Source organism: Ochotona princeps, chromosome 9, assembly GCF_030435755.1.
Source record: "Ochotona princeps isolate mOchPri1 chromosome 9, mOchPri1.hap1, whole genome shotgun sequence".
Taxonomy (NCBI): domain Eukaryota; kingdom Metazoa; phylum Chordata; class Mammalia; order Lagomorpha; family Ochotonidae; genus Ochotona; species Ochotona princeps.
The window spans coordinates 75791872-75863960 of record NC_080840.1 but is presented as its reverse complement, the minus strand read 5'-3'; the positions used below and the strand labels follow the sequence as shown (position 1 = coordinate 75863960).

At 42.7% G+C, this 72089-nt stretch overlaps 2 protein-coding genes and 1 non-coding gene across 4 annotated transcripts; 2 read left to right on the top strand and 1 right to left on the bottom strand.

The window, feature by feature from the left end:
* Positions 1-22138: 22138 nt before the first annotated feature.
* LOC118757528 (U6 spliceosomal RNA) lies at positions 22139-22247 on the top strand. Its single transcript, XR_004995240.2, has one exon. It is a non-coding gene; the product is annotated as a U6 spliceosomal RNA (small nuclear RNA).
* A 15551-nt stretch (positions 22248-37798) lies between these two features.
* Positions 37799-60159, bottom strand: TMEM64 (transmembrane protein 64). Of its 2 annotated transcripts, XM_004597222.2 has the most exons (3): positions 59337-60159; positions 41852-42007; positions 37799-38369 (listed from the first exon to the last, which is right to left on the bottom strand). In XM_004597222.2, exons 1-3 carry the CDS (start codon positions 60147-60149, stop codon positions 38178-38180), a joined length of 1161 nt encoding a protein of 386 aa, XP_004597279.2. In that variant the 5' UTR covers positions 60150-60159; the 3' UTR covers positions 37799-38177. The 2 variants fall into 2 exon arrangements, with proteins under 2 accessions (XP_004597279.2, XP_058524791.1); XM_058668808.1 differs by lacking the exons at positions 37799-38369; positions 41852-42007 and adding an exon at positions 58747-59074.
* Positions 60160-65398: 5239 nt separating this feature from the next.
* On the top strand, positions 65399-65969 carry LOC101526617 (cytochrome c, somatic). The gene has a single exon (XM_036494147.2). The coding sequence runs from the start codon at positions 65464-65466 to the stop codon at positions 65779-65781; it is 318 nt and encodes a 105-aa protein (XP_036350040.2). The 5' UTR covers positions 65399-65463; the 3' UTR covers positions 65782-65969.
* The last annotated feature ends 6120 nt before the right edge of the window (positions 65970-72089 follow it).

Below are 72089 nucleotides of genomic sequence, written 5' to 3'. Positions count from 1 at the left end.
GCATTTTATTTTGTAAACAAACATTAAGCCTGATTTACTGCGATATAAATTTAAAATGGTATCCCAAAAAGTGAACGAGAAAGAAAAAAAGTACAGAAGGAAGGAAAGGAGAGAGAAACATTAAGGTGGGGAAAGGGAAGACCACTATATTAGGCTGTATCTACAAACTGTGTTAAATCTGTGAAAAGCTAACTTAAAAAATAACCACACAAATTTAAGTAGTTTACATAAATAAACTGCTGTTCCAGCATGGGCAAAGTAAGGACAATAGGAAAGCCTCTGTTTTCAACTTCCAGGATTTTTATGAGGATTAAAATACCTCAATGTCAACTATAACCTCTATAAAACGTAGTGGTTACTGCTGCTAAAAATAGATATTTATTAGAATTCACATGCAAAAGAGTATAAATATTTTTCAACTTTCATGTAATTCCATTGCTGAGTAAAAAACTGAATTCAAGTCGGTGGCCAACGAACTTTCAAAAGTTTCAACACAAGGAAACACTGAATCATCATGCAAATATATTTTTTTAAAGATTTATTTATTTTTATTACAAAGTCAGAGATACAGAGAGGAGGAGAGACAGAGAGGAAGATCATCTGTCCGATGACTCACTCCCCAAGTTAGTGCAACGGCTGGTGCTGTGTTGATCCAGAGCCAGGAGCCAGGAGCCAGGAATTTCCTCCGGGTCTCCCACGCGGGTACAGGGTCCCAAGGCATTGGGCTGTCCTCGTCTGCTTTCCCAGGCCACAAGCAGGAAGCTGGATGGGAAGTGGAGCTGCCGGGATTAGAACCGGCGCCCATATGGGATCCCAGGGTGTTCAAGGCGAGGACTTTAGCCGCTAGGCCATGCCGCCGGGCCCCAATGCAAATTTTTTTTTAAAAGATTTTATGTTTATTACAAGGTCAGATATACAGAGGAGGAGAGACAGAGAGGAAGATCTTCCATCAGATGTTTCACTCCCCAAGTGAGCCGCAATGGGCTGATGCACGCCAATCCAAAGCCGGGAACCAGGAACCTCTTCCGGGTCTCCCACGCAGGTGCAATGTCCCATCGCATTGGGCCGTCCTCGACTCTTTTCCCAGGCCACAAGCAGGGAGCTGGATGGGAAGTGGAGCTGCCAGGATTAGAACCGGTGCCCATATGGCATCCTGGCACGTTCAAGGCGAGGACTTTAGCTGCTGGGCCATGCCGCTGGGCCCCAATGCAAATATTTTTAACCAGTGCTTCCGGGTGAAATCATTCCTAATAGAGTCCGTGTTTCAGCTTTTTCGGACCTTTAAATGAGTGCTACCCCTTGGAGAATGCAATGCCAACATCCTCATTTATTTTCAATTAGTAGTTAATTTGCTTTAAAATGTGTTATCAACACGGCCTCGTCCTGAGAGTTTTCCGAGCCAATCAAGGGTATTGGGAATCTACCTCATTTCCTTTTAGTGGAGCATTAATAGGTCAGACAAAATCCTACTCTGAGAAAACTTTCAGAGATCCCCAGATGTAGGCAACTGCTTAGGAGAAAAGCAGCCAATAGCTGGCAGGCATCCTGGGCCTAATTAATGCCAACAGTCTGCTAACTATCCCAGTGTTCCAGGATGGTTGCTATCCTTTGGTTTTTGTTGTTGTCATTGCTGTTTTGTTGTTTTGTTTTGAAGATACGTGGGGAAGGCAGGGGACGCTGAAAATGCTACCACAGCCTACAGGCAGAGGGGATGCTGTGCGGATGGCCCAGGGAAGCGTATCTGGGGACATACTGAAGTGGCAGTGGCGCTGGGCATGTTTGATAGCTAAAGAATGACTTCTGGTGTCTTCCATGGGGACATTGCACTCACAGGAAGGCAAGAGAGCTGAGACCAAGTGCTTTACAGGGGGAAAGCAGAGGGCAGTCCGGATCAGGTCAAGGAACCCACCTATGTCAGAGGTTTGGGCTGGGCTAAATAACATCACCCACCACCCACTGGCAAAGCCAGAAACTGGGTCTTAGGGGGCCCAGCAGTCTGGGCTAGGTTTCAGTAAGCACCTGGGAGTGTCAGAGCAGGGAATGGCCCACATCATGCTGAGCCACACCACAAACCAGAACACAAGAGAGCTGGCTGTGCAGGCAGTTTCTGTAGGAACTTGTGGGCTTGCCTCTGCAGGAGTGTAGCACCTGCTGATGTGCAGAGACCTAGAGGTGGTGACTGGCTGATCTGTAGAAGGCTGGACAGATCTGTAGGCTGGACTGCAGAATTCACCTGACACTTTCAGGATCTGGGGCTGGGAGAGGTCCTGTCTAGGCCTGGCTGCAGCACCTGCCAGCACATTAAAAGACCAGAACTGAGGGAGCAGGCTAGCCTGGATCAGGCCATAGTAGCTGTTGGCACGTACAAGGGCCAGGACAGTGTGTGGGGCATGTCCGAGCCTTCAAGACCCGCCAGTGAGAGCTGAAACTGTGACTTGGCCATGCCTGGCTGGGCTGAAGTACGTAAACCCTTGCAAGATCCAGGGTTAGGAATAGTCCTAGCAGGAGAACTGTGGGCACTCCCTTTCTTGGCTCCATCTGATGAGTATGAGAGCTGGAGCCGGGGCTGGGCTGGGCTGGGCAAGTTTGCAACACCTATCAGCATGCATATGAACTGGGTTTGGGATAAACCATTCTAGACTAGGCTCCAACAACTACTAGTGCTCATAAGAGCAGGAATGGGTGTGGGACAGTCTGGAATAGGTTGTGGCACCGACTAACGAGGGCAGAATAGGTGTGAGCCAGTCAGGCTAGGCTGTGGTATCCACTGGTGACTACCAGGACTGGGAGTGGGCCGTGTCAGGCTGGACTGTAGTACCCACTACTACACGCAAATCTGGGACTGAGAGCAGGCCTGGTAAGTGAACTTGTAAAACTCCTCTAGTAGGTCACAGCTCATGCTAATGAGCACAAAAGCTTGGCTGGAAGAGAACAGGCCAGGCTGGGTTGTAGCACCCATTGACATACAAGTGAGCTGGGACTGCCAGTGGGCCAGGCTGAACTAGGCTGTAGCACCTGGAAATAAACATGGAGACTGGGACCAGGCTATTTGAGACTGGGCTGCACAGCATGCTCTGGCAAGTGCAAAATCGGGGGCTGGGAAGAGGCCTGGTAGGGAAGCTACAGCGACTCCCTCACTGAGACACTGCTTCTACTGGTGAAAGTAAGAGCTGGGACATGAGGCAGGCCAGTCTGAAAGTAAGTCAAGCTGTCTAGGTTGCCATACCAGCGGGTACACAGAAGAGCCAGAATGGGTGTGGGTCAGCCAGGCTTGAGCATGCTGGTAAGTGCCAACATTGTGTACAAGTCATATCAAGCTAGACTGCAGTACCCTTGGCAGGTGCAAGATCTGCGGTTGGGAGCTGGCCTGGTAAAGGAATGTTGGACTCTCCCCTGCCGGCTGCAGCCCGTCTGGTGAGCATGAAAGCTGCTCAAGCCAGCAGCTCCTGTTGTCATGCATGTGGGGTGGGTCTGGGGACAGGTTGGACTGAGCTAAACTATAATACCCATGGGTATGCATGAGAGTAAAATGGGATGCAGAACGGACCAGACTAGGCTGCAGCACAGGCTGGCACACCAAAAACTGGAGCTGGCAACAGGCCCGGATGGTATTACTGGGAGTCACCTTGACTAGACTATGGCACCTGCTGCTTTGTGTGAAGACACCACCTGTGGCAGGCTGATAGGCTGAGCTGGGTTACAGCACCCTTAAGTTCAAGTGAGAGATGGGGGGGTGAGGGGGGTGCGTAGAACTGACCAAGTATCTGTATCCACTTGTATATGTGCCCAATGGTGCAGGTGACGGACCAAATGTGACTCTGCACGAGCTGGTACAGATAAGAGCTAATCAATTTTTATGTACATATAAGCATATCAGAAATACAGGTATATCAGAAATATATCTATATATATCTGTATCAGAAAATACAGGTAAATATTTTCACAGTGTTAAAGAAAAAAATGGTCTTTTAAGTATAACCTAGCACTCAAGAAGCCACATAGGAAATATTTGATGGTTGTTTGATTGGTTTGTGTAAAAACACTAAAATTTCCACATAATAAAAGTCAGCTTAGAGAGGAATGACATGAACCATAACTGAAAGCGAGCAGCGTGGAAAACAAAATATCCAAGACAAACAGCAAGCAGAGGAAACAGTGAAAGAGACATCAAGCAAGTGGCTGAACACAAATGGTCAGTGGACATTGCGGTATTAAAATTGATAGCCCCAGTTTTATGAATATAAACACATAAATTTGGAGGCATAAAAATTGTCCAATGTTAGATATATATAAAATTTTAAATAAAAAACTAAACTATAAATATATATGTGTCTTTTTCTTTTATTTTTCAGTAAGTATTATTCTGCACTATTTGTCCCTATTTTCTTTAATTTTACACACACAGTTTCATAGTGAAAGAAAAATGACAAAAATGAGATATATTTTAATATTAACAATGATTGTCTCTGGATGGTTAGATTATGGGTGATTATATTCTTTTGGTTTATTTGTATTGTCTGGATTTTGTACATTTTGCACAAAGAAGATATTTTTTTTTGTGAGAAATTCAGATATAGAGAGAGGAGAAGAGACAGCGAGGAAGATCTTCCCTTCACTGATTGACTCCCCAGATGACCACAACAGCCAGAGGCGGGCTGATCTGAAACCAAGAGCCAGGACCCCCCTCGGGGTCTCCCATGTGAGCGCAAGGTCCCAAGGCTTTGGGCCATCCTCCACTGCTTTCCCAGGCCACAGGCAGGGAGCTGGATGGGAAGTGGAGCTGCCAGGATATGAGCTGGCACTTACACTGGATCCTGGCACGGGCAAGGTGAGGACTTTAGCCGCTAAGGTACCGTGCCAGGCCCAAGAAAACGTATTTTTAAAATATATATATTTCAATGAAAAATTAGTTCACTTGTTTTTCCAAAATCACCTATAAGATCTCCCTCATAAAATATACCAAATATCAAGCATATAACTATATTTTTGTATTTGTAAAAAGACAAATTCACCAAAACATAAATCCAACTCAACCTGCTCTAAGCTAACAATTATTAGCAGAACAGGATCCTACATATTAAAAGTCTCCAAATTAATCATTGTGCACCTAATTGGAATAAATTGCCAGCCATTGCTGTGATAATTTACATATGCTCACTTCATCTGTAAATGAAATATTCAAGTAACAACTTCACACTGTATTTTTCAGCTACTTAGAATTATTTTTCAGCTACTTACAATAGTTTTCCAACTTGTGGAGGACTCAAAAAGAAAGCTCTGAGCTCTAAGAAATTGACCAAGACAATGTTTCATGATTTGTAAAACACAATCTTGAGAAAACATGAGAGCCAGCAACAACACAAGAGGCAGTAGGAAATTATCATAAAAATACATCTTGAAGATAGCGTCTATCTTAAGAGCATCTGTCTATTTGTTCAAGTTAGCACTGGGAATAGAGAGGAAGAGAAAATCTGTTATTCAGACCCACAAAAAGTTTCAACACAATGAAAACACATACAAAAATACTTTTTGAATTAACTAACAGGATAAAATATAGATCTAAATTCATGATTTGGAAAAGATGACTGGGGCATGGCTATGATACACAGTCTGTTGCAACTAAAGGCAAAATCATTAGAACTAGGACATAAAGAAACCAAAATTTCAGTAATTCAGTCACGTTTTTGCCTTCATAATCAAATACGTTTTGCTGAAGCATCTCTTCTAGCACCTTTGGCATTTCCTTCTTTCAAGAAAAAACAAGATTAGGAACTGGGGGAAAGAAACAACTATTGCTAGTCCCAAATTAGGGAAAACTTGTATGAAAAGACTGGGTGTGATCAACGGTCAAACACCTTACCAAATCTTGTTCACTCTAGAATCAGCTTGGTCTTTGCCATGCCCCAAATACATTCTCATGTTCTGCTCTGCAGCATCTGCCAGACAGCCACTCTCAAGATTGGCACTTCAATACAGCTGACACTGCCCAGGGGTCAAGACTGACTATGAGTACAAAGACAAAGCCCAAAATGACGAGCAGGGTGAAACTGTCAGTCCTACAACACAGAGATGAAGGAAGGGAGGAGAAAAGGGGAAAAAAAAAGAAAGACTGAAAACATCATTGATTAAAGAAAAGACACCAAGGGTCCGGTGTCACAGCCTAGAGGCTAAAGTCCTCGCTTTGAACGCACTGGAACCCCACATGGGCGCTGGTTCTTGTCCCAGACGCTCCACTTCTCTTTCAGCTCCCTGCTTGTGACTTGGGAAAGCAGTCGAGGACCGCCCAAGATCTTGGAACCCTGCACCCGCATCGGAGACCTGGAAGAGGCTCCAAGCTCCTGACTTCAAATTGGCTCAGCTCTGGCCATTGTGGTCACTTGGGGGAGTGAATCTTCGGACAGTAGATCTTCTTGTCTGTCTCTCCTCCTCTCTGTAAATCTGACTTTCCAATAAAAATAGAAAATAAATCTTTAAAATATTTTTTTTCTAAAAAGGAAAGATAGCAAAACAGCTAATAAAAAACCCACGCAGTCCAAGGCCACTCCCAAAGGCAAGAGCGAAGGCACTCTAAGGGCTCAAAAATCTTTGCATTCCTCAAGGGGAAACCACAGTTACGCAGCTGTTTCCCCACCTACACATCATTCTGGGAAACTGACGTGACACAGTCCAATCTGTCAAAAACCCAAGGTGAGCGTTACAAATCTAAGCTGTGAAGCCGACATCTGAACATGCTAGGTAATAAAGGTTGGGAAGGAATGAAAAGAAAAAACCCAACAACAGGAAAAGGTAGTTTTCTTTTTTTTTTTTTTTAAATATTTATTTTTTATTACAAAGTCAGATATACAGAGAGGAGGAGAGACAGAGAGGAAGATCTTCCGTCTGATGATTCACTCCCCAGGTGAGCCGCAACAGGCTGGTGCGCGCCGATCCGATGCTGGGAACCAGGAACTTCTTCTGGGTCTCCCACGCGGGTGCAGGGTCCCAAGGCTTTGGGCCGTCCTCGACTGCTTTCCCAGGCCACAAGCAGGGAGCTGGATGGGAAGTGGAGCTGCCGGGAGTAGAACCGGCACCCATATGGGTTGCCGGCTCGTTCAAGGCGAGGACTTTAGCCGCTAGGCCACGCCGCCGGGCCCATCAAGCGGTTTTGATAATTCAACGGTTCTGAATTGCTGCCAATCTCACCACTCCAAGCACGATGAAACCGCAGCAGAATCTACTGGTTGACATAGCCTACCTGAGAGTCTCCGTTTGCCCAGATTTTCACTGCCAACACATGGCTGGAGTAGTTGATTGATTTATTCTGTCTTCTGTCCTCTTTGGTACCAGTTTTCTTCTGCAGGCTTCAGTGTACTGCCAAATCTTCCATTTGCATCTGGATATGCTGTCCACTGCTCTGTCTGAGCCTCTGAGGAGGCTCAGTTTTGACACTTGCACTCTGTGGCAGACCATGGAACCTGCACTTCTCTTCATGGTTGGGATTCTGAATCCGGCAGTTCGGCTGGGGAGATTCCCAAAGAAACTTTGTCTGAGGTGATCCCAGACCAGATTCTTTTGTCTGGCACAGTCCGTCGCCCCAATCAGCTGGTGGTTGCAATTGCTGGATCAGGTCTGTTTCCAGCCCTGTCTTCCACAAGAAACAATGGGTTTTGCAGTCCAGCCTGATTCTGCCCAGCACACATTTGGCCCGCCCCTGCCCTTGATTCCCATGCTAGCCAGTATGTACTGCAGACTTGTCCGGTCTGTCCCACATTCCATTCAGCTTTTCTATATGTCAATGGGCATTGAAGCCTGGTTCAACCCAACTGGGCCTACTATTCAGCCACGCACATGCTGGTGGGTATTGTTCTGTCCAGCCAGGTCTGCCCCACTCCTGGTTTTCATGCTCTCCAGTGGGAGTGCTAACCCAAGAGGGAGGTGCCCACTATTTCCCTTCTGGGCCCACTCCCGAATCATGCACTTTCCAGGTGGTTCTGCAGTTTAACTTGACAAATTAAGCCCCCAGCACCAGCCTCTGCCAACTGATGCTGCAGCAAAGGCCAACCAACCGTCACCCACTCTGATTTATGCTTGCACCATTAGCGACAGTCAACCAAGCCGAACTTTTCCTTAATGTAGCTCACATGAGGCCCACAGGTGTAGCCTTGTCCAGTCTGGTCTGCCCCCATCCCGACTCATACTCTCCAGTGGATGAGGTGTTCCAGCAGGGGGGCCCTCCACATCCCCCAGCCAGCTTAACCCTCTCCCTCCCTAGTTCCTACGTGTGCTGGTTGGGCGCTGCGGCCCAGTCTGGTATGGCCCACATTGCCTCAGCAATTGCCAATGGGTGCTATAGCCTTTTTAAGAAATGTCGAACCAGAGAAGGTCTCCATAAGAAGCCGTTGAATTTAGCTGGACAATAACATGCTGGACTCTATGCTTGGTATATGCTTACAATGATGGAATCTCAACTGAACTTGAACTGTGGTTATGCAACAAGGTGGAGGAATCCACCATGGGCGGAGGTTTGGGGAGGGGTGGGGGAATCCCAGTACCTATGAAACTGTATCACATAATACAATGTAATTAATGAATAAATTTCTAAAAAATGCTCTGATTGTTTAAATGCTGGAGTTTTGGAGCATAAAATGCTTTCTATATTTTAGAAATTAGAAATTTCACTCTCCAATTCATGAAATACCCAATATTTTCTAGGTTCAAGAGGTCTCTAAAAAAATCAACACACTTCAGACTGCAATTGATCCCTCAGCAAGTGGTTGTTAAGTTTGTACCTCATACATGTATCATAGTAGCACATCATTTCAAATATAAATTATGTATTCTATCATGCACATTGTATAGTGTTTATATATATATTCAAAAATATACAAAAATTCAAAAGATTTTAAAAATTTACTAAGATTGTGCTGTGGGAAAAATTTTGAAATTCTTTTTTTTTTTTTTTAAGATTTATTTTTATTGCAAAGTCAGATATACACAGAAGAGGAGAGACATAGAGGAAGATCTTCTGTCCGAAGATTCACTCCCCAAGTGCTGCAATGACTGGAGCTGTGCCAATACAAAGCCAGGAAACAGTAGCCACTTCCAGATCTCCCATGTGGTGCAGAGTCCCAAGACTTTGGACCATTCTTGACTGCTTTCCCAGGCCACAAGCAGGGAGCTGGATGGGAGGCGGGGTCTCTGAGATTAGAACTGGCACCCACATGGGATCCTGGCCCACGCAAGGCAAGGGCATTAGCCGCTAGGCTACCATACCGGGCCCAAGAAATTAAATTTCTAATAGAATAAATGGAACATTTGTGAGGAACTAATCATGTGGACCTACTGAGGAGACTATAGTCAAAAATTCACAAAAAATCTTTCAATAGGAATTCCTATTTTTTTTTCACATAGGCCTAAATTTTATCCATGGAACTTTTATTTCTGACCTAAAGAAATCAAATATTACATTTAAAGTACTCCTATTTGTGAATTTATATTTACAGGTGTACTTTCACAGGGAACTAATCAAGTGTTCTTAGAATTTGATTGGCACAAGAAAATTCCAGCCACAAGAATCAGTTAAGTCGTGGCTTGTCCTTGAACTGCAAGGTCACTGGATCAACGCACCAGAACCCCATGGATCATGATTTCTGAAATGATGTCCCAAGCACAACCTCTTCTCCTTCCATCTCCCCCCTCATTTACTCGAGAAATGCTTAGTGTAAAGCAGATGACATGAGAACCTCAATGGGCAGGTGTCATACTCCAAAGACTATGGTGTTCAAATACAGGAGCACAAAAGGCAGCTCCATTTGTGCGGAGGGTGTTCCTCCTCAGGGAGGAAGGCATAATCCTTAGGTGGTTATTCAGCGTGAATTCAAGAACATCAAGAGTGCTAACTGACCTGCCTCTTCCCTCCACGTGAAGGTTGATGGGATAAGGCTCTTGAACTTAGATTTATCCTTTTTTTTCTTGCAGAAGGTTTCCATCCTCTTCCAAGGCACTGAGTAACCTAACTCTAAACCTGCAGTACTACTCCATATGAAAGTTCCAGGAAGGACCTTACCACTGTTTTATTTGTTGTTGTTAGATGTATTTATTTTTATTGAAAAGGCCATTGTTCTTCCCCCAAAAGGTTGCAACGGCTAGAGCTGAGCTCATCCGAGGCTAGGAGCCTCCTCATGGTCTCCCACATGAATTCAGGGTTGACAGGCTACGGACTGTCCTCTATTGCTTTCCCAGGGCATAAGCAGAGAATTGGATAGGAGGTGGAGCAGCCAGGACACTAACCGGCACCCATATGGGATCCTGGCACTTGGAAGTGGAGGATTGAGTTGTTGGGCTGGGCCCATTGCTTTTAAGAACTGTACTGTAAGACCTCTTCCTGGTCCCTCCCATAGAATTCATGATCCTACCAGCGCCCAAACACCCAGACAGCTCCTCCTCCTGAAATCATTTCCTGGAAAATGATTCCTTACCCCTAAAACCTTGACGCTCTTAGGCTCAGAGCCAGCCTTTCTCCCCTGTCCTGATGTTGTACCAGTATTGGGGTTACAGGCCCTGGTGCACAGCTAGATCAGATGTATGTGGGAGGCAGCTATTCCCTGCCTATTGCTGCACAGATGAATGTGCTTTGACTTTGACTCATCTGCAACCTGCTTTATCTTCACATAGAAACTTCGGCTTTCCATGATTTTTTTTAAAATTTCTTTTTATTATTATCATTTTATGATACAGTTCTATAGGCCCTGGGATTTCCCTTATCCCCTCGCCAATTCCTCCCTCCTCACTGAGTTCCCCTATATCATTAACATAGTATAGTTCTTCATACATAGTCATATGTCCATCATTGTGGGCACGGACAATGGCATAGTCCAGAATCCTACTGCCATAGTAAATAGTTTCACGGGGAGTCAGTCCATCTTTGTCTGGAAGTAGAGATGCACACTAAATTGTATCCTCAAATCTGGATATGATAGTCTCATTACACAGTTATTATATAGCCCCTTAAATGAAATGTCACAGTACAAACCAACAACAGGAAGAAAAGAAAAAAATTAAAAATGCCATGAAGTTAAAAAACATGCTACTGAATGACTAATGTGTCTCTGAATAAATGGAAAAGAAAATAAATAACCTTTTTAAGGAAAATGATGCCACTGTATGAAATGAGTCATTAAAGAATTTAATCAGGAAAAAGTGTTTTGAAGAGATGAAACAAACAAACAACAACAACAACGAAAATCAAAATCCATGAGATAAACTTTGTGCTGATCTTTCTTGGTGAGATGCATTTCCTGCAGTCAAAAAATGGATGGGTTTTGTTTTTTGAATCCAGTCTATTAATTTATGATGTTTGATTGATGAGTTTAAGCCACTTACATTCAGGGCTAATATGAATATGTGGTAATTTGGTCCTGTCATTTAGCAATGAGCTGTTCATTGGTTTAGTCTTCTGTTGCTAATTTACTGGGATGTTCTGCATTTTTGCCTTTGGTTTTGGTGGGCGCTATTCCTTTTCTCTGTCAAGAGAAAATCTGTAAGTATCATTTGTAGGGCAGGTTTGGAAAAGGCATATTTTTTGAGCTTTTCTTTACTGTGGAAGAATTTCATTTCATTTTCAAAGACAAAGGAAAGTTTTGATGGGTACGTTATCCTGGGCTGACAATTTCTTTTAGAATCTGGAATATGTCACTCCATTCTCTTCTGGCCTGTAGAGTTTCCTGTGAGAGATCTCCTGTGAGTTTAACTGGCATTCCTCTATATGTCAGTTGATTTTTTCACATGCACATTCTCCTTATGTTCGGCTGAAGAGAGCTTGATTATCATGTGTTGAGGTGAAGATTGCTTTTGGTCACCCTTGTTGGGAGTTCTCTGTCACTCCTGGATGTTGCTTCTCAATTCTATCTCTAGATTAGGAAAATTTTCCTTCATTTCTCCTATTATTTCATTTAATACATTTGTAAACCCAACTTCTCTTTCTGCACCTTCTGGGACTCCGATAACTCTTATATTTGGCCTTCTAATAGGTTCTTGCAGTTCTTTAACTTTTTTTTGAGCTTGACTCAGCTCTACTTCCAGCTTTATTTGTTTGTTTCCCCTTGGTGACAGGAAATATCTTCTAATTTTGAGATTCTTTCTTCTGCCTCCTTCAATCTATTTTGGAGACTCTCCACTGCACTTTTAACTTGTTCCACTGTATTCTTCATTTCTGAAATATCAGCTTTCATTTGATTCATTTCTAATGTGATATATCTGTTAAAACTCCTTGAACTCCTGCTTTACGTGCTTCTCATTGTTGATAAGAAGTTCTATAACAAGTGTTTTGAATTCTGTATACACCATTTTCTTGATGTATTCGTTAGTTAACTCTGAAGTTGGCAAAGGCTTTTGTTCCTTCGCAGGGGAGTCTTCAGTAATATTCATTGTGCCTTTGTCTCTTGCTCTTGGTCATTGCACTTCTGGTTATCAGATTCTTCTCCTTGGGGCAGATTTCCAAGCTGTGTCACCCACAGTCCTGTAATTCAACTTTATTTATTGTGGTTGGTACATGGCTCTTAGTTTGTAGTCAACTGTGCCACTCCCTCTAGCGAGCTTCAGGTCTGGGCTCTTATGTTACACACCCACCAAGGTCTGCATATCCCAGCACCTGGCTCAGTCAGGATCCACCTCCTGTGAAACTGTGCTATTGTTGCACTGTTGTTTGTAAAACGTTGCTCCCAGTTCATGTTTGTGCAGCTCCCAGCATGATAATGCATGTGCAGCTCACTGGTATCCCTGCAGTGACAAAGCTTTTGTCACTTTGTACAAAATAGTGTCTGATATAAAACTCATCGAGTTCTTGGTCCATCTGCCATTGTGTCTGGGGCTATCCTGACCTGTTTTGGGGTAGAACCTATGGGATGCCACATCATTGCCACATCGTTACAATTCACTGAGCCTGAAATGAGTTTGCTCCCAGCTTAGTGCATGCACAGTCCTGTCCCACTGCCATTGCCTCCCTACCCAAGATGGCACCCAGTTTGGCTCTAGTGGAGGTTTGGGCTTTAAAATCCACCCTGCTCCCACAGCACTGTTTGGGATCTGCTGCACTGTCTCTGCTCCTGGTCACATCAAACAAACTAGCAGGATGGGCAGCTCTTTGTCTGGGTTCAACTCCTGAGTTACAGGTGAATTCTCCTTCCTACCTGGTTGCAGGTGAAGTTCCAGCCACCAGTGGACTTCAGACCACCACTTGCTGAATTGCACTGGCTATTGGGTCACTATAGCACCACACTGTTGTTTCTGCTGCTTTCCAGTGTCCATCAATCTCTAAGTGGCCCTCTGTTGTCGGTCTGCCTGGTCTCTCTTATTTCCTGGAATGTGCCCTCTCTGCTTCTCTGCTTCAGTCTGGCTAATGTTTCTCCATCTGTTCAATCATGTCCTCACTCTATTCTGTCATCTTGTTTCTTCTCAAGGATTTATTTTTAATTAGTTAATATTCAGCAAATTAAATACTTTTCTTCCAACCATGATTGGATATATATTTTATAGTGTAAATATTTTTTATTTTAATTATATTATAAATAATTTTAAATATAGGTGTATATATGACACATATACACAAATGTGTGTATACACACCAGTGTATACATACAGAAATATATATAGTTTTTACACACATATATAGTTTATATACGTATGGTTTTTAAAGACTGAGGTCTTCTAGAATAGTAAACCAAAAAATAGTAACCAAAGTGCAATGAAAGCCAGACATTGTTAGCTTTCTACTTGATTGCTTCTTTTGGGATGGTAAATTACATATCCTTGATTTTTTTTACAAAGGCAGGCAGACAATATCTGATTCTTCAACCTAGTCTGTATAAGCTTTTACTATGTGCCATTTATACATACTAATAAATCACTTAGATAAACATAGTACTTGTGATTTTTTTTTTTGAGCCATATGGGTTCTGTTTTCATAAAGCTGATTACAGGTTTAAAATACTGCTCGGGGATGTTATCTTCAGTGTACTTGATAGATTTTTCTTCCTATTCTCTAAAAAAAACCTGCATTTATATCTCTAAAATAATTCTTTGTTAAGGAAGCATGAAAATATCTAAATTAGTGTTTGAGAGACAAATGATTAAGCTACACAAAGCATAATAAAATCAATTTATCAATCTAATATCCACATTCATTATCTTAGATTCTGAAATACACCTCAATGAATTTATTTCAAAACTCACAAAGTTGTTTTGTTCTTTTCTTTACTTTTCTTTTTTGAAAGTCAGATTAACAGAGAGAAGGAGAGACAGGGAGCAAGATCTTCCATCATCTGGTTCACTCCCCAAGTGGCCACAATAGCCAGAATTGAGCTGATCGAAGCCAATAGCTGAGAGCTTCTTCCAGATTTCCCACACAGGTACAGGGTCTCAAGGCTTTGGGCCATCCTCCACTGTTTTCCCAGGCCACAAGCTGGGAGCTGGATGGGAAGTGGTGCAGCTGGGATTAGAACCAGCATCCATATGAGACCCTGGCGGATGCTGGGTCTACCATACTGGGCCCAAAAAGTTCTTATGAACTCACAAGAAATTAACAATATTTACTTTCAGTAATCCAGAAACAGAAAAATTTTCTAGTTAGCCTACATTGTAATACTAATTTATATTCCTGTATGTGAAAAGTAAAATAGGGTCTATTATCAATATTTTGGGGTGTATATTAAATCCAATAAATTAGGGAGTCTTCTGTCTATATAAGCTGATGTTTCTTGACTATTTTGGGACTCAACAAATATTTATAAAATATTTACTAGGTGCTGACCTTCAAATGATGAATGAGAATGCAAACAAATGTTTCTGAGTGCTCAAGTAAAAAAGTAGAATGTAAATCAGTAGGTATTTCTAGGACTCCATTAAGCATTGGTGCTTCATGGTATCTGGTTCAAGTGAGTCTTAGTTAGGGTCCCTGGTCTACTCCAAGAAATAGAAGGAAATAAACATTTTTACTCTGGCTAGAGACAAGGAAAACCCCTCTCCAGGGGGCTTCTGTTGTTCTCTGCACTGGTAAGCAGCAATCAAGTATCTTAGTCCTACTCTACCACTGATGTCACTGTTAACATTTGGGAGGGCTAGGATCCAAGAGCATTGATTGTGCCTGCTCCTAAAGTGAGGACAGGGGACAAAACATATGGAAAAGTTGACTCATGTCCATTTAGGGAAGCCTCTGCCAACTGATTGGCAGACTGAGATAAAACTCCGGTTTAACCAAAAGATCAAGTAAGATTCTTCAACTAATTTTCTTTCCTTCCTTCCTTCCTTCCTTTTTCCCCCCTCTCTCTTCCTTTCTTTTTCTTTCTTTCTGCACCCTGCTTGTGGCCTGGGAAAGCAGCATAGGATGGCTCAAAACCTTATGACCCTGCGTCCATGCAGGAGACCTGGAAGAAGCTCCTGGCACCCGGCTTGAGATCGACTACTCATGTTTAGCTATTGTAGCCATTTGGGGAGTGAACCAACAGACAGAATATCTTTCTGTTTCTGCTTCTCTTTTTGAATTTGTCTTTCCAATAAAAAATAATTTTTAAGTAGAAAATAACAAAAAGTGTTGAAGAATATCTAAGTATTTTCTAATCTATTATCTTTATTAAGAAAACCACCACAGCTCTTGGTGATAATCACATTGATGGCTAATTTCAAAAGTAAGAGTAGCTTTCTCTCTTTCATATTTGTAATAAGCTGGAAAGTTACCAATTTTTCAGCCTGAGGAAGCTTCTAATTCTTCTGAACTGTTTTCAGCCACTATTACAATGGAAGATGATACTCTGAAGGATAAAACTGTGGTCAGCTCATGTACTCAGCTATTAAAAAAAACAAAATGCAGTTCTTTGTGGCCAAATGGGCCAAACTGGAAACCATAATGCTAAGGGAAATGAGCCAATCCCAAAAGGTTAAATACCACATGTTTGCCTTAATTTAAGATGATATGATGTTATGTATAACATGTTATGTTATGAATGTTATATGTTGTGTATAAACTAAAATTGAAATGCACACATGTCAAGCTCAGTTTTGATAGTGTTGATTAGACTATTCCAATGACCGTAGAAGTTAATTCAAAGCTCTCGGTATTTCTAAAGCATTTGGAGGTAGTGTTCAGCTGTGTTCTAGATGAAGAACAGGGTTTCCTCAAAGGACCATGAGTGGGGGTTATGACGTTGGCTTTTTACCTGAGTACTGAGGATTGAATGCATTGAGTAAAAGGGATGCCATTTTTCTCATTGTGAGAGAAAGGAGTTACAGATACAGAAAGAAGAGACCTTAGAATGAAAACGTTGCTGTTGGAGTTTTAATTCCATGACTTTCTAGATAGATAAATAATTAAATGTCCTTTATACACACACATATGTGTGTATTCTTATGAGACAGATAGATATATAGAAATTTAAATTTTTTTGTAGCTTTATTAATGGGAACAATAACACCCCCAATATTTGAGAATATTTAGTGCCCAGACACTGGTTTCAAAATATTGTTGTCTTGGAAAGAAACCAGTGCTCCTTGGAGAGTTGACTTTTTCTTGGGCTGGGGCACGAAAAGTCCAATCTGAGCTTGGAGCTGCGTTATGTTCTGAAACTAAGGATGGGATAATTCAAGAAGACGCAAGAGGCAGCTTGTCAGAACTATTGTTGCCCAAATCAGGGCAATACGAGCAAACAAATCTATGATGATAATGATGAATCATAGCACATTAACACAATAGGAGCATTTGCATTCATCCTTGTTATAGAATACCCTTAAAACTAACTGGAGTAGTCACTACAGAACCCTGAACCTGAACTTACTTGCCTGACACACAGCTTAAGTTAGTGGAAATGTGTAGGTATTTAAAGCCAGCATCATGGCATAGTAGGATATGCCTCTGCCTGTTTGAGTTCTGGCTGCTGCACCTCTTACTCAGTTCTCTTTTAATGGCCCTGGAAAGCAGCAGATGTTGGCTCAAGTGATTGGTCCCTGAGTCCACATGGGTGACCATGTTCCTGGCTGCCAGCCTAGGGCTGGCCCATGTCCAATCCTTACAGCCATTTGGGGAGTGCATCAGTACTTGGAAGATCTGTCTCTCCCTCTGTGTAACCCTGACTCTAAGTAAAATAAATCTTAAAAAAATGTATGACTTTAAAACAAAAAGTAGATATTCCTTGAAAAATGCAAAGGAAGGAGCCAGGCAGTGAATGTGCAAATCCTGTATTCCCTGTGGAATTAAAGGCACTAAATCAAAGAGTTCAAAGCAAGGGAAGAGCAATGGGTCTCTTATTGGTCTGCAGTGCACGTGGCCTCCCTGGGATTGGTCAGTGTTAGTGGACAGCATGTCTCCTCAGTCTGGCTGGGTCCAAGGATAGATTGGGTTCTGCTTGCGTGATCAGGGGCTGTGAACTTGTGTTAAGCACTCAGAGCAGAGGCTAGCTTTATGATAATACCCACGTTAACTACATGGGCAATACTTTTAGTCTTTGAATCAGGGTCTCTTGCCTTTCCGTCTCTCCCTTAATGAGTTAATTTTTACAGAGGAATTGAGGATAAACAAAGGGATTTGGGAAATTGATGAAGTCTAAGAAGATATTTTGAGAGGTAACAGCTCAACTTCATCCAATAAAAATGAACTAGTAAATAAGTAGGGAAAAGGAAAAGCATAGTCATTGTGTAGCATAATGTCAAGCAAGGGAATTTACAAGGAAAGATAGAAATGAAAATCATCATTCAGCCACTGTCTTACCTTTGAGTGCAGTGGAGAAACCTGGCTAAGACGACCTCCTGTCAAGTGAACATCAACAGAAAAGCCATAATAAAAATGACAGCCATTGATGAATGCCTTGCGGAGACCTGTTCTAAGAAAGCACGCCCAGGTCCTAAGAGGTAGACCTCACGATGTCCTGTGAAGGCACAAACCATGCTTCTCCCAGCTGTGTCCACAGCCCTGGAGCAGGTGGCAACCTCAACGCTTTCTTAGCCAGATTGCAGACTGAGGCTCTGCATTCTTTCCTTCTCATCCTTTGCTGGAAGTTTCCTAATAAGTCTTTCTCAGGTTGAATCATCTTTAGCATCTATTTCTGGAAAGACCTAAATGGACACAATTAGATATGATGGAATGAAAAAATAGAAAACAAAAGAGAAAAAGAGAGAGAGAAAAGAAGTAAAAGGAAGGACTCGCTTTTCTGATATTTCCTCGGTTTGAAAACAATGTTCACACTCACTTCCCTCTAGCCTTTGACCCTTCGCACCCTAATAAAATATGTAAAAATATCGAAAATAAAATTTACAGAACAAGGAAAAGTATAGGAAAGGGCTCTGTGGAGTAGCCCAGTGGCTAAAGTCCTCACCTTGTATACGCTGGGATCTGCTATGGGCCAGTTCTAATCCTGATAGCTCCGCTTCCCATCCAGCTCCCTGCTTTTGGCCTGTGAAAGCAGCAGAGAATGGCCCAAGTCCTTAGCTGCTGCACCCACTTGGGAGACCCAGACGAAGTTCCTGGCTCCCAGTTTTGGATCAACTCAGCCCTGGTTGTTGTGGCCATTTGTGAAGTGAATCAATGATTGGAAGACATTCCTCTCTCTCTCTCTCTCTCTCTCTCTCTCCTTGTTTGTATAAATCTTTCAAATAAAAATAAACTTAACACGCACACAAAAATATATACACAATGAGTGTCCTGTATTGTGGCATTGCAAGTTACGTGGCTTTCTGAGCTAAAGGCATCCCCTATATGCTGATACTTCTCTTGGCTGCTGGGCTTCCCATCCAGCTTCCTGCTGATATGCCTGGGAAGCAGTGGATGAAGGCCCAAATGCTTGGGCCTTTGCCACCTATGTGGGAGACCCAGACAGACCCAAAGGTCCTTGGCTTTGGTCTGGCCCAACACTGGCTGTCGCAGCCTACTGGGAAATGAACTAGCAGATAGAAGAGCTCTTTCCTCTCTGTCACCCTGCCTTTCAAATAAATAAATCAATCTTGTAAAAAATAATAAACATTTCTGTGTTAAACGAAACAGAGTAAGTAGGAATAAATATATGCAGAATGACTAGGAAGCATTTTGTGAAGGTAGAATTAATGCTTGAATTTTTTCATCTAAAACTTTTGAATGCATCCACGTTACTTCATGTGGGGGTAGCAACAATCATTTATTTCCTTCTTAATTTTAATTCACCCTTATCTATAAATAAAGCCTGGTTTCCCACTGCTATTCCATAGTATTTTTATGTAATATATTCTCATGCATACATGGGTATGATCTTCTGTTCCACTGTTCTGTTTCTTCTGATTTCAGTGACTTAACATACTAATTTTGGTAGAAGAAACCCTTGTCTATTATCTTCATCCCTCCCCACCAAGAACTTTTTTGGGCGTTTGCAAACACAATCTTCTTGCCCATGATTCTTGATATACTTCATTAAGTTACAAAATGAAAATAATCTTGAAATATTTAATGTAAGAAGATGAAATCAAAAGAGTTATTTGAGAGAACTTTATATGTAATTTGACTATGGGCCAACTGGCTTCTTTATATTAAGCCCAGTTTTGCTTACTCATGCCCAGTGAGAAGACAGAACTGACAATTAAATTCAGAAAATTTTAAATTAAAAAAAAATAGCAGAGCTTGATTCTTTTTCTATGTGGTCATTATGAAAGTCGTAATGAGAAAGCTGGTTCTGATTTGATTATAAAACTTCCAAATGCTGAGGTTAAAACCGACCTCAAGTTAAATCAAACTTTTCAGCTCATTTGCTGGAGGTGTCAAGCTAGGAATTCAATGTGCCCAAGTGATACTAAACAGCAGCAGCTGCAGTTAAACAGGCTGATTCTTTTTTTTTTTTTTTAAGATTTTTTTATTACAAAGTCAGATATACAGAGAGAGGAGGAGAGACAGAGAGGAAGATCTTCTGTCCGATGATTCACTTTCCAAGTGAGCCACAACGGGCTGGTGCGCGCCGATCCGAAGCCAGGAACCAAGAACCTCTTCCAGGTCTCCCACACGGGTGCAGGGTCCCAATGCATTGGGCCGTCCTCGACTGCTTTCCCAGACCACAAGCAGGAAGCTGGATGGGAAGTGGAGCTGCCGGGATTAGAACCGGCGCCCATATGGGACCCTGGTGCGTTCAAGGCGAGGACTTTAGCCGCTAGGCCACGCCGCTGGGCCCAAACAGGCTGATTCTTAATTTCTGACTCACAAATAACTCTGAAACCCAACAGAGACAACATTTTGAATTATTTGATCTCCTATACCTTAGTGAAAATTTTGGACCTCCCCCTCACCATGGCATCTTCTATACACCATTTCCTAAAGAAATGCTATTAAGTCTGTCCCTGAAATAACGGGGTCCACAGGAGAGGGACACTTTGCTTTTGAAGTGTCTGTTATTGGTTAGCTGCTGGGCACTTGATGCTTTTACGAACATTTCATACCTTGGAGGGAGCACTACAAACACTGAATTAGAAACCTTAGGAACCAGCTTTCACTTGCCTGCTTTTAGATTAATTAACTCAGAGGAGAACTAAGGTGAAGATTCCTAAACAATACTCAGCCACAAAAAGGAATGAAATTCTGCCTTCAAAAAAAAAGATTGGGACTGGAGACCATCATAATGCTTAATGAAGTCAGCCATCCAAAAAAGACAAATACGTTTTCCCTGGTTTGTGGTAACTAACAGAACGCAGGAAAAAAGGTATGAGCAAAATTGACAACCTAAGATCTGATTTTTGTTGGTAGCCCTTGTCTAGTCTGAGGAACTACTGTTTCTCTTTCTTTTCTTATATTAAAAAATTAATTTTTTTTACAGAGAGAAGGAGATCAGAGAGAAAGATCTTTTGTCCACTGGCTCACTCCCCAAGTGGGCGCAAAGGCCAGAGTCCAAAGTCAAGAGCCAGGAGTTTCTTCCTGGTTTCCCATCCAGGTATAGGATCCCAGTCTCCCAAGGCCTTGGCCAATCCTCAACTGCTTTCCCGGTCCACGAGCAAGGAGCTAGATGGGAAGTGGGGCAGCTGGGATACTAACCAGCACTCCTATGATATCCTGGTGTGTGCAAGGCGAGGATTTAGCTACTAGGCTATCGTGGCAGCCCAATATTTGTTTTTCTACTTACTACTTGTTGAATTCATTATTTAGTGGATGGTCAAGATTGTACTTACGAAGTTATGTCATTTTGAAGTTTAAAAGAAAAAGAAACGGAAGAGAGGGTAAGGTGGAAGTATCATTATGTTCTTCAAATTGTATATATCAAATACAAAAATGTTTTTCTCTTACATAAATTGAAAAAATAAAATAAAGCAATATTTCTAGCATTTTTATGTTAGAAATAAAATTATTTTATAAAATTTTTTTGTGGAATTTCAGATATAATTGCTTGCTTTGGCTTATCTGAATAAATCTTATTTTGATGCTAGTTTTTCTGTAAGCTAAATCTGAAAATTCGGTTGGTTACATTTGCACCCGAGTGTTCAGTAGACATTTTTAATCTGGGAGGTATATATGATCCTTCCCATCCTTAGCTCCTTCTCTGCCATTTGCTAAGCTTGAGACTAAGGTTGGCCCACACAGTCAAGAGATGAGGAAATGTAGCAACAACTGCTCAAAAATAATTTTCCCTTCTTTTCAATTATTTCTTATAAATGTATCTGTTTTGGGCTCGGAGCGGCAGCTCAGTGGCTAAAGTCCTGGTCTTGAAAGTGCTGGGATCTCATATGGGCACCAGCTCTAATTCCAGCAGCCCTGCTTCCCATCCAGCTCCCTGCTTGTGGCCTGGGAAAACAGTTGAGGATGGCCCAAAGCCTTGGGACCCTGCATCCGTGTGGGAGACCCGGAATAGGCTCCAGGCTCCTGGCTTTGGATCAGCTCAGCTCCGGCCATTGCGGCCACTGGGGAGGTGAATCATCATATGAAAGATCTTCCTCTCTGTCTCTCCTCCTCTCTGAATATCTGGCTGTAATAAAATGAATAAATCTTTAAAAAAAATTAAATCAATCAATTTAAAAATAAATTTTACTGGACTATACAATTTGAATGTCAAGGAGCACACAGTGTGAATTTTCTCTAAGCCGTATATATATGTCTCTAAGTATGGTTTTGTCTTCAGTGAGCTTCATTCTGTGAATCTTCTGCTATCCTTATTTCAGAGATAAAGGAGAAAATGTTGTGCTTGCTTCGGCAGCACATATACTAAAAAGTTGGAACATTACAGAGAAGATTAGCATGGCCCCTGCGCAAGGATGACACGCAAATTTGTGAAGCGTTCCATATTTAAAAAAAAAAAGGGGGGGGGCCCGGCGGTGTGGCCTAGCGGCTAAAGTCCTCGCCTTAAACGCGCCCTGGGATCCCATATGGGCGCCGGTTCTAATCCCGGCAGCTCCACTTCCCATCCAGCTCCCTGCTTGTGGCCTGGGAAAGCAGTTGAGGACGGCCCAATGCTTTGGGACACTGCACCCGCGTGGGAGACCCGGAGGAGGTTCCAGGTTGCCGGCTTCGGATCGGCGCGCACTGGCCCGTTGCGGCTCACTTGGGGAGTGAATCATCGGACGGAAGATCTTCCTCTCTGTCTCTCCTCCTCTCTCTATATATCTGACTTTGTAATAAAAATAAATCTTAAAACAAACAAACAAATAAATAAAGAGAAAATGTTAACAAAGCATCCTAAGATAAGAGCTGGACTGTATCTAACCACAGGTACAAATGAGTTATTTATTCTAAAGAGAGCTGTAAGTGAACAAAAGATGTAGACTAAAAGAGACACCAGAGCTTGCTGCCGCATCACTGAACATGCATGTGGAATGCTGTCATTTGCACATTACGTAGTTAATCGGTGACAGATGTACCACATGTCAACTTCCAGATCAATGTTCGTAATACAAACTAAAGGCATCTCAAATCAGTGAGTAAGTAGATAGGGGGTTCATTCCTTTCCGTGTTTACACAGGATTCAGTCATTCCCATCTTAACAGAAAAATTAATCCGCAATGGTTTTATCCCTCAGTAGGTATCCCTCTTAAAACAAACAAGCAAGCAATCAATGGCAAGTCCTTCCTGAAGAGATCATGAAGATAGGTGATAGGGCCCAGGCCTGGGTGTTTGGGAAGATCCCAGGTCACTTTAAGGTAGAACAAGAACAGTCCTACCCTTCCCCCACAGCCAGCCTCAGCTTTCACCCCTTTAATCTGTTCAAATTCCAAGTTATGCAATTTAAAAATATATACAAATCTTACAGGGAATGCACATGTTAGAGTAAAGGGGAAAGAAACGCAAATCTCCCGGCATATCCGTGTCTGCCTAATCTTTTTGCCTGGTGGGCTCTTCCTGTCCCCACTGCCAAGGTCACTAAGGATTCTGCCCTTCCAGCATGGCCTCCAGGGCACTGCTTCCCGCTAAGGACTCAAAGGCAGTGAACTTGCTTAGCTCTCAGTGGGTTTGTCTGCAGGGTGCCAGCATCCTACCTCTTGGAACTTGGCCTTTGCACTGCCTGTGACACTCCCCACCAAGGAGGATGCTTTGCTTGCGACTGCCCCTGTTGATTACCGTTTCTCATTTGGTTATCAAATCTGCATCAAAAGCTCAAATATTACCTATGTATGTCAATGATTCCTAAATCTATACACCTCTTTTTGAGTTTCAGATCCATACACCCACTTACATAGTCTCTCTCCTTAAGATTTATTTTATTGAAAAAATAGATTCACAGAGAGGAGGAGGAGAGAGAAAAGATCTTCCATCCACTGGCTCACTCCCCAACTGGCCACAATGGCCGGAGCTGAGCTGTTCCGAAGCCAGGAACTTCTTCCAGGTCTCCCTGGGCTGCATGGGTCCATGGACTGGGGCCATCTTGATCACCGTGCCTCAGAGACATCTGAAGCCATCACTGTCCCCCAGCTGAGATCACCGCACCTGCCAGAAAGGCGCCCACACAGCGTCTTACCTCTTTTAACAACCTGCATTTTACACTTGCTAAATGTCTTTCCTATGTCTCTCAAATAGAACCCTGTCTCCTTTTTTTTTTTTTTTTTTGCCAAGTCTTATTTCTGGCCTTCATCCTTTCTGCCCCCGAACTCCTGATCCTCTTCAATTCCTCCAAACTAGGCAGTGTTATTTAAAATGCAGGAATAGGACACACCTTTGCCATTTCGGACAACCACATTCCGTGTCAGAGGGTTCAACTCCCAGCTCTAGTTCCCAGTTTAGGCTTCTTGCCCTTGGTAGGCTGTGGTGATGACTCCTGGATGGGTTCCTGTTGCCCATGCAGGAGATGTAGATGGAGTTCTTAGCTCCCAGCTATGACTCTGGATATCGCAAGGCATTTGAAGAACAAATTAGTGGATGGGATATTTGTCTCTAATAAAAAAGAAATTTGGAGCCAACACTGTGAGGTAGTAAATTTCACTTCATTATCTCCACATCCGTAAGGAAAGTCTACAGTTGTCCATTTTTAATCTTTTATAGGAAAGTATTTGATAGAAACTGTCACATAATACAATGTAATTAATGAATTAATAAAAAAGAAAGTATTTGATATACAAGAGTACTTCAAGTAACGTATAGAAAATAAATTAAAGGATGTTTATTTTGATGCAAAAAAAAATGTTTTCAAATCCATGCATTTCCATGCTATTTTCTTCTCAAAATCTCATGCTGTCTCTTTTCTCACACACACCCACACATGCGGTTCTGCAGGCCCACGTCCCCGCTTGCTCCCTCTGTTCCAGCTGTACTGTACCCTTTGACAGGCTGCTGTGCTTTGCTCCTGGAATGCCCCTCTTTCTTCTTTCTTTGGACAACTTGCATTTCTGTCTGACCTGAGCTCAGCATTCAGTAACTATGATGCATTTTCCAACCCTGGCCTGTCCTCTCCCAACCTAAGGCCCTGTTCCTTCCACCAATTCTGTTCCTACATTATTTTTCTGCTTCTACAATACTTATCATAGGCCTACTGGCACTGTATTGTAATTGTATCTTAATTTTTCTACTTTCCTCATGAAAGAATTCCTCTAATATCACCCGTTTGGAACCAAAGCCTTGCTCGTTTCTGCTAGCTTCCTGATTTTTTCTATTTACTTAACAAAATGAAATTTTTCACCTGATTTCATGCAGTAATAAGAGAACTACACTGATAAAAGAAAGATCTAAGTTACTATTAGCAGAAAAAAATTTAAAACTGCTGGAGGAGCCAGTAACCAGTTGAGAAAATAGAGTGAAAACCAAAAGTTCAAAGTTCCTGTCTATTGGTACAAAATTCACCTTTTACTTAACTGTTTGATCACCATTTTTGTCTGTTTCCTTTGAGGCTCTAGGTGCAAAAAAATTAACAAAGAGATAACCTTACTTGCTTTAGAAAGCATCCCCCCTTTTTTTTTTTAAAGATTTATTATTATTGGAAAGCCGGATATACAGAGAGGAGGAGAGACAGAGAGGAAGATCTTCCATCCGATGTTTCACTTCCCAAGTGGGCCACAACGGGCCGGTGCACGCCGATCCGATGCTGGGAACCAGGAACCTCTTCCGGGTCTCCCACGCGGGTGCAGGGTCCCAAAGCTTTGGGCCGTCCTCAACTGCTTTCCCAGGCCACAAGCAGGGAGCTGGATGGGAAGTGGAGCTGCCAGGATTAGAACTGGTGCCCATATGTGATCCCGGGGCGTTCAAGGTGAGGACTTTAGTTGCTAGGCCACGCCGCTGGGCCCGAAAACATCCCTTTTGTGGCAGGCGGCTGGCCTGGCGGTTGACACTGCCTGGGTCACCTGTATCCCAGCTCAGAGTGCTTGGGTTTGCGCCCCGGTGTCATTCCCAGTTCCCGATGAGGAACACTTAGACACAGCAGAAAATGGCTCTCTGTGGGTCTCTGCCTCTCTTCCTGGGACACCTGGCTGAAGTTCCTGGTTCCCAGCATCAGCCTGGCCCAGATTCAGCAACTGTAAAAGGTGTTTGCTGAGTGAGTCAGTGGATGAGAGAGCGGCTCTCTATTCTTTCCCTCTTGCTCTGAAAACAAGCAAGATTTTGAAATAAAAACCAAATTTTTTCCTGACCTCCTCTTGAAAAGACAGTGATTTCTCTAACTCTCCTTTCATTAATTACGCAGGCCATGCTTTCATGTTTACACTGTTCTTTTACGTTGTACTGTGTAGTGGTCATTTTTTGTAGATGTTTCCTCTCCAACATCACTGTGTGCTCAGTACACATGGGAGCCACATAAAAGTTCAAACCACCTCCAACTCAACAGTCTGCCAAATACACACTGCACTATTTAAAGAGCCTCTCATTTCCTAAGCACATGTTGGTTTTAGGAAATATCTACTGTGCAGTTACTGGCTACCAAATGTTATTCTCAGCACTTAACTGTATTAAACTCGAATTCACCCCACTGTCCTACGTACAGGTCAACTATTATCACTCAGGTGTGGAAACTGATGCGGGGAGAAATAACAACAATTAACTTCTGAAGATCATGTATCCAAAATATGGAGGCCTTGCATTACATTATCCCAAGGACTTGAGCAGATTACTATTAACTAAGATATCTGATAAGATAGTGCATTCTACCATAAAATGCCCATATTACCTTTCTAAAAAGAAAAAAAAAATGATGTAGCTCTTCTCCTTTCTTTTTTAGAACTATTCATTGACTCTTCATTTCATTCCAGTTTTCTACAACCACTAAAGTAACCCCTCTCGAATTAGTAAGTTTCCCTTCACATTGAAAAAAAAAAAAAACTTCATTTATTTATTCATTTTGTTTGGAAGGAAGAGAAGCAGAGACAGAGATGTCTATTGGTTTACTGCCCAAATGTCTGCCAATATGTCAGGCTGCAGTCAGGAACCCAATCTGGGTCATCCACGGGGTGGCAGGTCTCATTCTGTCCTGGGTAGGGAAATACACATAATCACGTGTGCATAAATACACACTTAAAAGATTTTTTAAAAGATTTATTTTTACTGGAAAGTCAGATACAAAGAGGAGAGACAAAGAGGAAGATCTTCCCACTGCTGGTTTACTCCCTAAGTGGCCACAAGAGCCAGAGCTGAGCTGATCTGAAGCCACAAGCCAGGAAACCCTCCAGATTTCCTACACGGGTGTAGGTCCCAAGGTTTTGGGTCATCCTTCACTGATTTCTGGGGCCACTAGCAAGGAGCTGGATGGGAAACAAGGCCTCCAGGACACGAACTGGCACCCATATGGGATCCCAAAGCTTGCAAGGCAAGAATTTTAGCAACGAGGCTACCGTGCCAGGCCCACTAAACAATATTTAAAATCTTGTCAAACAATGGAATTAAGAAGATCAGGATGGGAATTTGGCTTGGCAGTTAAGACGTCCATAATCTGGACCTGGCACATTAGCTCAATAGCTAAGTCCTTGCTGTGCATGTGCCGGGATCCTGTATGGACACCAGTTTGTATCCCAAATGCTGCACTTCCCATCCAGCTCCCTGCTTGTGGCCTGGGAAAGCAGTAGATGATGGTCCAAAGCCCTGAGACCCTGCATCCGCACAGTAGACCCAGAAGAAGCTCCTGGAGCCTGACTCAGGATTGGCTCAACTCTGGCCATTGCGGTCAATTGGTGAGTGAACCAGCGGATGGGAGATCGTTCCCTCTCTCCTTCTCTCTGTAAATCTGATCTGCCTTTTCAATAAAAATTATTATTTTTTTTAAGATGCCCACATTGCTTACTGGGGTTCTTAGGTTTGATTCTCAGGTCTGGTTCCTAATTCAGTTTTCCTGACAATGTATTTTTGGGACACAGGAGATAATGGTTCTAGTATGTAGGTCTGCCTCACATATATGAGTCCAATATTGACTTTCTAGCCTGACTTCAGCCAGGTCAAGCCCTGCCTTTTTTTTTTTTTATTTTTATTGATTACATTGCATTATGTGACAGTTTTGTAGGGACTGGGATTCCCCCCACTTCTCCCCAAACCCTCCCCCCATAGTGGATTCCTCCACCTTGTTGCATTACCACAGTTCAAAATCAATTGATTCTGTCATTGCCAGCATATACCAAGCATAAAGTCCAGAATCTTATTGTCCAGCTAAGTTCAACGGTTTCTTGGGGAGACCATCTCTGGTCTGAAGGTAGAGCCGGCAGAGTATCATCCCAGTCAATCAAAAGCCCCAACATAACATCAGTAACAATTTATAACGTTATGGAATTAGTTGTCATGGTATTAAGTAAGCAATATGTTAAAAGAGAAAAAAAAAAAAAGAATGCAAGTTCTGAACCACATCCTGTGACTTCTTCATTGACATTTCAATTATTAGTTTATATACAACTGGGTTCTATACACCTTAAAATGGCTATAGATTGCTATTGGACTGTCTTGTGTCTATTTTAATATTAGTATTTACAGTGTTGAAGCATTGGGATCCATGTGGGAGACCCTGGTTCCTGGCTTTGGATCAGCTCAGTTCTGGCCATTGAGGCCACTTGAGGGAATGACCCAGTGGATAGATCTTCCTCTGCATATCTCCTGATATTTTGTACATCTGTCTTTCCAATAACAAATACATAAATCTTTTAAAAAGTGAAAATCACACATTCATACATTGATGCTAAGATTCTCAACAAAATCCTAGCCAATAGAATTCAAAAACACATCAGACAGATCATTCATCCGGACCAAGTAGGATTCATCCCTGGAATGCAGGGATGGTTCAACATACGGAAATCCATAAATGTGATACACCACATTCAAAAACTGAAAACCAAAAATCATATAATAGTATCAATAGATGCAGAAAAAGCTTTCGACAAAATCCAACACCATTTTATGTTAAAAACCCTAACCAAGGTAGGCATAGAAGGAACAATTCACAACATAATCAAAGCAATATATGAAAAACCCAACGCCAGCATCATACTGAATGGAGAAAAACTGGATCCCTTTCCACTGAGATTTGGAACAAGACAAGGATGTCTGCTATCACCACTGCTATTGAACATAGTCCTAGAGGTACTCGCAGAGGCCATAAGACAAGAAAAAAGACATCAAAGGAATTCAAATGGGAAACGAAGAAGTCAAGCTTTCACTATTCGCAGATGACATGATCCTTTACATAGAAGAACCAGGAGACTCAATACAGAGACTGCTAGAACTTATACGAGAGTTTGGTAGAGTGGCAGGGTACAAAATTAATGAACAAAATTCAACAGCCATAGTGTATGCAAACAGCCCCAAGATGGAAAAAGATCTAACCAGCAAGATACCATTCAAAATAACAGAGAAAAGTATGAAGTATCTAGGCATAAATCTAACCAAAAATGTGGGAGACTTATTTGAAGAAAACTACAAAACAGTTAAAATAGAAATTGAACAAGACCTCAAAAGATGGAGCAACATCCCATGTTCCTGGATAGGTAAAATCAGTATCATTAAAATGTCTACACTACCAAAAGCAATATATACATTCAATGCAATCCCAATCAAAATACTCAAAACATTCTTCATTGAACTGGAAAAAATGATACAAAGGCTCATTTGGAAACAGAAAAAAACAAGAACAGGTAGAACCATCCTGAAGAATAGGAAATTAACGGGAAATCACAGTCCCGGACCTCTGGACATACTATAGGGCAGCGGTTATTAAAACAGCCTGGTACTGGCACAAAGATAGAGAGGAGGATCAATGGAGCAGAATAGAAACACCAGAAGGGAACCCACACAGATTCAGCCAAATAATCTTTGACAAACAGATGGCAATCCAAGCAAATGGGAAGGTCTCTTCAATAAATGCTGTTGGGACAACTGGTTGATAGCCTACAGAAACAAGAAGATAGATCCACATCTTTCACCACACACTAAGATCAAATCTGAATGGATAAAAGACCTAAATCTACACCCAGAAACCTTCAAACTTTTAGAAGAAAATGTTGGAAACACCCTGCAAGACTTAGGTGTAGGACCTGACTTCCTAAAAAGGACACTAAAAGCACTAGCAATCCAGACCAAAATAAACAAATGGGACTTCCTCAAACTAACAAGTCCTGCCTTCTGAGGGTATTTGGGGATTGAACCAGCAAACACCACTTCTATCTCTTACCTCCTAAAATGATTTTCATTTTAGTGTCAGGGAGTTTGAAATCTATAGTCTTCTTCCATAATATAGATTTTTCCATCAACTTTTGAAGATCCCTTATATGCACAGATTTCAAAAAAATGTTGCACCAAAAATAACCTTATCTTTGGATCCCATTTCATATGAAATGTTTACATTTTCTCAAAATGTCAAGCAGGAAATAATGACCAAGGAAGTGAACATTAATGAACACTATTTGATCAGTTCAGATTATATGCATGAACAGTAGTGCTACATAGCATCCCAAACGTAAGTTATGGTCAGTGCTAGAGGTTTTTTCTTCAAATGTTTAAGTCTAAAATATTCTTGGAAAAGTTGAATAGTGTTAGTTTTCTGCATCCTGGAAATCTCTAACTCACTAGAATCTGGGGGTTCGATGTTTCTAGTCTGAATAAATCATAACTTCTCCAACCACTGTGAACTATGTTTACTTTGTTTTCGGTTGCTCCAAACTAATAACAATGCTTTGATCAATAGAACATAGCAAAAACATCAGTAGGACAATGTGATGTAGGCAGCCTCTGAGTGCCTGGGTGGAAGCTGTCCTGCATCTGGCTTCCTGAATTCTTTCTTCCTTGGGCCACTCAATGGTGGTCAGGGAGATCTGACACAGTTGGGTGGAGCCAATCATTCTATAGGTTTGAAGGCCAGTCTCCTTGAGAGCTGCAATTCTGTAATTTTCTCCCTTCCAGCCATGGAGAAGAAATCCCTCTGCCAGGACCACACTTCCTCCCCAGTCACCACAGGAAGCAAAGCCTCAGTGATCAGCAGTAAGTGGAGGGAAAGAAGACATTCTTTGGTTCACCCTTCTCACATCTATTCCAACAGAAGAAATTATTGTTGGCCCAGAACAATGGACCCATCAAAGCTTTCCTTTGTCTTCGAAAATGAAATAAAATCCTTCCAAAGTAAACAAAGTTAAAAGAATATGCCTCTTCCAAACCTGCCCTACAAATAATACTTACAGATGTTCTCTTGACAAAGAATAATGCCCACCAAAACCAAGGGCAAATGTGAAGAACATCCCAGTAAAATAACAACAAGAGGTTAAACCAAAGAATGAACAACCCATTGCTAAAATGACAGAACCAAGTCACAACCTATTTATGTTAACCCTGAATGTAAATGGCTTAAATTCATCAATCAAATATCATAGATTAGTAGACTAGATTCAAAAACAAAACCCAGCTATCTGTTGCCTACAGAAAACACATCTCACCAAAATCAGCAGAAGCTGTATCTCATGGGTATTGATGTTTTTGTTTTTATTTTCATTTCTTCAGTTTTTCTCATATTAAACTCTTCACTGACTCATACAACATACAGTAGTAGCATCATTTTCTTCAAGGTTTCTGATTTTCTTTTTAATTTCTTCAGCAACACAGTAGTCATTCAGTAGCATGTTATTTAACTTCATGGCATTGTAAATTTTTTTCCTTCCTGTTGCTAATTTTGTTTTGTGGCTTTGGATTTAAGGGAATGTATAGTAACTACGCAATGGAGACTATGATATCCAGATGTGAGGATACAATGCAGTATGCAGCTCTACTTCCAGATCAAAAATGGACTCCCAATGAAACAACTATATCTTGATAATAGGATACTGCACTCTGCCATTGTCCATGCTTGCAATGATGAACTTATAACTGTTTATGAAGAAATATACTACTGCAATAATATAGGGGAACTCAGTAGTGGGTGGAAGGAATTTGGGGAGTGGATAAGGGAAACCCCAGAGCCTATGGAAGTGTATCATAAAATAACAATCTTAATTTAAAATGGGAAAAAAATTAAAAATGTAATGCATTATGAAGCTTACCTAGGTAATGATTTCAAAAAGTTGTTCCACTGTACACATAAACTAGAATTGGAATGATATAAAACTAATTAACTTTACAAACAGAAAAAGATTAGGTGTTGATATCTTTTAACTACTGGAGAGACGCTAATGCAAAAACCAGAAAAACAAAAAGGAAAGAGGGTGGGTGGGGAATGGGGGCGGGAGGGAAGTATCAGTAAGTTCCTAAGTCTGTGTTGCAATTTATGTAAATCTTATCTACTTTATATAATTTTTAAAAGTAATGAACTGGAAAAAAAAAAAAAAAAAACCTTGGAAACCATTTAGTCCAAGCCTGTCCTGTCATTGTTAACTTTGACCAGGGGACAAGGTTGTTAAAAGATGAGGGGTTTTGGACTGAGGGTGGTAGCCTAAAGGTTAAAGTCCTTGCCTTGCATCCACCAGGATCCCATATGGACATTGGTTCGTATCCTGGCTGCTCCACTTCCCATCCTGGTTCCTGCCTGTGGCCTGGGAAAGCAGTTGAGGATGGTCAAAGCCTTGGGACCATGTACCCACAGGGGAAGACCTGGAAGAGGCTCCTGGCTCCTGATCAGCTCAGCTCCAGCCACTGCAGCTGCTTGGGGAGTGAATCAATGGACAGATGATCTTTCTCTCTGTATTCCTGCCTGTCCAATTAAAAATAAATAAACCTTAAAAAAAGAGAGAGAGAGAGATGATAGGTGTTAAACAGTCCATGCTTCAGCATGTTTCTGCTAAAAATGGCTTTATAGCCAACAGATTCCTCTTGGTTTCTATGGCTACACAATGGCCATGAATCTCAGGCATCCTGGGATAGCTGTATTTACATTAAAGCATATCACTGCAATTACAGACTACTTAAAGAAGTCTGTAATTTTCAAATTACTCCATTTTAGGCCTAAGCACATTTCATTGATTTTGTACTCAACCTCACTAGGTAATTTTGTGGTTATCAAGTTTTTCAGCCAGCAATCCACTAAGGGAATACTGAGAAACTTAAAAAAAAAAAAAGTCTTATCAATTAGCAGTTACTCAGTTCAGATAATTAAGTTTGTGGGAACCTGGAAGAACACTTGAGTACGAATTAACTATTTTGGCATACCTTGTTTAACATCACCATGCATGCAATGCTGTTCTGGCTTTGTGCAATGTTGCCCAAGGAGAGGAAAATATGGCAGACAGCACTGTGCAAGTCTGTCAATATGCTCATCCAACAGGCACTCCATGGACACATTCCAGAGGAAACCGTGGCTAATCCCATTGCCCACAGCAAGGAATTCTGACCTCAAATGATTACCAAAAGATGTACAACAAAACGGAATCTGCTACAAAAAGGGACAAGATCGATCCTACATGCTAAGATGAAAACTTCAGGTCTTTCAAGGGCCTTTCTAATTAAGCTCCCTGCTGAAGGCCTGGCCAAAGCACCAGAAGATCAACCAAGTGCTTGGGCCCCTGCTACCCACATGGAAACTAGATGGGAGACCTGCACAAACTCCTGGCTACTGGTTTCAGAGTTTTGGTCTGGTCCAGTCTGGGCCGTTGTGGCCATCTGGGGTAGTGAATCAGTGGATAGAGCATCTCTCTTTCCCTGACATTCCCTCTCTGTAACTCCTTTCAAGTGAATAAATACGTGAATTTTTAAAAAGTTTACGTATATACATAAATAAATGGAAGGTCAAAGGGAATACAGTAGGCAGCAAAAAACCAGATTGGTCAAGGTTCTGTGACATTATAAAACATATCATTAATATTTCCACAGCCAGAATGTCAGGAGGTATTTATTTTTTAAAGATTTATTTTTATTGGAAAGGCAGATCTATAGAGAGGAGAGACGAAAGATCTTCCATCCTCTGGTTCACTCCCCAAATGGCCATAACAGCTGGAGCTGAGCCAATCTGAAACCAGGAGTCAGGAGCTTCCGCTGGGTCTCCTATATTGGTGTAGGGTCCCAAGGCTTTGGGCTGTCATCTGCTGCTTTTCAGGCCCCAGGCAGGAAGCAGGATGGGAAGTGGAGCAGCCAGGACAGGAAGCAGATAGGATCCCGGCACTTGGAAGACAAGGATTTAGCCACTAAGCCATTGTGCCAGTTCCAGGCAGGTGATATTTTATGACTCACAGATGATGAAAAAAAACAAAAAACAAAAAACCCACCAACCTACTGAGAATACCCAAATAAAACGTTAGAAATCAATTCTCCATTGGACCTATGCTGTAACACTAAGCACCCAGCGAGCATATCTGATTGGCACTCTCATTTGCAAGAAAACATCTTCCCTTCCCTCTGAACTACGCTCTGCTGTGGACATGTCTCTACAACCATTAAATTACAGAGGGAAAGAAAGAGATAAGAAAAATATCACCTTTTATTTTCTTAGGCACACAGTGATTCTGGACACCAATTATTCACACACATTACTGATTCACCTTTAGAATCATCTATTTAAAATCATCAGTCATCTTAGAAAATAATTTGCGGGCCCGGCAGTGTGGCCTAGCGGCTGAAGTCCTCGCCTTGAATGTGCCAGGATCCCATATGGACGCCTGTTCTAATCCCGGCAGCTCCACTTCCCATCCAGCTCCCTGCCTGTGGCCTGGGAAAACAGTTGAGGATGGCCCAAAGCCTTGGGACCCTGCACCTGCTTGGGAGACCTGGAAGAGCTCCTGGCTCCTGCCTTCAGATCGGCACAGCACCGGCCATTGCGCTCACTTGGGGAGCGAATCATGGAATGGAGGATCTTCCTCTCTGTCTCTCCTCCTCTCTGTATATCTGACTTTCCAATAAAAATAAATAAAATCCTAAAAAAAAAAGAATGAAAGAAAATAATTTGCAGCAGTGCCTTGCAATTCAAAAGTACCAAGTTAAAACTTAGTTGTGGGTTTGTATTTTAGTAGGTTAAATTCCTGAGTTGTAAATATTCTTCGGAATGGTGATTCATCTTTTTCCCTTAATAGCTTTTCAGCTTACAGTCATAATGTTTAAAAACATTGTTTGTTACACATATTTCAACAGAAGTCAGTGATACCCAGTCTCAGCTCCAGGTAATGTCCCACACAGCATCATTCTGACAAAACCTTCCACCAGGAGGTCATCAGCCTGGGTCTGCAATTCTGTTCCTGAGTCCACATTCTACAAAGACTGCCTGGTAACAATTGGCAAGGATGGCCTTACCACGCATCTAAGCATTTACATGCACCAACCCAGCACACCCCTAGTGCCTTTCTCAAGCATTCTGATCTGAAAGTCCAGCCCATAGCTAACATACTGACATATGCAAGTCACAGCATCTTCCACATCAGCACTGCATGTCAACCGATACAGCAATGCCGGGAAATGTGCGTACCTATACCACTTGGCTCATTCACAGTGGGGGAAAATTAACTGCTGAACTTTACGCCTTTACAAGGAGGAAGGTGTTTTCTAAGTTACCCATTTAACCTATGGGAGGAAAGCCACCTTGGAAATAGCTGTGGCTGCTTACAAAGTGCATTGGGGGAGTCATGCTGGCTCTAAGTACAGCCACAGTCATTTCTGAACATAATTCAGAATACACATTCTAATGGTACAGACCAGGTTATATTAATTTCGGCATGATAAAAAGTACAGATTTCATGTTTTTTCATAAATCAATCCAAAGAAAATGATTATGAAAGCACTTTTAGTAATTTCATAAATATGCTTTAAAAAAAGAGAGATGCTACTTTCAAATAAAAAATTCACATGGTCATAGCAAAATTTGGCAAACAGTACACAAAGCCATCCATGATAAACCAGAAAATACAGAAAACTCAGGAAGCCCACACAAAATTAAAAACAACAAATCTTTCATCTGATTTAGAAGTCAGGTAAATTGTACACTTTTTGAAATGAGCATAAAGCAACTTTCTACTGCCTTTAACCAGACTGAGCAAAGGAAAATATGTCACATCTCAAAACATACATAACTAAAGGCATTTTATGTATTTGGGTAACACAAAAGTATCCTGCAGGAATGTATTGCTGCCACAAATTTAGCCAGCAGGATTAGTGACAGAGTGAATAAGACCTGGTGATGCTTTGCACAATTAACAGTGAGTTGAGTAACAATCCAGCAATGAAATCCACCCAGGACCTAGCTCGATGATAACGGACACTGTACCAGAGGCTGGAAGCGCTGCGGAAACGGAGCACCACAGCCGCAGGGCAGGGTGTCACACACAGTCAGCCCAGGGTATTTTAAGACAAAAAAATATGATTTATTATATAAAATTATGATTGGCAGAATACAGAAAAATTACTTCTTTTACCTTTACATATTTACTACAAGTACCAAGCGAAGTGTAACAACTGGAAGAGTGCATTACAAACTACCAAGGGTATTCATTTGGTGAAATTGTTCAAGTCACAGATGCTAAGTACAGAAACATACTTCAAAATACATGACGTGTAAAATCAGCCCGAAGATAGCAATTTCAAATAATGATTCCTTTAATAAAAACAAATCAACAAACAAGAAGCACAAGAAAAATATAGTCAAGTTAGGCAGAAAAGCGTAAATCGATCATATTGTTAACCGCGACTTAAACTAAAACCATTTTTAAAATTCTAGCAAGGCAATGAGGATTAAAAATTAGAAAAATTTAAACTGTTACCTATTTTTTTTCTACCAAAAATAGAAGGCAGGCTCTGGAGGCCAATTCTGCTGCAGACCCAGGGGTGTCTCAACACATCTGCCCTCAAGTTTCCTTGGCAAGGGCATAAAACTGATCTTTGTTTCAAGGGTGAGGAAATTTACACCTTGTGAACTGTACTTCATGGCAACTTCTGCATTAAAAGAATCAATGTTACTTCTGGCATAAGACTAGAATAACCTGCTTCCAACGAATTCCCCTGTACTTGAGATGAGTCAGGGCAAAGGTGGTCCTGCTGCAAAGGCAATGGGAGATCTCTGACAAACTGGGATTTTCGTAGGCCAAAAAGAGATATGCATTAGAACACCTGCATTTTTATCTATAATCTATAATCTCATTCGTAAAAAAAAAAAAAACTCATCATTAAACTTTTAAAAAATAAAGGTGATATAGGAATGATATGTGTCATATGAATTATATGCCAAATTACTGTATTCTATAGTCATATGTACTATTAATAAATAGACTTGATTCATGCTACCAGAGAAATAATTGAGACAATCTCACATTTCAGAATTCCTGAGTCTTATCAGAGAAAAATGAAGTACCAAAACCAAAAGCAAAACCAAACTGACAAAAATAACACAAAACAAAACAAAATCTGTTCTATGGCAAATAATACAAGTTTGGGGCATTAAAGCTGAAGACTATGGGGACAGATATATGTGTACACACAAATGTAACTATAAACATGACTTTAAAGCTTGGCTTTTTCAAAAGGCGTTTTGAGCAAACAAGGCCACCTGAGTGACATCTTCAATGATGGTAACCCATCATTTAAAAGGACTAGTATCTTTATTTCAAAGCCTAATTAGTCATACAAAAAGGACAAATATTTACTTTAATAAGTGTTCTAGTAAGACTGCAATGGGACAGCCCTTTGATGAAAGATCTCAGGAGGATAAAGCCAACATAACTGAATTAGAACACCATGTTCTAATTTGGAGCCATCATCCATTAAACAATTTCCTTTTTGCTTTGCATATTACACAGTGAAAAGAAAAAGATATCTTAAGAGCACTTCAGTCCCACAATGTAGGAGTTAAGCTTGTATGAACAGGTATAAATGGCCCAGCGATAATGTGATGCTTGCAAAAATACATTCAAGCAAAACTTCATGTTGTTTTCTAACCAGTAAGGAATAGGGAAGAAAAGTGATTCCATTTAAAAAAACAGAAAACAAAACAAAACAAAGAACACTATTCATCCTTTCTGGAAAGACTGCCAAAGCAGAGAACATCCAGTGATACAATGCATGTAAAACTGCATACTTTACTCCTCTTTAGAAGAGGGAAAGATGCACACAACTATTTATGGATTTTATAAATAAAGGCAGTAAGCAGGAAAAAAAAAATTTGGGTTATTTCTCTGTTCTTAAGTACCCAGAAAGAAAACAATTACCAAAACACTAAAGTGCAGACCTGTTGGCCGTTACAGGCATAATGAAGAGGTGCAGCCGAAATTGCATCTGCATTTACATTTATATATCCAGAAAAGGATTCTTGCCTTAAAAAAATTGTGCAATTTAAAAACTAGTCAGTTTTGTTTGTGCCGTAATACAGTGAGAACTAGTCTTTCGCCCACCGGTGAAGGCCAGCACACTAGTGGCTCTTGACCATCACACAGTTTTGTTAGAATCATACAATATTGATTCCACCTCCAGAAAATGTTAGGGTCCTCTTGTTGAAGAACGAAGAGCCGCTGGTATTTGCTTGATTGCCTTTAACCACAGAAGTTTTCAGTTCCATTTCACAAGCTACAATAGCTGCATTCAATTCCACTTGAGCTCGATGAACTACATAAAACATGAGGCCTATGCTTATAACAATCTGTGAAAATAAATGAAATATTGCTTATCAGTATTTTATAGACAAATCGAGAAGTAAACCTGTTGAATACTAGGCTTAGACATGCTTTGAACAAGATGCTTCTCAGATACGCTAAGAGGTTACACGTTTTTAAATTGTTCACATGCAGTTATCAGTTATTCTCTTCTTCGTCATTTCTCCTAAGCAGAGGAGGGGCAAAGAAAAGCTTCCACACTGTTTTCAGTATTCGTAGGCAATTTTAAGCTCACGTAGAAAGAAGCACTGCTGTTTGAAGATTAACTTCCTGTAAATGAGCGCTACTATCATTTTATGTGACACCACTACTGTTTGCAAGAATACTTGCAAGTACTAAGGGCATCCTAAAAAAAATGAAATGCCAAAAGATTGCAAAATATCAAACTGACCAAATCCAAAGGCAGGCTTCCAGCCTCAGCGTTGCCATTCGCTAACCATGTAATTTCAGGAGAAATCCTTAGGTCACTGGACTTCTACCTCCCATTGTTTGGCAGGTAATGCACCAGAATGTCCAAGAAATGAACAGCTAAGTGATTTTTATTCCAAGTTCCAATTTTAAAGAGTTCTTCAGGTTTTGGACCAGTGACAGTCGCTGTGGTCTGAGCGACCAACAGGTTGACAAAGGCTTCTATAACCAAAAGTGACCCTAAAATGCAACTTTGTTTTCATTAAACCTACTCATAATTATAGCATTAATTTTATGGGGAAATTATTCTTAATTCAAGTGTTGAAGCTGATGGAGAAAACAGAGTTGAGCAGAACACACCGGGGTCTAAAAGCTCATGGAGCTGGTGCCACAGGTACTATTTAGTGAATAGGCTAATAAGGTTGTCAATCTTTAAATTCCATAACCGTATTTTAATACACTAGTTCTCTTAAAACATATGATGTACTTACTAAAAATTCTTTGATACTTATCAGCAGATAAGTATGTAAAATATACAAATATATATGCAAACTTTAACTTGAAAGTCACTTTTTTCTATGTAAATTTTCCCTTTCAAAATGACTTCTCTCATGTTACTCTTCCCTATCTTTTTTGCCTGCTGTATTATATCCTTCCTGAAACAAATTAGTCTGTGAGTATATCAATACATCAAACTGGAGTACACATGTATTTTTTTCTTTTCTCGTATAAATGCCTGAGCTTAGAAACATGTGCCTTTCCATTTCTGTATTCCAATGGCTTAAGTAAAAGGGGAAGAAATTGCAGATAAAAGTTATTCCTGCAATTTGAGAAGCACCAGGAACTACACTGGTTATCGCAGAGTAGTTCACTCAGAAGCTCAGAAACATAAAGTTCCAAACAGGGAAAATCCTTGGTAAGCTCCTAATAATGTGGAACTCCACTCAAACTTAGCCAAGGAACGAAAAAGGTATTAAATACGCATAAATTATACTACAAAAAACTAGAACACAGTGTATATCAGATTCTTATAATATCTTGGGATGAGTGTAAACATGTTATGTCATGCTTATAATGCATAGAAAGTTTAATATTACATAATTACCTTGTTGTAATACTACAAATTAACCAAATATATCAAAAAACCTACACCTCAATTTAGGTTACTTAAATTCAGTGTATCTCTGGAAAAAATCAGTTAAAAAATCAAATATTGAAAGATGCTCTAACATTTTTCTCAAAGTAAGCCCTTCTATTACTGATAAGCTTCTGTTAAAGCAACCCAGCAAAAATACACATTCCTGCCCTTATTTAATTTATTAAACTTGTACCTCATAAACACAAAGAAAATTAACTCTGGGTTTACATTACCATAGTATTTTTTTAAAAAGATCTATTTATTTTTATTGCAAAATCAGATATACAGAGAAGAGAAGAAACAGAGAGGAAGCTCTTCCATCCAATGATTCACTCCCCAAGTGGCTGCAATGGCTGGAGCTGAGCAGATCCGAAGCCAGGAGCCTGGAACCTCCTCCTGGTCTCCCATGCTGGTAAAGGGTCCCAAGGTTTTGGGCTGTCTTCCACCGCTTTCCCAGGCCACAAGCAGGAAGCTGGATGGGAAGCGGGGCTGCCGGGATTAGAATCTGCACCCATATGGGATCCTGGGCGTGTTCAAGGCGAGGACTTTAGCCACTAGGCTCCGTGCCAGGCCCCACCATAGTATTTTTAATACAATCTCATGACACAGAAACTTGAGAATAATGCCACCAACATTAAATCTATTGTATGATTCCATACATTCAATGACTACACATTAAAATGAACAACTTTAAAGGGCCATTAAGTCAAGTCTATGGGACTACTTCATTAGTGTTACCTGCTTAGGAGATTGTATATTCACTTATGAACATGCTCTCTAGGCTACAGCCATACCACCCTGAACGCGCCCGATCTTGCACCCTGAACCACCCTGAACATGCTCTCTACAACCAAACATCCTGGTCCTCCCTTACAGCTGGCACTCTGGACAAGCTGCCATTCACCGTCTTCAGACATGCCCTGATAAAACAGCTCTTGGGGCTCCCAAGCAGGAAACTCGACTGGCAGCATTTGCCTTTCCTATGCTGTAAATACTCCAGCTGCAGCCAATCTCCAGCTAACTAGTACGATGTCACTAAATGCAGAGTTGGAAAGAGACACACACCACTGGCTCAGGATAATAAAACTCAAAGTTCCCCAAATTTTGGCACGAACTAGATGAGCTTAAGTATGCAGTGCATAAAGCTTTGACTATGGGCTGGCTAACATCATCATCTTACTGACTAATCAAAAATTAGGATGCTTTTCTATTTTTGGCGACCTCAGCAATGAAAGACATCAACTGCAACTTTTAAGTCTTTCTGTATGCAATGTTAGGGCTCTAAATAAATTTGGCTACATGGTAGTATGTTCCTTCTGCCAATCTCTTACAGAATATATATACTCCAAATTATAATTTACGTGGCAATAATAACCCATTGCACAAATCTTTGAATTTTTAATGAAAAACTTCAGAATTTTTAATAACTTTATGCTTTCGTTCTACACCAAAACGTTCTAGAAAGAAACTTATATTTCCAATATAATTAATACTTTAAAAATAAAAATTGAAGTTTCAACATTCCATCAAGTATCATTAGCAGTATCTCCAGGAACACAGAACACACAGAAAATAGTATACAACACTCAACACAAAGTCAAAATATCAATCTGACTTGTGATGACTTTGAAAACAATCACAGTAAAGAAAAAAAAACAAAAAACTTTAGTATTCCTTGTTCGTAAAGAGTTTCCAATTAAGTGTTAAGTCAGTCTACATATTTCCACGTATGAGTACAGATACAGTTAAAGCATTTTAATGCTGTCAAGATGCACAGTAGCACTGAAACCAAGAAAAGACCTAACAAGCAAAATCCTCTCTGGGATTACTTTTTAATAAAATGCATTAGATTTAAATCAGCAATGTAATTTCTTAGAAGAAGATCAAAACAAGAAAAAAATACTTGACCTAGCTTCAGCTCACCTGTAAACAAAACACAAAATATCCACTAATGCTCTGTTCGGCAATGACATCTTCCATTGTTCGCAGTGTGGTACCCAGGTAAGAATTCAGAAGCTGGGTGGGAAGCAGTCCAACTGAAGATGCCATCAGGTAGCTGGGTAATGAGAGATCAGTAATCTAGAAAGCAGATTCAAAGCAATGACTCATTATGAAGTAAAATGCCAACGCAACATGAACATGTGCTAAGTCTTGTTAGTGGTTTTCCCTGTAAGTGGAGAGCTGAAGTGTTTTACTAAGCACGCTGACTTTCTAAAATGATTATCAAAGGAATACAGGTAGAATGCAGAGGAAGAATGAAATAACATTTTTAAATTTAGTATTTTTCTACCAGTGACAAAACATTCACAACTGTTCTTACTTACACATTAACAAAATCTACCCACAGATATTTTACTCAAAGTTTTCATGCTTTTCTCACTATTCTTCTTAAGTACTCTTTTCATTTTGCTTTGAATTTGAGAGGCAGAGCGGGAAATCTCTGTTCCCGTCTAGCGGTTCACTCCTCAATTCCCAAAGCTGCTCTGGCTGACGCTAGGAGCTGGAAACACCATCAAGGTCTCCCACGTGGGTAGCAGGGATCTCGATGGTTTAAGCCAACACTGTTGTCCTCCCAAAATCTGCATCAACAGGAAACTAGAGTGAATAGCAGAGCCTGGACTTCTTGAATCCACGGACTGAGATACGAGACACAGGCACCTGAACTGCTGGGGAACATGCCTGCCCGTGCAAGCACTCTCACAAGACAGTGTGGTCACCGGGCTCGGAAGCCCAACAAGCCCTGGAGAGGCATTCCAGCACTACGCACTCAGTTACTCTTGTCTCTGAGTATGATTTTCCACCAGTAGTATGAATGGAACCACCACCTTACACAGTTGTTACTAGGCCCAGAAATGTGTGTAAGGTATCTAGAAATACTTAGCACACGTCTGTCGCTCAAACGAGGTAGAAATTATTATCTTGGTGTATATGGATGGACTTACTGTTTTCTTTTTGCTATTATAAAATCCAAACTTACGACACAAACCTTTGCATTCTAGCCTGCATGGTAGACAGCACCTAGAATACATCATCTCCTGGTATTTCAGCCCTGGTGTAATCCTTTCAATAGTGTGGGTGTAGAATGTACCCACTTCTTACTCCTTAGCAAACAGACAACAGCAGATGTGAACAGATGTCACTTTCAAGAATAGGCTACAAACACAACAGGATTTCCATCTCTTCCTCAGGTAAGCCAGCTGCCATGCTGCGAGCAGCTCTTACCTAGCAAAAACCTGAAGCCTGCTAACAGCCACATGCGGGAGGCCGGGAGCAGATTTTTCCACGATGAGAGCTTTAAGCTGACTGCATCCCTGTGACAGCCTGAGTCACAGGCACCTTGCTGAACCGCACAGGGGTTCCTAACCCACAGGAACTAAGATAATGAGATCCTGCTTAAAACTGCTCAACTTTAAAGCGATCTGTTACCCAGCAGTACTCACAAATGACTACCCACCTTTTAGTTCAGGATGGAGCGGGCGGATCAGACCACCAAACAGTAAAAACCGTTTATTTGCCTAAAATCTGAGCATTGATTTACACAAATGAAGTAACTAATACACTAATATGTCCATTTTATCATACTATTAATAAGTTATAAGTACTAAATTTCAAACTCTTCCGTTAGACAGGATAAACACATAGTTTCATCATTAATACACACTATTTTAACTTACTCTGACATTGGTTTATACATTAAACACTGGCTTTCTCATACGTTTTTCTCCTTTCAATTCTTTTATGCCCTTATATTTTCATGTTTGTCATTTTTCACTGCAATGCTTGTTTTGCTTTGCTTCTCTCATTAAAAAAAAAGAAAAGATCTGGGGGCTTAGCACAATGGCTAAATCCTCATTTTTCAAGTTTTGGAATCACATTTCAGCATGGGTTCATGTCCTGGCTGCTCCACTTCCCATCCAGTTCCCTACTTATGGCCTGGGAAAGCAGTAGGGGATGGCTCAAAGTCTTGAGACCCTGAATCTGTGTGGGAGATCTGGATGAGGCTCTTGGCCCTTGGCTTTGGACTGGCTCAACCCTGGCCATTGCGGCCCCTTGCGGAGTGAGCCAGCAGACGAAGATCTTTTTCTTTGTTTCTCTTTTTCTCTATAGATCTGCCTTTCCAACAAAAATAAGTAAATATTCTTTTTTTCTTTAAAAAATTTATTTATTTTTATTGCAAAGTCAGATATACAAAGAGGAGGAGAGACAGAGAAGATCTTCCGTCCGGTGATTCACTCCCCAAGTGAGCCGCAACGGGCCAGTGTGCGCCGATCCGAAGCCGGAAACCAGGAATCTCTTCCGGGTCTCCCACACGGGTGCAGTGTCCCAAGGCTTTGGGCCATCCTTGACTGCTTTCCCAGGCCACAAATAGGGAGCTGGATGGGAAGCAGGGCCACCGGGATTAGAACCAGCACCCATATGGGATCCCGGGGCTTTCAAGGCGAGGACTTTAACCACTATGCTATCACGTCGGGCCCAAAAATAAATAAACATTCTTAAAAACAAATTAAAAATTATTTTTGAGATGCAGGAAGAAAAATGTCCAATTTGCTAGTTCTCTCCCTAAGTGCCCACAATAGCCAAGGCTGGTTTCGTGAAAGCCAAGAGCCAGGAACTCAGTCTGGAGTCTCCATGTGGGGGCAGAGACCCAAACACCCGAGCTATCAAGTGTTTCACACCTGACTGCATTTAGCAGACGCACAGCTAGGACTCAAACCACAGGGTCTCCAAGATGGAACTCGGGCATCTCCAGTGGCATATTAACTGCTATGGCAAATACCCACTTCCTTCCATGTGACATGCTTTTTCCCTAAAGCATCCTTCATCTTTCATTTGACAACGAATGTTTCTAAATTTCGACATAATGTAATAGTATCAATATTTTCCTTTGATTTTTCAATTGCTTTCAGTTCTTTCCAGCGCTCAGAGTTACTTCTTCTCTATTTTTTCATGGTGATATTTTCCTTTTTAATATCCACCATTTATTCCTTCTGGACCTTATTCATATTGAAGGCGAGGATGGAGTCATCCCTAGCTCACTTCCCAGTAGCCGGTTCTAACATGGCACTTTGAATGACAAGTAACTCCTCCAGCAACTTTGATGTTTATCTTGTGATCATTGTACAGAACAAGTATATTCTGGGCTCCAGTACTGTCCATTCACATCTCCAGTCCTGCAGTGAAACTATCAGTTAATTTGACTCTCTGGCATAAAACTTTCCAGTCCCATCAAATTCTTCCATGACTCTTCTTTTAAAAGTTGACATAACTATTATCAGTGTTTAGTCCTATTGGTCATCCCATCAGTCAAAAACAAAACAAAAATAAAAACCACAAATTTTATATTAGGATTAAGTTTAAAAATTAATCTGATGGGCCTGGTATGATAGCGTAGTGGTTAAAGTTCTCATCTTGCACGCGCCCCGGGATCCCATATGGGGACTGGTTCTAGTCCCGGCGGCCCTGCTTCCCATCCAGCTCCCTATTTGTGGCCTGGGAAGGCAGTCGAGGACGGCCCAAAGCCTGCGGACCCTGCATCCGTGTGGGAGACCAGGAAGAGTCTCCAGGCTCCTGGCTTCGGATTGGCTCAGCTCTGGCCGTTGCGGTCACTTGGGGAGTGAATCATTGGACGGAAGATCTTCCTGTCTGTCTCTCCTCCTCTCTGTATATCTGACTTTGCAATAAAAATAAATAAATCTTTACAAAAACTAATCTGAATAATACCTCAAATACCCACAAATTCAGGATTTTTATCTAGAAGTGTTTCTATAATTATTAAAAATCTTCTTTTATACTCTTACTTAAATCTGACAGTTATCTATACGCTTGTCATATATTTCTCATCATTTCTAAGCATTTCCTATTACTGCTGTTGCCATAGTTATTCACTGTGAAAGTAACTTTTCATATACCCATCTATGCAATTACTGATAAATAAGAAAGATACCACTGGCCAGTCCATTAAAACTTCTACTAATCTAGGAAAATAACATTTTAATTAGCTTTAGGCACTACAGTAGGTATTATTATTACAACCTAATCGAAGCATCATGATTGCAATAAAGCTACACACAGCTCTTTTCATAGATGATGAGCAGGGGGTGTGCCTTGTCACTTTGGAAGCATACTGCAGTGACTGGTTGTTAAAAACTTACCCCACCAACCACTGGCTCATTAACTACCCACGAAAGATGTTCCTACAGGTGCTCGAGAGGCGGAGAGACCAAGACACGTGTCTATTCCTAACAAACGTCCATACTGCTAAGTACACACCAACTGCCTACTTTAGAAACATAGAACGGGAGCTTCGAGAAGCAACATGTGCAGGGTGCAAGAGTACAGAGGGGATGAAATTAGTTGTAGGAGTGGGGCAAAAGGACAACTTCATGGAAAATCTCTGTAACTATGGGTTTGGCAGGCAAAGACAGGCAGGATAAGCAAGGCAAGTGTTCTGGGAAAAGAATGAACACAAACGACGTGGCAGCGGACGTACACAACAAGCATTTATACAGGTGGCAGTGCACTTTGCTTTGTTTCCAGGGCCCGTGCAAGGCAATCCCAGACAAGACAGACAGGAAAAGCAGCGGGGTGACACTTGTGAGGGACCTTGGATGGAAAAGGAACAAGCTTATCCTCTGAGGAGAAGTACTGAGGAGTCTAACTAAGGGCTGACGTTAATGGAGCTAAGCTCCAGGGAGGTCCCTGCGTTACCTTAGAGCACTCACAGGAGCAGAGAGCTCACTGCACAACAAACATATCCAATGTTGGAGTAAATCTGACAAAAAAAATCTGAAGAAATTAATTGTAGTTAATAACAAAGGAGGACACATTATGGAAGTTACCTTTAACATTAATCTTTAGGAGCAGGCATCTGGCCTAGTGGTTAAGATACTGGTTAGGGCACTCACTGGAGTTTCTGGGCTTGAATTCCACCTCCTCTCCTAAATTCCAGCTTCCAGCTGCTGTACACTCTAAGAGGCAGCAGGTGAGAGCTTAGGACAGGTGACTCCCTGAACCCAGGTGGGACAGCTGGCTTGAACTACCAATTAGGTTTTACTTGGCCCAGTCCTAGCTGTTGCAGACATTTGGGGAGTGAACATGGCTGTGGGAGCTCTCTCTGCCTATCAAATAAATACAATTAATTCAGAAATCAACCTTTAAGTGTCAAAATGACAGTATGCAAAAAGCCTCAGTCCACAGCCTTTAAGTATAATGAAGTTTCTCTAAACAGAGTATGTAATATTTATTGATAACATCAATACTATCCAAATGGGAGTTTTATGGAGAGATTTCATCAACCTCAAACTACTCCAACGCTCAACTCTTCGATAAGCTCTTTGGGGCAGGCGATGTGGAGTAGCAGATAAAGCCACTATCTGCGATGCTGGAATGCCAAAGGTGCCAGTTTATATCCTGGCTACTCAGCTTCCTAGCCAGCTTCCGCTAAAGGCCTGGGAAAACAGCTAAATACCTGGGCCTTGCCACCCACAGGGAGTTTCAAAACCTCCTGGCTCAGCCTGACTACTAGGGTCATATAGAGAGTAACTAGCAGACGGAGGGTTCTCTTTTTTTAAATCCTTGTCCAATGCATAAAAGTCTATCAAACCTTTTATAACTAAACCACATTCTGAGTAAAAGTCATTGTTATTGGGCACCATGTAACAGCTCAATGGCTAAATCCTTGCTTTGCAAGTACTGGAATCCCATGTGGGCACCAGTTTGTGCTCTAGCTGCCCCACTTCCCACCCAGCCCCTTGGTTGTGGATTGTGAAAGCAGTCGAAGATGGCCCGAAGTCGTGGGACTCTGCACCTTGTGGGAGAGCTGGATGAAGCTCTGGGCTCCTGGCTTCAAACTGGCCCAGCTCCTGCCACTTGGGGAGTGAACCAGCAGGTGAAAGGTCTTTCTGTCTCTCCTTCTGTGGATCTGCTTTTCAACAGAAATAAATACATCTTTTTTTTAAGTCATCGTTATTATACATACATAATTTCTTTCTGAAAGTTGAATATCTCAAGGGGGAAACTACCAAAACTAATTATAGTTAATCATTATTAACAGTTCTGCTGGAATGTTCAGTGATTTAACAAATAGAGCAATACAGTAACATTCACACATGTGTATACTATAAACTATTAATAACTTCATTAAAGATTAAAATATTCCAAATTTATTTTAATACAGCATTTCTTGTATTGAAAATACCGAATCCTGGCCTAGCGCAATGGCTCAGTGGCTAAATCTCTGCCTTGCATCCACTGGGATCCGATATGGGCACCGGTTTGTAACCCGGCTGTTCTACTTCCCATCCAGCTTCCTGCTGATGGCGCAGGAAAGCAGGTGAGGACAGTCCAAAGCTTCAGAGCCCTCACTCCTGCGGGAGACCCAGAAGAAGCTCCTGGCTCCTAGTATTGGATTAGCTCAACTCTGGCCATTGGGGCCACTGAACAGTAAACAGGCAGATGGAAGATCTTTTTCTGTCTCTCCTTCTCTCTGCGAATCTACCTTTCCAATAAAAAATAAGTGAATCTTACAATAAGTCACCTTGCTTTATATGCCAAAAGGCTGAAAAACGAGCTTACAGCGGTTGCTGTGGACTTCTGCCTACTATGCTTTGGGATCTTGACTCAGGAGGTCTCCCCTACACCCAAAGAACCAAGAAATCTCATCCTGGACTTGAGTGTTAACTTGTTTAGTGTCTGCAATCAAAGATAACACGAACACAGTGGGGGTTTCAGAGGCTTACACACCCCGAACTGCTACTCGCTCACGCTGTTAAACCCAAGAAGCACTACAAAATAGCACACATGCTTATTCTCAGAGGTACCGTGTTTCACCTGGGAGAATCGGTTCGCTTCATCTGGGTTGCCAGAGGGTTGGTGTAAGACATTACTTCACCATTATGCCAAACAGATCTTGAAAACAAAGCATCCATCTTGGGGGAAGAAGCTAGGGCAAGCCTTCATTGTGAGGAGGAAGAGCACATCATTCTTGGAGCCCCGAGGACTCGGCCATCCTTAGGGCTAGCATCTATCTGTATGCCCAATGACCCTGGCACCTGCTCCTCACTCGGGCACAGCACACGGCCCAGCTCCTCCACTTTCTAGGTCTACAAACACGTAACAGTTTGCTGTTTCAATTTAATGTTTTACAAAGAAACACACGGATCTACTGAAGAATTTAAAGCCAATCTGCTCCTCGAAATGTCTTCTTTACATAGCTCTGCAAAACCATTATTAATTTCATTAAATTATTATTATAACTTCCTGCAGAAGTGTGTTTCTGGTTTATCTGGAATGCTTACTGACAAGATTACAATCGAGGTACTCTTAGAATCCTAATTATTCTAATTAAAGTGTATTTAATAATAGGGTGGGTCCTATGGTGCAGCAGATAAACTTGTGGTTCAGGATGCGGGCATCTATAGTGGAGCATGCCTGCAACCCATTCCCACCTCTGCTCCCACTTTAGTTCCCTATTGACTAGAGGGCAGAAGACAAGGGCCCAAGTCTTTGGATTCCTCCTGTACACACGGGAGACAAGACAGCTCTGGTTTCAGCTTGGTCCAGCCTCTGTTGGGGCAGGCATATGGGGAGTGAACCAGTGAATGGGATATTTCTCTCCCTCTTCCTAATTCTGCCTTTCAAAGAAAGAAATAAATCTTTTAAAAAGATATGCTTAATTCTTTTCATAGGTCAGGGATTTTCAAGAACAGAACAGAGAAGGAAATAGTTATCAAAGGCTTTGCACTGGATGGACAAGGCTAATTCACACCACCGAGATCAAGTTTAAGTTTCACATTTTAAGATCAGACACACGAGGGTGCAGCTGCTGGCTGGACATGGAAGCAACTGTCATTGGCTGGACATTGCTGCATCCTTTCCTCATGATTACATCTTCATCTTCTCGAGTAAGCATAATTATAATCTTTAATAATCAAGTCTGATGTTGGGAAAGACCAAGGATTTATGGGAATTGTAATGCTAAAGAAATTTCATTCAGTATGTGGTTATCCAATTTGTTAAAAAGATCACACTAAAAAAGAGATGTGCTTAATAAAAACAAGTATGAGTCCATACAGTGATTTTTTTCAAAAAAACAGTCAAAAGAGATCAAAAGGACAATAGTTGTCACATTTATCTAATTATTACTTATTGATAAATGATATATATTTTTGCGTATATATTATTTCAGAAAATAATATTTCAGAAAAGTTGACAAAAAGGAAAAAGAGGGGCCCGGCATGATATCATAGTGGTTAAAGTCCTCGCCATGAACGTGCCCTGGATCCCATATGGGCGCCGGTTCTAACCCCGATGGCCCTGCTTCCCATCCAACTCCCTGCTTGTGGCCTGGGAAAGCAGCTGAGGACGGCCCAGAGCCTTGGGACCCTGCACCCGAATGGGAGATCCAGAAGAACTCCTGGTTCCTGCCTTCGGATCGGCTCAGCTCTGGCCATTGCGGTCACTTGGGGAGTGAATCATTGGATGGAAGATCTTCCTCTCTGTCTCTCCTCCTCTCTGTATATCTGACTTTGTAATAAAAATACATAAATCACTAAAAAAAAATGGAGGAAGAGATCAGAAAAGACAAGCAGTTTTCACTCTCATGAAAACAAAAATTTAAAACTGGCTTAAGGAAAACCAGCTCTACTCCAAAACAAGTCTGCCCCTGTGTTTCCATCCTCGGGGGCCCAGTCGCACAGCCCCTCCCTCACCGGCCACATCCAGTGATCCACTTACTCTGCTCTATGCAGTGCACCTGGTGGGTTTCTAAGGACTCTATCCAAACTATGGTCCTATTTTTGTCTAGTCCCCTCCTTTCCATTCAGCCTTGACAGCTGGTCCACACTCACCAGTCAGCTATACAAAATCCTGCAGAGAGCTTTTATTGTTTTGCTTTGGTTTGGTGGTGGTGTTTTTTTCTTTTTTTTTAATTTTATGGTACAAGTCCATAGGGCCTGGGATTTCCAGAAAGCTTTTGAAAGCACAAATCTAATCCTGCTTTGAGGCTCAAGCACAGGCAGCAGAACAAGGGTCAGGCTCTGCACTGGACAAAGTGCTTCGTGACACGTGGCTTCGTTCTGCCCGTCCCCGGCTACATGCCACGCTACATTCTAGCCACATTCCTGGGTTCCTGGAACACGGCTTGCTCTCTTCTGACAAGGATACTCTGCTCAGTCATCAAGCCCTCCGGGAAGCCTGCCCTGACACACCGCCAGGCGCACAAGAAACACATCTGCCTCCATGGCCTTCCTACTGGAGGGCAGGCAAAGGGTGCACACTGGTTGTCCCTCACTCCTTGCCCACACTAGCAATTCTGTGAGGGGAGGAACTGAGTTGTTCTGTTCCTCACTGGACCCTTCCTGGATCCAAACACAGAAATAATATTAAAAGTGAAAATTCACCTATTATTGGCAAAACTGCACCTCCAGTGCTATTTCTCTGGCCTTCCGCCTATTGTGCTTTGGGATCTTGACACAGGAGGTCTCCCCCAAAGCCAAAGAACCAAGAAATCTCACCCTGTTCTTGAGTGTTAACTTTGTGGGATGGACCTGGCTTTATTCAACGCCACATGGTCAGCCTCTAGAATAGCAGCGGGCATGCACTAGGCACTAGGAGCTATTTGCTGAATGAATACTAACAGCATTTCCTGCAACATCTAAGGGAACCTAGCATCAAGGCATTCTTGTTAGGCCGAAACACTATGGAAGTCTTGATCTGGAAGGAAAAGCATTCTGAGACCACACTTTAACAATCAGGAAAACAGAAACGGTTACTAATGTATGATTTAAAAGCACCTTCATCTATAGAAACACAGTCATTCATTCAGTGTGCCTGAGTCATTTTTCACATATTCATTTGTTTCATTTGAGACACAGGGAGAACATCTGAGACTCTGGTTCTTTCTGTCTGTTTCTTCCCTTCTTCCTCCCTCTCCGAAACACTGAATCTTCTCCCAAGGAGAAAAAGAGGGACAGCTCATTGTACACTTGTATACTCTCTGGTATGCACGTTAAAAACCTCTTCTTCATACGGTTTTACAAACCACAGTTGGTTTTTTACTGATCCAACAAAAATTAATTAAATGCTTTCTACACATAAGGCCTAGCTCTGAGTAAAATAGATGCTAAGATACACAGAAAACTATAGCTAACTATGACACATCAAAGGTCGTCATACTAAGTAAAGCTCACAACAGTCATTAACTCACAATCGATAAATGCAAATCCTAGGAAAATAAAAATGAAAACATTTATTTATGTTGTCTTCTTCCTACTTGCCATATATCTCAAAGTTTTTACAATGAACATTTACTTTGAAAATAGATATTAAAATAAGTTGTAGTGAGATCTCTTAATAGTATTTTCTCATCTAGGAAGGATATTAAGATACACTGCATATACAAGGGGTCTTCGAAGAGTTCATGGAAGATGTATACTGCAGAAAACCATCTATGGATCTCAAAATACTTTTGCACCCAAAAACTCATTTTAATTTCATTTTTCTAAAATTTTTAAGATTATCATTATATGTAGCTATAACAAGAGGCTAGAAATATAGTTTTGATTATCATAAACCTATTGATAGCACATAAAAATTCTAAAAGCTGATATGGTAACTAAACAGACACAAGGAGGGAAAACTCAAGGAAATACTGGTCGACTATGTGTCAGGCTTTGTGAGGTCTGTGGATATGTGCGGAAATGCCACATCAGTCAACCTGGTCACCCCATCTGATCCATCAGGCTCCTGGCTCCTGCATTCAGATCGGCACAGCACCGGCCGTTGCGCTCACTTGGGGAGCGAATCATGGGATGGAAGATCTTCCTCTCTGTCTCTCCTCCTCTCTGTATATCTGACTTTGTAATAAAAATTAATAAATAAATCTTAAATAAATAAATAAATAAATAAAATGACAAGAATTCTTACTCGGGCTTGGCTTGGTAGCCTAGCAGCTAAAGTTCTCGCCTTGGACACGCCGGGATCTCATATGGGCGCCAGTTCTGATCCTGGTGGCCTCGTCCCATCCAGCTCCCTGCTTGTGGCCTGGGAAAGCAGTTGAGGATGGCCCAAAGCCTTGGGACCCTGCACCTGCATGGGAGACCCGGCTTCACATCAGTGCAGCTCTGGCCATTGCAGCTGCGTGGGGGAGTGAATCATCAGAGAGATGGAAAATCTTCCTCTCTGTCTCTCCTCCTCTCTGTAGATATAATTTTCCAATAAAAATAAATAAAGAATTGCGTCTTATCACATTTCTGTCTATAGTTGCAACACAGAAGAAAAATATTTACAAAATGTACTATCACTTAATGTTCTTTAGAGCTACCTAAATAGATAGTAAAACTGTTGTTCAGAATACTTGCCTTTTCTAAAGAAAACCCTGTCAAAATCCTCTCATTTTTCAAGTAAGAAAATAATAGGCAGAATCATAAATGCCTTCGGTTCAGGGCCACACAGGAATGGGGATGGAATCAGACGTGCTAAGACCCTACATTTGTGACCTTAGAGTCATTTGCCAAAAACGTTAAGAAGTTTCAGTTCCACTGTGAACTAAGTTACTAACTGTAACTTCTTTTTTATATCTAAACGCAAGCTAAGAACATGGATTCCAGAAGTTCTGCTTCCCATGACATCTGTAGCAGTCACGACTTTAGTCAGGACCAGTTTCACAGCCCCCTGCCTCTCCCTAAAAACAAAACAATTTTCTGTTGGTGTTTCTGGCGCTACTATAAACTACAGATAACCAACACAACAGTTTGGTAATTGTGAGTTGGGATGACGGGCAAGACATTGCACATCTACTCATTTCTGTTTTTACATCAAGTATCCATATACTGCCTCTGTTGTTTTTGTTATGATTTCTGAGGGGGAAACAGTGCATCGTGTTTCTGTGAGAACTAAAGGGCTCCTTCCTACTGAGGCCACAGCTCAGGTGTAGTAGCTATTTTGTTACAGTGACTCTGAAATAGATACATGCAAATTTTCCTATAATGTGTCAGGTGGTAAACAGTCCAGGGTTTGCTGGTGGCAGGAGGTATTCCAACTATACAACTCTTCCATGTCAGTTTAAATGGGGCCACAGACAGCACATACAACAAGCTCTCCTGGATTTCTGGAACACACATGCTGAGACTTGCATGTAAATGAGACAGTATTCCTCCTGTGACCTTTTTCTCAGCCCCCTAAAAATGTGCTATGGAAAACCAGGCTGCAGCATGCTGACTCCAGAGCTTTGACAACCTGGGATCACAGGTAACTCGGGTGCAGTGTCTGACCCATGGAGTGCCTGACCATGCTACTGCTTGGCACGCAAGGCCACCTAGGACAAGTTTTACACAACCGGAACCACATGGTATCTGAGACAGCCCGACCTTCCTGGACTAGTCCCTAACTTGTGCTTTGGACAACTTACTTCACCACTTTGCCTGTTAACCATTTCGGTTATAAGAAGGGGATTAAAGTTGAAATAAGAATGAGTGCACAAAGAACATGGTAAAGATTTTGTTAAACAAAAAAACTCTTTGAGCTGATCTCTTCAATTTGGAACGCAGAGGACAGAATAAGAATAAACTAAGTATTTCACTACAGCAGGTAGAACTGAACATATTTTCAACACAATGATTCAAACGATGAGTGGTGGGTACCTGACACAGTTTCCAGCATTGCTTGGAACCCCTGGATTTTATATCACTGCCTGTGCTCGGGCTGCCTGCTTCACTTTCTCCTCACGCACACTGAGCGAGGTTAGCTGATGAAGGTTTAAATACTTGCATTGCTGCCACCCACTTGAGGGATCTGGGTAAGTGTCCGGCTGCTGGCTTTGGCCTGGCACAGCCTCCGCTGTCGTGGCCATCTGGGAAACGAACCAGGAAACAGAAGATCTATCTCTGTCTTGCTCCCTTTCAAATAAGTTAAAAAAAAAAAAAAAAAAAAAAAGATGAACTACCTCAGGTTGACCTGGTCTCGGTTATAATCAAGTCGGATTTCAAGGCTGTGAGAGCTGTCCTTTCCAAATTGCTCTTTGGGCTCTGATCCCTCCTCAGAGACTGCGGTGACAATGTGCTCTATAAACTGCACAGCAGTATATGACACGGAAGAAGAGAGCTTTCACACTGTGCTTCACATTTTAAAATTCAAGGACTGAAAACAAAGTCTTCTGATGTGGATTTAAGAGGAGACAACCATACACACACTATTTGATTTTTTAAGGTTCGTGTCTTTGGTCCAAGTGACAAGAGACAGGGCCTGACTTCGGGGATCTCCTCACCCCTTTGGAAGTGGCAAGCATCGCAGTGAATTCTGTTAGCTGTCATAACCAATAATTTCGTCATGTTTTTAGATTTAAGATAACATATCACAGGGAGGTAGCTTTAAACTACAGGTCTCCATGAGGGAATCACAGGGCAGACCTTAGGAGGTCACATGGCTCAAGGCTTACTAAACACAGAATGGGATGTTATTCTTGTAAACGATTTTGATTTTCAACTTTTTCAACAATCTTCTTCTGGGGAGGTTTCCTCTTTTTAGGATTCCAGTTCCTTCCACATTTGTATCAATTTTCCTTTCTTACCGATCCATACCTTCTTTTTCTCTTAATTAACAAAAAGAAGAACTTTGAAAACCTAGACTTTTATTTTCCACCCTTAAATCGGAAATACCACGCCTACCTCTTGGGGTGGTGAGGATTACAGGAATTAACACATCAAAGGGCACACAGAAATTCACCGTGGAATGGCAGAGAGAGGCAGGCCACTGAGGTGAGCCCACAATGGTTTACAATTTACCCCCATGGAAGGAAAAGGAAACTTCTTCAGAGGATTTCATGCAGGTGACAACCAACCAAATTCACAAAGGCACTACAGAAAGATCTTCCCGGACAAAACAGAGGTGGGAAAGCCAAGGCAGAGCAGGGGCCAGGTGCAGGCTGTACACCTGGAGAGGGCTGATGTGTGTAGGCAGCGAAAGGCAGAGGACTTAGCCAGTGACGAGGCACGGGAACAACAGGAAGATGACAGTCAAGCGCCAGGGACATTCAGGGTGCTACCAAATGGCCCAGTTCTCTCCTTCCTGGCACACCCACCACCCCCTTTGAAGTCAGTTGTCGCTTTATAATTTGCTCAGGCCAGCAAAAAGGCTACTTACACAAGGAAACGAAAATCCAGCATATAATCTGTCATGCCACAACAGTAAGTCTAAGATGGTGGCTTTGCTGGCTTGGATTCAGGGGCAGGGGAGGGAGGGTTAAAGAAAAAAAAAAAAGACAATTAAGTTCAAACTGGAACTGTTCTGTGCAGAATAAAAATCCCTTGTTTTTTAATCTACCGAGTTTGACCAGTTGTTACTGCAGGGTAATTTAGAAAGCAATAATGGTCACTTTTGGAACATATCCCGGTAAGAGCAGCATTTAGAAATACAACTACACGTCTAGATATTCATCTTACTGGGCAGCAAGACTTGAAGATGCTCAATTACATTACAAATGAAAAAACCGGAAACCAATGTTCGGACTCATATCAATGGCTGCTCCCCATTCCCATTCCAAGTTGTTAGTGCACACCCGGGGAGGCAGCAAACCATGGCTCAAGTGCTTGGTCCCTGATATCCATGTAGGAGACCTGGACCATTCCTGGCTCTCCGCTGCAGCCCGCGCAGCCCAGGCTATTGCAGCCCTTTGAGGAGTCAATCAACACATGGAAGATTCTCTCTCTCTCAAGCAAAAATACAAAAATCAATCTACATAAAATTATAAGCTTAGCTTTAAAAAACAAACAAAAAGGTCTCATTTTCTTTACAGAAACACTGGGTACATTCTTGAAAGAGGGAAGAATTTAAGCATGTACCTGAGAGACTTACATTCCTATGGCTTAAGAAGTTATGTGTTATGTACATATTTTCAATTTTGAGAATTTCAAAAGTGGAGTGGCAGTTTTTTGACACTGAGGAGAAGCAAAGAACTATAGTTAAAAATAGATGGGAAGCAAGGCAATGCCCCCTTTCTTCCTTACCCATGCCCACCCTTTCCAATCAGGCCCAGCCTCTAAAATATAAATACCACCGCCTCCACCACTAATAATAATACCCAATAATTACTGAGACATGGCTATGGTCCAGGTAACAATCAGTGACGCCTTCACTGTATTAGCTTACTTGACCCCAACAGCTCCATTTTACAGACAAGGAAACTTGGCAGAAGGCCACATAGCACAGACTCATCAAGGACTGTCTTTGTCCAAGGCCCTGGCTCTCATGACCACAGCACCTACCTTCTTCCTGGGGTAAGCCGTGATCAATTTAATGGTAGGAATTGGGAAAACGAGGTTTAAACAGAACTAAATAAAGAACAATGGGATCATTTGACAAGTAGGGAGAGAAGTAGAGAACTAGAGATAGAAGCCTGGAGAGAAGTCTGCTGGCAGCCAGAGGCGATGAAGCAGAGAAGGTCAAACAGCAGCCCAAACCGCAACTTCTTTTCTCTTATATGCCCTGGGGGAACTCAAGGAACTGCTGTGATTGAATGGGCTTGCTTCTGCAAGCACACAATTCCAAATAACAGGATGAACATGATACAATGGACCATACTGGGTGCTTTACAAAATACCCTGTTAATGGCTAAGAGCAAGAATTTTGGGACCAGCGTTGTGGTGAGGTGGATAAAGCCACTGCCTGCAATGCCGGTATCCCACAGGGATGCCAGTTTTTGTCCCAACTACCTATTTTCTATCCAGCTCCCTGCTAATGACCCAATAAAAACAGCGGAAGATGGTCCAAGGGCTTAGGCCCCCAGGACTCAAGGGGAAGACCCAGATGAGAAGCTCCTGGTTCCTGGCTTCAGCCTTGGCTATTGTGGCCATCCAGAGAATGAACCAGCAGAGACAGGATCTCTTCGGTTCTGTCTCTCCCTCTCTGTAGCTCTGCCAAATCAATACATCAATTTTAAAGAGAGAAAACATTTTTTACAGTCAGATGCACCCTAACAGCTGATTCCAAGCCCTGTTACACCTGTAACAGTGAAGTGTAATGAGGTCTTACTCTACGTGTGCAATGAAGAAACAGGAGACCCTGGGCCGAAACACTACCATCAGGCCGCAGTTCAGTTTGACCCCATTACTTATTTACTACCTATGTGACCTTGGTGAGAGATAAAAAAGGAACTAGGGGAGATGAGAGTTGAGTGTTTTGTTAACATCAAGGTCTGTTGCCTCTGTGCTTGGTAAGGACCCTTCTCCACCTGCAGCACAGAGACCCAGCAAGCAGCCTGCTCCCAGGGCCCCCACCCCACGCCCCTAAGCAGGAGACAACAGTCCAGAGGAGGCGCCTCAGCTCTGTGTTCAGGACTGGCTTCACCAGTCACAAGAACGTGCGCTAACAGCCTAGGTAAGGGGTTGGCACCCAGCAGGAGAACAGGAAAATCACACATCAAAATTTGAGCACACAGGCTGCCTTCAAAGTCTAACTCAGAGACTGAGTTCCTGAGAATCTGGGTGAACTCTGTGGCTGAGATTCACTAAAGTTAAGGAACTTGGCGTGCTGAAGTCCCTCACTTCAGAAAAGAGGAACAAACGTGAAGCCACATCATTAGTAATCTGTCTCCAAAGTCATAAACTTTAGGAAGACCTGATTCCTTCTTCCTTCCCGGGGCATGCGTGGTCTCTAGACCAGCCATGCTTCTCTCCTAAACCAGTCACACACAGATGCATGTGACACACACAGGGACAAAATGCAAAACACGGGACCCGAGGCGAAACACCAAAAGGCATGCTCATTGAGCACACAAGCACTTTATTCATCACTCTGATTTCAAACTGAAGCTCGCCCAAAAACTAGATAAATCCAAGAGCTTTCTCCTCGACACTGTATCGAAACTAACTGCCTTTAGTAATGCAGGGAACTCCAAAATGTGGAATCTCCAGCCATCCCCTTCCACTGTGTACTCAGAATGCTTGCCTCAGCCCCAGGCAGTTAAAAACGTGAGTCAAAACCCTGGAAGCATTTATGTGGGCAAAACAAACCCAGGCAAGGGGAAGCCTCCCTCCTCCCTAAGATGCTGCCAACGCGGCCACAGCAATCAGACGACAAATGTTGCAAGTGGACACATCCTTCCACGCCCCCACCATATGGTCCGAGGAATTCGTTGCTACTCAAACTGGCGTCCTGAAAAGGAATACAGTAGTTCTTTTTTCCGCCAGAACTCCCAAGCAGGCCCTGCCTTGGATCTGTTCTTGCTCTAGCTCTCTAGCTCTCCCTGGAGTGCTCTCAACTGGGGGGGGGGGGGGGGAGGAGGCGTGATGGAAACTAACCGTAACTCCCCATTGTCAATGTCACTTCCCTGCCGGTATCCGCCGGCTGCAGCGCCCTCCCAGGGCTGCTCCTAGTCAAGCCTGGAGAGGCCCAAGGCCAGCGGGACACCACTCACCGAAAACACTGCATTCTGAAGCCCAAAGGGGATGGGGGTCAGCCTGGCCAGCGCCACCACTTTGAGGCCGCTTCCGCCCTCCACGACACGAATAACGGCGCTCAGCTTCTCGCTGCTCTGGATCTTGGCGGCCACCCAGGCGGAGAGCAGCAGTTTGCAGACCACATGGGCGATGAAGGTGCCAATGAGGACGCCCACCACCATCAGACCCATGCCCAGCACGAAGCCGTACAGGTAACCGGCGGCCACGTTGAGCACGATGTAGCCCCAGCCGCAGGGGAACGAGACCACGATGAAACCCACGACGAAGAGCAGGACCCCCAGCAGCGAGTCGAGGCTCTCCACCCAGAGCAGGAGGTGCTGCAGGTAGCGGCGGACCAGGGCCAGAGAAGCGAAGCACAGGGCGGCCAGCCCGCAGACCAGCACGAGGCTCCGGCACCAACAGGTGCTGCCGAGGCAGCAGCAACGCCAGCTTCTCACCTCCGCCACGCCGACCACCACGCCGCCGCTGCCGGGGCCGCCCGCCAAGGCCCCGCCCGGCGCCGGCAACTCCGAGGCCGCGGGCGGACCGTGGCGCTCCAGACAGGCGCCGAGCAGGGCGCCGGAGGCCGCGGCCGCCGCCGCTGCTGCCGCCGCCGCCGCCGCCGCCGCGCTCGCCCCGCCCCCGCGGGGGAGGCGCTGCCCCGGCCCGTCCCCGCCCGCCGCCCCCGGCAGCGCCCGCAGGGCCGGCAGCTCGGCGCGGGCCTGGGCCGGCCGGGACAGCGCCTGCCGGGACAGCGCCTGCCGCAGGCTCCCGCCGCCCGGGCCCCGCATGGCCTCGGCCCGCCGCGGGCCCTCAGCCGGCCAGTCGCTCGGCCGCGGCGCTCGCCCGGCGTCGGCCCTGCATGGCGCTCCGCTGGCCGGCCTCTACTCAGGAGACGGGGGCGGGGGGCGGCCCGTAGGAAGGCGACGAGTCGGCGGCCGAGCCGAGGTGGGCCCTGCACGCCCCCTTTGGGCCCGCGGGGCGCACGCCTGCTGCGTCCTGGCCACGCCCCCGTGACGCGCCAGGCCCCTGCGCGGGCTGGGGAGGGTCGGGACGGAGCTGGGGTGTGGGGGCGAGGGTCCTGAGAAGGGTCAGGCCGGGGGCTGAGGAGGTCGGGGCCGGGGACTGGGGCGAGGGGCGAGGGGACTGAGGCTCGGAGCTGAGGCTCAGGGGGCTCAGGAGGTCGAGGCCAGGGGCTGAGGTGAAGGACGAGGGGGTGAGGCAAGGGGGGCTCAGAGACTGGGGCGAGGTCCCGGGACTGAGGCACCCGGCGGGGTTAGGTGGCGTGGGTCGTGGCGTGAGTCCTGGAGCGTGCGTGCCTGCGTGTCAGCGCGCCCTTCTGTTTGGGGCTCCGAGCCGCTCCCCCACCTGGCGGGAACCAATTGCAAGGAATGCACCGGTGCTTCCTGTGATGTCCGCAGTCCTCGCTCACGCGAAGGGTGCTCAGATCTTCGGCTGTCTTGGAACCTTGATGGGAGGAGGAAATCTTGCTCTGTTCAGCGAGAGATTGTCTGACTTCCCAAGCTTTGGGTGCAGTGATGAGGTGGGAGTTAAATGGACAGGAAGACCCCGCGTTAAGCCCAGAGGTCCCTCACCCGGTGCCAGCCACTGGTCTGCAGAACACATGAAGGAAGGGCATTTCTTAAGGCTGCCCTGTATCCCATGGCGCCTTCTCTAACACTTTTCCTGTTTTGTTTTTCTCTTTTTGTCCCTTTAAGGTTGTCGTTACTCGGGTCTCCTTTCTTCCCTTTGCAGGGTTTCCTAAGCTATTTTCATCATACTCAAAGCATTCATTACCCTGCCCCCATTTCCATGAGCTGGTGACAACCCCTCCTCCACTCCTCTGCCCCCACACAGTGTCCCTCCCCAACTTCTCCTACCACAGCCTGTGGACATACCCAGGTGGAATTCCTGCAGCCACTTAAGTAGCATAGCTTGGTAGATGGCAACATGCACTAAGATGCAGACTTGGTGTCACTCGAACCTCCATGTTTCATTTTCACTTCTAAAATACAGATAATAGTATAACGTTATCTCCTAAAATTGTTGTAAAGATTAGGTAAAGTAACTTGGTTAGAATTAAACGTGAAATCAGTATTCAACAGTGTGTTTATAGCCATCAATAAAAGCCTCATCCTCCATAGACTTTGCTCTTCCATTTCGGTTTTTCAACCCGGTAGTGGGTGGCCTCACACCCAGCTGCCTGCCGACTAACTGACCAGGTTGGATCCTTTCTCATCACGTCTTGGCTCATCCCACCTCCAAGTATTGGTGGTGTCTTCCTTCACCACCTTTTCCTGTGGTTCACCTAGAGGAGCAGCTGCTAGGCCTCTTCGGCCTTTGGCTGAAGTTTCACTTTTAGAAGCATCCCGTTCCAGCTTCCTGTCATCCTCACACGCAGCTTGGGGTTTCTCTTCCTTGCCCAGGCTGCTTGCTACACAGCTGTTACCACATTGACCCCATTATGTTGGAGTTTTTTTTACATCCCTGTCACTCTGTAGATTGATTTTTTTTCAAGGGTGGAACTACTGCTTATTTAATAGACACTCTAAATATTTGTTGAATGTGCAAATTGTTCAGTTTATAGGAAAACAAAGGAAGACAGGGAGGGAAACGAGAGGAGGCTTGGAATTTCCTGGAAAAGAGTCTATGAGGAGCGTGTTACAGAAAGGTGGTGGAGTTAGCAGGTGGGGATAGATCACATAGAAGCCAGTTATGAGATTGATGACTGGTTATTAAACTAAAGGAGTCAAAGAATAACATTTGGGCTACATATTTGAGGTAACAGAGATAATGGGACACTGACCCATTTATAAGGTTTATAAGGAAAATAAAAGGCTCTGTTGTGTTACTTTAGATTTCAGATGTCTGAGAACACCATGCAAATATGATGTTCTATTATCCCTAGAAATATTCAAGTTGAGGTACAAGAGCAATTAAAGCCATTGTTATGATTGAGTGAATGGTAGTGGGTGTACAAAGTAGTTCCTGTTCCCTTAGGTAAGTGACAGAATTGTACATCCTGATCTTGTGGTTGGATTGCACTGCATGATGTGTTCTGCCAGTGAATTGTGAGGATAACATTTAATTACTGATGCAAGACGTTCCGGAACCCCCTTTATCTTTGCCACGGCAATCTACATTGTTCCAGAGTGTGGTGGTCTTGTGGGGCTAGTAATGCAAACAGAGTCTCAGCCATCTCATGGTGAGCATGAAAAGTGAGAAGAAAACCTTGCTGAGTTTAAGCTGCTGAGATTTGCAAATTTCATTCGTCCGGAAGCAGATCTTTATCACCCATGACTGGAGAACATGAAGTTACATCTAAGCATGAAATCTTGAGGACACCCACGTGAAACTTGCTTGGCTCAAAGACAAACTCAGAGATTGCTTTCATTGAAAGGTGGTGAAGAAGAATGTTTGTACAGCTATATGAAAGCTAGTAGGAACACAGAAACTTCCAAAGTAAACTATTTATCTCTTATTGTATCTTTTTTTTTCTCTACCTCTGTTATCATATCACCAATTGGTTAGTTTACTCTCTACTATTCTTAAATTCATATTTCAAAATAATGTAATCCACTTGTGTAACGCGTATTTCTAAGACATCCTGGTTCAGACAATGTCATCTCAAGCCAAAATACTACCCAACTCCTCTGGGCACAAGAGCTCTCCAGACAGGACAACCCAAATGACAATGAAACAAATCTTACCACAATTTATTTTTCACAGCATCATACTATTGGAAATTAGATGCACCTTACTTGACCCATATCTACCAAATCACCATGAGCAACCTAAAACTTCATATTGTATTGGGGATAAGCTCTTTTTTTTTTTTTCTTTTTATTGTATTGTTGTTGACAATCTTTACATAGTTAATTACAGTTAAAGGAAAAAGAAGAAAAGAAAAAAAAAGAAAGAAAAAAAAAGGTTCAGGGGGATAAGAAAGTGGGCAATGCTATTATGTCCATATTGTTTCCATCATGTATCTGAGGTAAAGGGGGATATTGAGGGAGAAGCCCCACCCGGTTTCCCACCCACCCCAAGTCCCGGATGTGGGGCATGCTCTGAGATTTGTGCTCGAGTGGTGTTAATAGTTCTCCAGTTATGAATCGCTGCCAGTTTCGCTCGATGAGGTCGTCCACCGATTGATATGGTCCATCATAAAGTCTCCGTTTGCCCCATAATTTGCTGCCAACATATAGCTGAGATGAATGATTGTCCTGTTCTGTCTTCTGTCTTTTCTTGGTTAGAGTTCTGAGTCCAGCGGTTTGATTGGGGAGATCTCCAAAGATACTTTGAGGTATTCCCAGATTAGTTTCTTGTATGTTCTAGCAAGCACAGGGCCCGGCACAGTCCATCACCCCGACCAGCTGATCGGGGATAAGCTCTTACTGCTTCCCTCTTCGATCCTGTCTCCTGCTCTAGCCAAAGTTTCCACCCCAGGATGTTTGCTGATCTCTCCTGTTTGAACAAGCTTCTGGTCTCAGAAGGCCTGGTTTCCTTCTCATTTCTTGTAAGCACTCCGTCACTTTTGCAGGGATGTCTTCCCAGATTACCCCCTACATCAGAGTTCTTGTGTCCTTGATGTTTTCTTCTTCTCTTTTCAACATGTTATTTATTTATTCACTTATTTATTTGAAAGGTAGAGTGGCAGAAAAATCTTCCATTTGATGACTTACTCTCTAAATGCCTATAACAGCTGGAAACAGGAGCCAGGAACTCCATCCTGGTGCCCCACGTAGCTGGCAGAGATCTAGGTATTTGAGCCATCATCTGTCTTCCAAGTGAAGTAGCAGGAAGCTGAATTGAAAGCATAGGTGGAACTCAAAACTAGGTGCTATTATAGGAAATTCAGGGATGTCAGAGAGGTTTATCACTGTACCTCAGTTCCCACCCCAAACTATTCCTTCATAGCACTTACTGCACCCTAAAATTGAGTTGTGGAGTCTTTCACTGTCCTGTCTATGTAGAACGAAAATGTCACAAAAGTGTGGCATCTTTGCAGTCTTGTGAGACCCTAGCCTAACAAAGGAGACGGTAGGCGATGTGTTTGTGTGCTGGCTCTTCTACTCATGTTCTGTCTCCACCCTGCATGCTTTGTTGTGCATCTCAGGAAACTGCTCTGTGGAGACTGCATCCCCCAGGCACCACTGTGCTCGCAGTGTGCGGTTAGGTTTGCCCAGTGAGAAGCATGAGCAGAAAACTGAAGCTTGGTAGACATAAAGGATAGTCAGGGTATTTCTGTCCTTCCAAAACAATTCCCCAGGAGTTTGGGCAGTGGGTGAATTCCTCCATGGGAGTTCCTGTTTATCACATTCTTACTTCTAGCCCAGCTTGCACACTGATGTTTCACCATCCCCTTGTATTGCTTCTTTGATTAGACCGTCTTCAGTGTTGCTTCTGTTGGCCTGCAGAATGCTAACCAACACAGTGGGTAGCTCAGAGCCGAACAATAGCACAACACCTGAGCTTACAAAACGTATCAAAGCTGCAAATAGAATATTACAGCACCCAAGAGTACATCTAGGAATTATAAAGGAATTAGGAAAAAATCTTGTATTGGAAGCCCTAGGAAAAAAGGACATTAGAAAAGGAAGATCAGGGACCCGGTGCTGTGCCTAGCAGCTAAAGTCCTCGCCTTGAATGCGCCGGGATCCCATATGGGTGCCGGTTCTAATCCCAGCAGCTCCACTTCCCATCCAGCTCCCTGCTTGTGGTCTGGGAAAGCAGTCGAGGACGGCCCAAAGCCTTGGGAACCTGCACCTGTGTGGGAGACCTGGAGGAAGTTCCTGGTTCCTGGGTTCGGATTGGCACAGCAGCACCGGCCATTGCGCTCACTTGGGGAGTGAATCATCGGACGGAAGATCTTCCTCTCTGTCTATCCTCCTCTCTATATATCTGACTTTGTAATAAAAATAAATAAATCTTAAAAAAGAAAGAAAAGGAAGATCAACATTGCCCAGTGTAGCAAAGAGTTCAAAGGTAAGAACCAATGAGAGTTCCTTTTATATTTCTCTTAAAAAGTAGTCACTAAGAGCGGGACGTCCAGCTTCTCAGGGCCGACATTTCGAGCGCGGAGGACGACCAGCGCAAACTTCAACAATGGGTGATGTCGAGAAAGGCAAGAAGATTTTTGTTCAGAAGTGTGCCCAGTGTCACACCGTGGAAAGAGGAGGCAAGCACAAGACCGGACCCAATCTCCATGGTTTGTTTGGGCGGAAGACCGGGCAAGCGGCCGGCTTCTCTTACACAGATGCCAACAAGAACAAAGGCATCACCTGGGGGGAGGACACTCTGATGGAGTACCTGGAGAATCCCAAGAAGTACATCCCGGGCACCAAGATGATCTTCGCCGGCATTAAGAAGAAGAATGAGAGGGCAGACCTGATAGCTTATCTCAAAAAAGCCACTAACGAGTAATGCTTGGCCACTGCCTTATTTATTACAAAACAGAAATGTCTCGTGACTTTTTTAATGTCCACCATAATTTAATTCTCCTATACCAGAATTCAGATCATGAACGGCTGACAGAATATTTTTGTTCAGCAGTCCTGATTTTAAACAAGATTGCTTTATGTGGTTAAATAAAAAGCGATTGGGTTTGTTGAGATGTGGGTGGTAATTTCCAGTTCAGTCAATGTTCTCCCCATTTTCCCCTTTTAAAAGGATAGGATTGGACTAGACTCACGTTCTACTTTTCACAAAAATCTCAAAACCCGTTAGGAGGTTGGGTTTATACTTAAATACCAGGAAAAGCACTCAGAACCAAGTAGGACTCAACCCACCTTCTGGTTTGTGTTCTTTACCTGCTAAAAGCAAGAGAGCCGAAGGTGGACAAGACAAAAGTATCTGCTTTGTATTTCTGCTCTTACCTGTGTCGACCTAATAAAAAAAATTCCCTGTATCTAAACTGCTGCCTTCCTGAAAGGCAGGTTAGTGTGGTTGCTGTTGAATATTTACCGCTTCTCAGATTTGATTGATGGTCTTTAAGATCAGGTGCTTGGAAAAGTAGCATGACCAGAGTAACAAGTGAAATGTGACTTTTGGATTCTTTACCACTTTAGATTAACTTAGAGTTGAGGATTGTCTAGAAGCAGCTACTTGGAAACATTACATTGGGGAACTGCTGTACATCAGTCTTTAGTAAATGGTGCTTTTGCCAACTCATTGGAGGGACTGAGGTGCAGGACATAGGCCATCAGCACAAAATTTTAACTTATGTCGTCACAAGACTTCATTAAAAAAACAATTATAGACTCTGAAAAAAAAAAGTAGTCACTAGGACCTTAAAGAAAGTAATTTCAGTAAAAGGCCAATTGTAGTGATTGGAAGGTGAGTGAAAGGTACCTGTAAAAGTGAGTTTAGATAGATCTTGGGTCATTTTGAATAGAAAGGGAAGAAAAGGTGACAGCTGGTAGTTAGCAAGATGAAGATGGGCATATTGGTAGTGAGATACTCCAGTGAGTTTATAGATTGAAATTTATAAATGAAAGGGTTAAAAAATAGAAGGGAGGAAATGAAAGATGAGGCCAGATTTTAAAGTAGATGAGAGAAGAGGGGATGGAGACACCTGGATAGCAGTAGGTACAAGAATCTGCTTCTGCCATTCAAAGGAGGAATATGCAGATGAATGCAAATTCCCCAGTGCTCATTTCCAATGGTGATGCTTGCTGTCCCTTGAGGGTATTAGCAGCTGAGAAAAGTTGGTTTTTCTTCCCTCTGATAGCCTGGGACATGATTTCCATTACTGCTTGGGCTGATCTACCTTCTAAGCTCTTCAGGTATCATCAGTCTTACAACAGTGACTTTTTCCAGTCTCCTTGTTATAGACTTGGCATAGCATCTCTCATTTGGAAGTGTTACTTTGTTAGTATCTGTGAGGACTGGGAATGAGCTAGAAGGGAACAATGCAATCAATCACTGTTAATTATTTAAATGCAGAATGGGAAGATTTTATTAAAAACTAATTGAAAATTACCCTCCAAACTTTCTATAAACACAAATCTCTACATACTGCATATTATTATTTTCACTTAAATTCAGTTTCAACCATTTCAACAAATATGGATTGATTTGAGGATATTGGAGCTAATTCCAAATACCAGCTTTTTTTTTGTGGTTTTTCATTTTTCTTTTTTTTTTGTAAGCACCGCTGCACTCAGACCAGCCCATTTTTCTTTCTTTTTTTTTTTTTTTTAAGATTTATTTATTCTTATTAGGCAGATTTACAGAGAAAAGGAGGGACAGAGAGAAATATCTTCTATCCATTGGTTCACTCCTTAAACGACCAAAACAGCCACACTTGAGCCCATCTGAAGCCGGGCGCCTTCTCTGGATCTCCCATGTGAGTGCAGGATCCCAAGGCTTTGGGCCATACTCCACTGCTTCCCCAGGCCGCAAGCAGGGAGTTGGATGGGCAGTAGAGCAGCTGGGACACAAACCAGCACCCACATGGGATGCTGGAGCTTGAAGGTTGAGGATCAGCCTGTTAAGCCACACTGATTTGTCCTTTTTCATGAAAATTGTCCCGCAAGCAGGATTTGGAGGTTTCTTTGTTCTGGATTTGGTGCCTTCCTCTACCTTCCAATGAAATCTTTGAAGGTAGGGGATTTTAGGCCTCTGAACTCAAAATTATCATCATGTTTATTTTATAATATGCTTCCAGAAGCCTTGAATTCTTCATAAAACTCTGTACCAAGAAAGCACATGTGGTTGGTTACTCTGCAGCAAGGAGAAAGGAAAGTACAAGCGCCCTGTGTGAGGTGGTGGCTGGGCGAGCGAGAGCGCTGCTGGGTGTCAGGCTGTCCGGCAAGCCAGGAGAAGAGTTTGAAGGCTCTTGGCGGTTCATTTTACAGAGGACACATGCTTTGTCCTTCCAGGCTTGCTGAAGATACGAAATTCAAATGTGTGCTTTTGGTTCCTGTATGAAATTGCTTTTTCAGTGTTAGCAACTAATCCCCTCAGAATGATGGCTATTCAGCTTATTCATTCAGCCAGATCATACTGAGGGCATATACTTTGCGAGACTGCCATGAGAGCCTAAAGGTGAACTAAAGGCATTTCCTGTCTCTAGGTAGCGTGATCCAGTTGTGAAGAGGCACGCCAAGCCTGTGTGTTGAGTGCTTCCCAGTGATGTTGAAAGGCTTGGATGACAGGAATTCCCAGTAGGTGGCTATTTCCAAATGGTTTGCTGCTTGTTCTGTTCCTTGGTTGTATCTAACTAGACCCTTACAATTGAAGTCTTCCAATTTTTTTTTTAAGATTTATTTATTTTTTATTACAAAGTCAGATATACAGAGAGGAGGAGAGACAGAGAGGGAGATATTCTGTCTGATGATTCATTCCCCAAGTGAGCAGCAACGGGCCAGTACTGCGCCAATCCGAAGCCGGGAGCCAGGAACTTCTTCCAGGTCTCCCACGCAGGTGCAGGTTCCCAAAGCTTTGGGCCGTCCTCGACTGCTTTCCCAGGCCATAAGCAGGGAGCTGGATGGGAAGTGGAGCTGCCAGGACTAGAACTGGCGCCCATATGGGATCCCGGTGCATTCAAGGCGAGGACTTAAGCTGCTAGGCCATGGCGCCGGGACCGAAGTCTTCTAATTTTGAAAATATGAAATCATCATCAACTTTACAGTTGTGGTGGGAAATGCAACAATCTCATGCAGCCTTGATCTGCCATCTGTCTGTTTACAGGCCTGCCCTAAATAGTGCTGTACATGTTTCTCTTACACTGCCTTTCCCCACTTATTTGTGAGCCTTGATGCTGTTTTCAGGTGAGCAGAGAAGGGAGAAGCACCCACTCATATCAGCCAAGTAATTGTTCAGCAGTTGTTACTTACAATATAAAATGAAAAATTACAGATACTTAATTCCAAAAAAGAAAGATTGGGTGTTTTCTATTTCCATTAATCCAGGTTCTACAGAAAACAGTATTTCTGGTTTCCAAAAAGAAAATTATGGTTCATTGGTGTGAAAATAACAAATCTTACAGTTACGACTCTGTTACTGTGCAAGTAAAAAATGCTATTCCGTGTGGCCACTCGTCAACACCACATAGGACATCAAGGGGAGAACGAGTGCAAAATGTCTCTAGGCTTTCGCTTTAAAACAAAAAGAAAATGCAATGCTGTATAGAAAATCCGACTCAAGATTGGCATGAATTCTTTCCACACAATGAATGAATTATTTCATAGTCACACAAGCATGTGCAGTTACATTTTCCAACATTTACTGAGCACTTAATGGTGTCTCAATTCTCCTTATAAATCAAGACTTATAAATAAAATCTATGAGAGAAACTTTTAAGAATTTGAATCTGGATTTACAAAAAGATGATTTCCATCATTTTTGAGGTATGAATTATACTTTGCTGTTCTCTAGGCTTAACGTGACTCATTCAGATGGATGTTTTGCTTCATTGCTTTATGGTATTCTCAATCTGTGCTCTCTGGTTAAGGAAGGGGAACCTTTCCAGGAAGAAGGGAATTCATCTTCAGTTAAAAAAAAAAAAACCCTGCACAGGGGTGCATCGGCTTACCTGTCTAACCACCAAATAACATCTTGCTATATGATTTGCTATTAGGAATTCGTACTGTCGTCTCAGCGTTTCCAGGGACATGTGAAGGGTATGCCTTCAAAAACCCATCTTCCCGTGTGAGAGGATATAAACAGTTGTTAACACCAAGTGTCAGCTCTCCTGACAGCACAGCATCATTTATTTATAGCCCACTCATTCCTAAAGGGTTTAAAGGTGCCATGGAGGATTCGACAAGACAGTAGGGAACTGAAACCGCCTTTCAGGCACAGCGTCAACGCGCGGCAGTGTGAGAGGGCACGGTGTCCGTGGGAAGCAGGGAGATGTTCTGGGGGCAGGTGTGTGGAGAATATATAATCTTGGCCTGGGTAAAAGGCAAGGCGGGAAGCATCCAACCTCAGCTGTGGTTGTCAAACTGGAGCTAACTTGAAGCAGAATTCCCTGAAGGGCTTTTTAAAACACAGCCCCAGGGGCCTCATCCTGGGGGCAGGAAGGGCAAAAATTTGCCTTTCTCAAAAATCCCCTAGGGAGGCTGACGCAGCTGGTCTTGGGAACACACATTAAAAAGAACCACTTCTAGCTTTTTGAATTTTATCCTGTCATTTAGTAAAGGTCCCTGGAATGATACAGCTTTAGAAAGAAATGTTGTGGGATGCAAGTGAGATCACGCCAGTCAACTCTAGGGTTTATTAAGGAGTCTTTATTAACCACGTTTGGTGATAACAGGGCCCACTAGAAACAGCAAATCACTAGTCCATCTAGCAATCCAGTCAGTCCTAAACCCAAGAGGAACAAATGGTCATTACGTCCGTCTGCTAAACTGAAGCTCTATATCCCAGCTTCCCCAGCAATGTAAGTTATCCTAAGAAACATACAGCAAATAACCTGGGCTAGCTTACAAAGCTGCAGACATTCATCTTCCCCTCCCTTCTCTGCCCACATTCCATTACTGCTAGGCCTCACCTCTCCTGAAACTCTTTTTGAGAGTACACACATTAGAAATACAAAGCATCTTAGCATTGCTATTTTTATTGTCCCGCCCAAGCAGTGAACAGAGGGTGAGGAATACAGACACACAGGGGCCATGCTCAGGGGATACCTGTCCCCAGAGTCTGTGGAGAGCCAGCAGGTACTGGGGAGGCCTAGCATCAGAGTGCCAGAGGGATGAAAGCAAGAAACCAAGAGAGTGAGCACCTCCCTATCATGGGCCTTTATGAGTCCTTGCGCGGGAAGTGGTTACACAAGGATGCAATACCACCCCCTCTCAGGTTCCAGGTGAGGCTAGGTGGGCAGAAGGGCGCACCTAAGTGGTGGTGGGGGAGTGGCTTCCAAGCTTTGGACCCTGAACTAGCTGCTACCTCACATCAGAAACATTTGGATTTAGAAAGTTTACTGGAAAGTGTGAGGAAAATCAGAAGAGGAAACTACTTTTCAGATTATTTCACACATCCAAGAGAGGGAGTCATTTTGCCCCAGCCCACTCACGGAAAGGTGAAATAGATGAGGGTTTCTAAAGAAATATCAAAAGTACTTGCTATTATTGATTATGGAGAATAAGAGAAAGGGAAGAAACAGTGTAAAACTACATTCAATACCGTAAAGGATGTATTCTAGTATTTATATATTCAAAGACCCTTGTTCTGCCAAACCTTAAAAATAGATTCTAATAAATCATACTAAGTTTCAGGTTCACTGTCCTCCTGCTGGTGTTGTGAGTTAGATTTTCCAGCTCCAGAAAGAACAGGCTTGGTAATGGTCATTTGACAGTCAAACCCCAAAATGCGTGAAAAGAAGCCCACCGACATAGCAGCAAGGATTGGAAGGAAACACCTTCCAGCCACATTGCTTACACAATATGCCCATTATCAGTATCCACACCTTGGCTGTCCATAGTAGTTGTGATCTTTGCAGCCTCGATATACTCTTATGAAGTATAGCAGGACTTCCCCCCAAAACTTAGGACTTCACAGAGACAAAATGATAGTGTTTGAAGCCATAGTACGAAAAGACAATTTTCAATTATTTGTCCAAATCCTATGAGCCTTTTCTTGCGTTTTATATTATTTACTCTTGCAAGGATGTTGGAAATGACCAAGTGTTTGTAAAAAAAATCTTCTTTTTCTTTGGTCTTGTAATTTTTCAGTTTATTTTTGTAGTATAATCACTGCCATAAAGAAGGTTGCTTTTTAAAATTCTC

Excerpts from the sequence above, each read along its gene's own strand:
- TMEM64 (XM_004597222.2), bottom strand. The coding sequence starts at position 60,149 with ATGCGGGGCCCGGGCGGCGGGAGCCTGCGGCAGGCGCTGTCCCGGCAG. Across the intron at positions 42,008-59,336 it reads TTCAGAATGCAGTGTTTTCG|ATTACTGATCTCTCATTACC; the intron begins GTGAGTGGTGTC and ends TCTGCTTTCTAG. Across the intron at positions 38,370-41,851 it reads ATTTTGTGTTTTGTTTACAG|ATTGTTATAAGCATAGGCCT; the intron begins GTGAGCTGAAGC and ends TTATTTTCACAG.
- LOC101526617 (XM_036494147.2), top strand. The coding sequence starts at position 65,464 with ATGGGTGATGTCGAGAAAGGCAAGAAGATTTTTGTTCAGAAGTGTGCC.